Here is a 70,058-nt window from a genome sequence, read left to right on the forward strand (position 1 = left end):
TTAGGCCATTCTTTTTTTTTTTTTTTTTGATTTTTGGCCCACACCCGGTAATGCTCAGAAGTTGCTCCTGGCTTGGGGGACCATATGGGACACCGGGGGATCGAACCGCGGTCCGTCCAAGGCTAGCGCAGGCAAGGCAGGCACCTTACCTTTAGCGCCACCGCCCGGCCCCAATTAGGCCATTCTTAAAGGTGCTGGGATATGTCCCTTAGGAATATCAAAGGAATACTACATACTATTTTAGTTCTGCCTTCCTTAAATTTACCTCAAGTGGTTTCCTGAGTTACCATGGTTAATTAGGAGGCGGGAGTGATATGATAGCTAGCACAGCTGTAGTGAATTTGCCTTGTGGCTGACCCAGGACGGACCCTGGTTCGATTTCCGGCATCACATATGGTCCCCCAAGCCTGCCAGGGGCGATTTCTGAGCGCAGAGCCAGGAGTGGCTTCCGAGCACCTCTTGGGTGCTCTGGCCCAAAAAACCAAAACCAATATATATATGGTTAATTAGGCAGGAATCTTCTTAGATGTAAACTTGTGTTCATTTTAAGGGACAAGTTTGTACAACTAGAAGATTAAGTAAAAAATATACAACTGAGGTCAAAGCAGTACCTTGGTAGGTGCCTTGCACATACATGGCTGGTCCTGGTTTGATCCTTAACACCCTCTGAAAATAAAGCACTTTTGTGTAAGAACTCAAAAACAAAACAAAAAAATCCAATTTGGCCAATGAGCATTAGGAGTTTTTTTAATCTTCGGTGACAATAAAATGTAAACAAAAATTAACACCATATATCATACCAGCCACAAGAAAAGCAGAACCCATGGTGCTGGTAGAATACCTATTGGTAGGACAAAATCTATTAGGCACTATAGTAGGAGAACAAGTAAATGATGGCAAAAACACTGAACTGTGCTTGCTGAAAATTTGATTCAGTTTTTTTATAGTAAATTAAAAATTAGAGTTGAGCCTAATATTGCCAGTTATGGTATATCCCTTTTTCTTTTTCTTTTTTTTTTTTTTTTGTTTTTGGGCCACACCCGGTGATGCTTAGGTTAACACTGGCTATGCGCTCAGAAATCACACTGGTTTGGGGAACCCTATGGGATGCCAAAGATCAAACCCAAGTCCATCCTGGGTTCGCTGCGTGCAAGGCAAATGCCTTACCGCTGTGCTATCGCTCCGGCCTGGGTACATCCATTTTCAATAAGGAATTTGTAATGCAGGGCTGGGGGCAGAGAAAGGAGAACTCTGACCAGGAGCAAAAGCCTGGCATGTATAAGGCCCAGAGTTTCTCATTTGCACACTGCGGCTCCTTAATACGTGGCAGGTATAACTGGAGAAACAAACATCTCCAGGTTTGGACCTAGTTGCCCAGCAGTTGCCTGTGCAAAAACGGTGTCATTCAAGAACAGTGCTGAAAGGAAGTAAAGTGATAATGCATACACCTTCAGTAGCAATATAGCAAACCTTAGTGTAAAAGAAAAATGAGGCGGGGGAAGGCCGAGAGAGAAGCTGGAGATATTGGTAGGGGAAAAAATGCAATGTATACTGGTGAAGGGATGGGTGTTGGACGTTTTATTTTATTTTATTTTGCTTTGTTTTGTTTTGGGGCCACACCCGGTGTCACTGGGGGGACCATATTGGATGCCAGGAGTTGATCCCAGGGCCATCCTGGGTCAGCCGAATACAAGGCAAATGCCCTACCGCTGTTCTGTCTCTTTGGCCCAGGACTGTATTATTGAAAATCATGAAGAGTTTTGTAACTTATCACTGATTAATTAAGGAATTTACAAAATGTCATTGGGCCTTGACAATGAACTGTGGCCACTAGGACAACCTGAGAATTGCTTGGCAGGCCTAAAATAGCCATAGAACTTTGCAGGGGGAAGGAGTAAGAGTTGCAGCAGCTGAAGTCCTGGCAGACTGGCACTGAGAGCAGCTGAAACTACCCAAAGGAGGCAGTGTGCTTCCAAGAAATTCCAGCAGGACCTGGAGTCAGCCATAATACAGGCAGAGGGTGCTTGCCTTGCACATGACTGACCCATATTCAATCCACAGCACTCCATCAAGTCTCTTGAGACTTGTCTGGCATGCTCACTGAGCCTAGACAGAGCCAGAAGTCAATCCTGAACACAGCTGGATGTGGTTCACTATATATATGTATTGTGACTGGTATATAAATATTTATATATGTTTAAGTTAAAGTATTATAAGCAACAATAGCTGTTGGATTGGGCTTTAAAAGAAAATTGGAAAGATGCTACAAATTAGTGAAAAGTTGGAGATGGTGGTTCGGGGAAAAATGTTGGAGATGGAGTTGGAGAATAAATAGTACAATGGGTAGGGTACATGCCTTGCACTTTGCTGACCTTGGTTTAATGCCCTGCACCCCTAGTCTGGTCCCCTAAATACTGCCAGGAGTAATTTCTGAGTCTAGAGCCAGTTCACACTACTGGGTGTGAACCAAAAACAAACCAAAAGTTTGGTTTTAACTACAATGCAGCATACCAGATACGATGGCACACCAAAATAGCTCTAGAGGACAAGGATATTTTTAGATACCAATGTTCTTGAAAGTCTATGGAAAAATCAGTTGTGGGGGGTGGCTAGAGAGATAGCACAATGAGTAACTTGTACTGTCTGTCTAGCTTCAAGCCCTCAGTGCAACATACTGTCCCCCCGAACTTAGCAGTAAGCTTGTAACCTAGCAGAATATGGCCCAAAAACCAAAAGTAATAAATAAGCAAAAATCCATCTTTATTGAAATGGTATTGCCCAAAGCTGCCCATTCCACTGAAGTTCTGAAAACCTTTATTTTTAATTTAGTCACCATGAATTAAAGTTAATCATGTTTAGGTGTTTTGCATACAATGTTCCAGTGCCAATTCCCCACCTGTGTCCACCGCCCTCCACTAACTTCTCTAGCTCATCCCCGCTGAAGTTCTGAAATCTTGTTTGTTTTTGGTTTGGGGGCCACACCTGGCAGCGCTCAGGGGTTACTCCTGGTCTCTATGCTCAGAAATCGCACCTGGCAGGCACAGGGGACCATATGGGATACCGGGATTCGAACCAACCACGTTTGGTCCTGGATCGGCTGCTTGCAAGGCAAACGCCTCCGGGCCCAAGAAACTAACTTTTACTCCTTCTTTATCTCATAAATACCTTTTTCTTTTCTTTTTCTTTCTTTCTTCTTTTTTTTTTTTTTTTTTTTTTTTTTTTTTGGCTACACCTGGCTGCACTCAGAGGTTACCACCAACTACCTAGGCAGTAGGGTATTTGGCCTTGCACATAGCCGGCCAACTTGGGTTCAATCTCCAGAGTCCCAACTGGTTCCCAGTGCACTGTCAGGAGTAGCTCCTGAGTACAACAAAGCCTGGAGCCTGCCAGGAGCGATTTCTGAGTTTAGAGCCGTAGTAACCCCTGAGCGCTGCCGGATATGATCCAAAAACCAAGAAGAAATAATTAAAACTGTTAATAATGACGTTTGAGGACTATTTTTTTTGTGTGTGTGAAAATCCCTTATGCGGCCCTGCCTCACCCCGACTTTGCCTCCCGCGGCCCCCAGGTAAATTGAGTTTGAGACCTCTGATGTAACCTATCTGGAAGGGACAGAAGGCAGCAATGGGAAGAAACCCCTAGACAACAGCCAATCATTTTAAGGATCAGAAAGCTGAAACCTATCCTATATAATCCCATTCATGACCTTGGGCGGGGTTCATCCCTCCAGCGAGAGAACCCTGGCCCGGTCAGTTAGGAGCTTTTGGCAGACGGAATAAAGTATAAACTTTACTCCAATTTGTGTGGTCTCGTCTTGCAATTTCTGGATCCTAACAGATCAAAACCAAACGGAAGCAATGAAGGCTGAGTGTCCGAGAGTCAGTGAAACGCCAGCTAGAGTCAAGAGCTATTGAGACTTCTAGAAAATTCTGGTGACAAGAAGTCTCTCAGGAGAATCCCTCTTGCAGTTATTAGGTCTCATTATGGCGCAGAAAATAAGGAGGGAGAGGATCGCATAGAGAATTGACACCTGGTGCTTGTAGGCCCGAAAAGGCCATGGTAGACAATAAGCCTGAAATGTGAATGCTCGGTAGGATTTTTCCCTGTGAGAGAGAAGCTTCCTGAAAGCAGGCAGGTCGAACAAACTCCCAGCCAGCGCTTCTCACACCGGCCCCCCTCGGTTTATTGTTCCTAAGCGGGAGAGGTGACAGAGGCCGCTGGAGAGGGCTCCGTTGCAAGACATCTATGGATTTAGAGCTAAATCTTCCGAACCAAACATCAGCAGCCCCGAGGATCACATGATGTCCTCTTTCACGTGACTCAGCAGGGGCGGGGAGGTGGGCGGTGCTAGGGCCGAGACGTCATCACGTTTCGCGGCCGCTGGGGGTCGGGAGGAGGCGGCGCTAAGTCTTCGACGTCATCACGTCGCGCGGCCGCGGGGACGGAAGCCGGGAAGTCCAGGAGGACGGCGCCGGAGCTTCAGGGTCGGGGCGGCGGCGGCGCTTCGGCTCCAGTGAGCCGCCGGCGAGCCCCGCGCCCCACCCCTACCCCCCGGGCGGGGGTCGGGCCCGCCCGGCACAGCCGCGGGGGAACGGAGGTGAGTTGCGCGGCGGGGGACTTGGCGGCCCTTCCCCCAGCCGTCGTCTCCCCCGGAGCTGGAAGGGGAAGCCGAAGGAGGGAGGCTGGGGGCAACTCTGGGCCTCCCTGGACTGCTCCGCTCCCGGACCCCCCTACCAGGTGACAGCTGGTGTTGTCAGCGCCCTGGGTTCCTCTTCTCCCATCTGCAGGGAGAAAGAAAGGCTTTTCCAGGAGGACGTCGGCCCCGGCTCTGCCTGATCTTTCGGGTAGGAGACACCCCCCCACCCCAACACACCCCTTCTGCCGTTCCAGGCTGTGCTGAAACTACTAGATCTTCTGGGCAGCGATAGCCCAGGGCTGGGCCTTTACCTGGCACGCGGCCGACCCGGGTTCGACCCGCATCCCAGATGGTCCCCGAACCTGCCAGGAGTTGATTTCTGAGTGTAGAAATCGAAGTCACTCCTGAGCACCCTCCAGCGTGACCCCCAACATAAAGATCACCTGGAGAAAGGGTGCAGGGAAGGAATTCCGTCGAGACTTGAGCTCGTGGAACAGGGACCTCACGTTCAGCTGTTTCTAGACTGCTTGGTCTAGGTGACTTGGAAAAAGGGTGAAGGAGAGGAGTGTTAACTAGTGAGACTGGAAGCCCATGGAGGCGTTTGTCAGTTTTGTTTTGCTTTGTTTTTTTTTTTGTTGTTGTTGTTTGTTTTGGGGCCACACCCAGCAGCCCTCTAGGGTTACCCCTGGCTCTGCTCTTAGAAATAGCTTCTGGGGGCCGGGTAGGTGGCGCTGGAGGTAAGGTGTCTGCCTTGCAAGCGCTAGCCAAGGAAGGACCACGGTTCGATCCCCCGGCGTCCCATATGGTCCCCCCAAGCCAGGGGCGATTTCTGAGCACATAGCCAGGAGTAACCCCTGAGCGTCAAACGGGTGTGGCCCAAAAACAAAAAAAAAAAAAAAAAGAAATAGCTTCTGGCGGGACAGACAGATAGCATGGAGGTGGGGCATTTGCCTTGCATGCAGAAGGATGGTGGTTCGAATCCCGGCGTCCCATATGGTCCCCCGAGCCTGTCAGGAGCGATTTCTGAGCGTAGAGCCAGGAGGAACCCCTGAGCGCTGCCGGGTGTGACCCAAAAGCCAAAAAAAGAAAAAGAAATAGCTCTGGCAAGTTCGGGGGACCATATGGGATTCTAGGGATCGAACCCGGGTGTGTCCCGGGTCAGCCGCATGCAAGGCAAACGCCCTACCTCTGTGTTATCTCTCCGGTCCCCAGTTTTGATACTGAAACTCTTAAGGGCCAGGCATCGGCTGAACTCCAGAAATTATCCAGTATAAATACATATTTGTTTGGATCTTTTGAAGTCTCCTGAGTTTTGACCTTAAGTTGTCATAAGGAAAATCTTTTCTGAGAAGTGCAGGTTAGGGGCTCCCACCTTTAATGGACAAGGAAGCTTGTAGAGTTGTTGAAGGGATTGTCAGCGTGCTGTAAGAGGGCACTGCTGGGGCCCGGAGAGAGCACAGCTGTGTTTGCCTTGCAAGCAGCCGATCCAGAACCTAAGGTGGTTGGTTCCAATCCCGGTGTCCCATATGGTCCCCCGTGCCTGCCAGGAGCTATTTCTGAGCAGACAGCCAGAAGTAACCCCTGAGCACCGCCAGCTGTGACCCAAAAACCAAAAAAAAAAAAAGAGAGAGAGAGAGCACTGCTAACTCAACAGAGATGAGAAATTGGGGATGGAGGTTCTCAGGTTGAAATTTTGGTGAATGAAATAAAATAGACTTCTAAAACTACTCTCATTTCATTCCCTGGATAATGTCCTTGAAGCGATATAAATAAATAAATAAATAAATAAATAAATAATAGTGTGACTAGACTGTCAACAATCTGAAAATCCAGGGACTATATAGGATGCTGGGATTCGAACCACCATCCATCCTGGATAGGCTGCATAGGTTGCGTGCAAGGCAAAAGCCCTACTGCTGTGCTATTGCTCTGACCCCTAAATGAGCGTTTTCTGAATTTACTTCATTGTTATGGACAGTTTTACTGTGCCTGTCATATTAGTGGTGGTATTTTGACAGATTTATATCCTAATACTTTATTTCAGTATAGAAGAATTAATACAAACACTGGCTTGTAAATATCAATTGACATTTACTAATGTAGAGTGTGAAGACCTTTCTTTTTTCTTTTGTTTTTTTGTTTTGTTTTGTTTTTTGGGTCACACCTGGCAGTGCTCAGGGGTTACTCCTGGCTCTATGCTCAGAAATTGCCCCTGGTAGGCACGGGGAACTATATGGGATACTGGAACCACTGTCCTTTTGCATGAAAGGCAAACGCCTTACCTCCATGCTATCTCTCTGGCCCCGTGTGAAGACCTTTCTATAGAAGAATTTCAGTAATTTCCTAGAGCGAAAATTCTTAAACAGCTCGTACAGTTTTTGTTGTCAATGGAATCGTTGGTCCTAGGGTTTCATTTTAGAAAGCAGTCCAGGTATAATTGGAAGAATCATAATTAGTTCTTTGCATATTTCTCTAGAGATAAACCTTATTCTCACTGACTTTGGCCTTCTTGCTTTTTAAGGTCAATAGTTTTTTATTTCTCATATGTAGGTTTTGCATTCCTGCAAGGACTTTTTAAAATATGTAAAATAGAATTACTACCCTCTAAGATATTACTTACTTAATCTACTTATGGCTATTAACTTGTGGAGCTGTCCTCTCTGCAAAATTTCTTTATTTTTTTTTTTTTTTTGGTTTTTGGGCCACACCCGTTTGACGCTCAGGGGTTACTCCTGGCTATGTGCTCAGAAATCGCCCCTGGCTTGGGGGGACCATATGGGACGCCGGGGGATCGAACCTCGGTCCTTCCTTGGCTAGCGCTTGCAAGGCAGACACCTTACCTCCAGCGCCACCTACCCGGCCCCCAAAATTTCTTTTGAGTGAGAAGAGCACTCCCTGCTTTGCTTGGAGACCAGCCGCTTCTGTGTAAGACATGCACATTTGAGCCGCATTCCTGGCCCTCAGATTTTCTCTTTTTATCCTGTAAGACAACAGGCTGTTTTCTTTTACTTAGAGGACAATAAGGTTTTGATTATACTAAATGTCAAGGGGCCAGGCATACAATATCAGAATTGAGAGCAAAGAGCTAATTTTCATTTGGGATAGAGGCTGGATTGTGATGACAGGTCCAGGAATAGAATTGCTCTGTACTTAATGAAGTTTGAGTCTGACAGAGCCTCTTTAATTTGTAAAACTAATTGAATATGTTCAGTTTCCGCAGTTCTAGAAACATGCTCATTGTTGTTGTTGTTTTCAAACTCTCTTATAGTTGGAGATTTAAGGACTCCTTTCATTCTTTTGCCCTACTGCTTCATGGGAGGCATTATGGCCCCCAAGGACATAATGACAAATACTCATGCTAAATCCATCCTCAATTCGATGAATTCCCTTCGGAAGAGCAATACCCTCTGTGATGTGACATTGAGAGTGGAGCAGAAAGACTTTCCCGCTCACCGCATTGTGCTGGCTGCCTGTAGTGATTATTTCTGTGCTATGTTCACTAGTGAAGTAAGTGGTTTATTTGTCTTCTCATGTGTGACAGATATGGCCTTGGAATCATCTAGTTTCACTAAAAACATAGAAATGAGTTTCTATAGGACATGTTTAAGTGAGCAGACTCTGGACACAATATGCCACCAGCTTTGTCTTTCCTTAAATCTTTGTTTCCTTTGTCTCTAAATCAGGAAAAATAGCCATAATAGAATGGCTATTATGACAGGTATATATGAAAATCACATATGAAGTGCTTAGAACAATGTGCAGCTTGTAAGTTAAATACCCAAAGATAGGGGCCGGAGCAGTGGCACTAGTGGTAAGGCGTCTATCTGCCTTGCAAGCACTAATTTAGGACAGACAGCAGTTCGATCCCCCAGCATCCCATATGGTCCTCCAAGCCAGGAACGATTTCTGAGCATTGAGCCAGGAGCATTACCAGGTGTGGCCCAAAACCCCCCCCCCCCAAACACCCTAAGGGAAACAGTTTCAAATTTTTTTATTTCTTTTTGTTTGTTTGTTTTGTTTTTGGGCCATACCCGTTGGCCCAAAAACAAAAAGAAAAAAAGAAACGAAAAAGAATCTATTCATTTTTGCAATGATTTCAGATGAGAGGAAGAGGACTTAGTGAATGATACTGTGTAAGTATATAAAGTATAACTTGAAAAAGGACCTGACTTTGGGATCAGGGAGTTAACTCAAAGGCTGGGAGTACATGCTTTGCATTCTAGAGCCCTGGTCGGGTTCCTCTGAGTACCCGACCTGCCTGGAGTTACCCAAAACAAAATTGCTGGAGATAGCCATCAGACTGAGCACGCAGTCTAAGTACAGGGGGCCCTGGCACCAATGGTCCCCTGTGTTGTGCTAGGTGTAGGCCAAACAACCAAGATCAAAGAAAAAGGAGAGGAGAGAGAGGAGGGTTTGGTTTCTTGGCTTTATTTTGTAGGCTGTCTGTTTGTTTGTTTGTTTATTTTTATTTAATTTTTGCTTTTTGGGCCACACCTGGTGGCACTCAGGGGTTATTCCTGGCTCTGCACTCAGAAATCGCTCCTTGCTGACTTGGACCATATGGGATTCCGGGAATCGAATCCCCGTGCATCAGGAGTTGCCAGCATTCAAGGCAAACACCCTACTGCTGTGCTTTCTCTGCAGCCCTGGGGGGCGGGGGGAGGGGGTTCTGTTTTGTTGTTTCTTGTTTGGGGCCCAGAAATGCTGAATTTGAAGCATAATCATTTTTTGTTTGTTTTGGTGGTGCTCAGGGGTTTAAAGTCTTATGATTTGAAAATATGTAAGCCTTAATTCTTTATATGTTTTTTTGGGCCACACCCAGCAATTCTCACTCTGGAGACCATATTTGGTACTAGAGGATCAACCAGATTGGTGTGTAGCAGGCAGGCACCCCACCTATTGTACTAGCTCTTTAGCCCTCTGAAGTACTTTTTTTTTGGTTTTTGGACCACACCCGGCGGCACTCAGTGGTTACTCCTGGCTGTCTGCTCAGAAATAGCTCCTGGCAGGCATGGGGGACCATATGGGAAGCCAGGATTCGAACCAACCACCTTACCTTAGGTCCTGGATCAGCTGTTTGCAAGACAAACACCACTGTGCTATCTCTCCGGCCCCTGAAGTACATTTTTTTTTTGAAGTACATTATTTTGTTGTTTTCATTTTGGGGCCTCATCTGACTATGCCAGTGCTTCTCAAATAGTGAGGCACGCCCCCCCAAGGGGGGCTCGAGGCTCCGTAAAGGTGGGCACGTCTGACCTCGGCAAACATTGTCATAACAAGCTAAACCCCGTGTTACTATGTCTCTGTATGTCTCTAGAGCTGAGAGTTGCTGTGTCCTGCTTCAAACCCCGCTTCGAAAAGCTATGCATTGCAAAACGTGCTCATTGTAGCCATTAATCCAGACATCACCTCTGATTAAAAAATCAGCTCAAATTATTTTATATATTTTTGTTTTGCAGGTTAAAGTTTATTTTTTTAAAATAAAGATACTATTTACAGTCGCGCAGGTTGTGGGCACGAAAAATGTTTTCTTCCCAGGGGGGGCATGACAGAAAATAATTGAGAAGCACTAAACTATGCTCAGGGGTAACTCCTGGCTCTGTGCTAAGGAATCACTCCTATAAGGGCTCAGGGGACTATAAAGAACCCTGGGATTGAACCCAGGTTGGCGTTTTGCTGTACAAGCAAGTGCCCTGACTGCTGTACTATCACTTCAGCCCCTGAAACACAATTTTTTTTTTTCTTCCATGCCAGGGACACCCAGCATTGTGTCACCTGGCTCAACTCTTGACTCTGCATTCAAGTTCACTTTTGGTGAGGCCAGAGTTGGCTGCTCTGCTCAGATCCCTGAAGCACAAATTTTAATTGTCAGCTTTACTTAGCTAATGAAGTAGGAGTTTTATATCCTAAAGTCTAATTTTTAGAAGGTATTTTTGTTCTTGGTTTTTGGCTCACATTTTGTGCTCTGAGATCACTCCTGGTGGTACTAAGGGACCATGTGTGATGCCAGGGATTAAACCAAAAAATTGGCTGCATGCAAGGCAAATGTCTTTGCCTCTGTACTATTTTCCCCGGCCCTAAAAAGCTTTTTATTTATTTTATTTTATTTTATTTTTTTGATTTGTTTTGGGTCACACCTGGAAGCATTCAGGGATTGCTCCTGGCTTTGGGCTCAGAAATCTCTCCTGACAGGCTCAGGGGACCATATGGGATGCCGGGATTCGAACCACCGTCCTTCTGCATGCAAGGCAAATGCACTACCTTCATATTATCTCTCCGGCCCCGAAAAAGCTAATTTTAAAATAAGCGAATAGTTTATAATGCTGTAAGTCAGTGAACAAATGCTCAGCATATGTTTGGCAATGCATGGATAACTGGCCTGTCATTCAGCAAACCCAGGCTAACATGGGAAGATCTTGTATGACGTCTTCTAGTCCCCATCCTGGACTGTCCACAAGCATATCCAGAGAGGCAGGCATTTGAGTTAGAGATTGGACTGTGACCATTGACTCCTTACATATTGTGCACCCGATTCTTTAACAGCCAATCTGTTCTCTTTCAGAAATCAGTATAGAATTTCTGAACAGATTGGCTGTCATAGGATTCAATCCTTTAAAGAATTCTTTTTTCGGAGCCAGGCAGTGGCGCTAGAGGTAAGGTGCCTGCCTTGCCTGCGCTAGCCTTGGACGGACCACAGTTCGATCCCCCGGTGTCCCATATGGTTCCCCAAGCCAGGAGTGACTTCTGAGCGCATAGCCAGGAGTAACCCCTGAGTGTCACCGGGTGTGGCCCAAAACCAAAAAAAAAAAGAATTCTTTTTTCTCATCAGTGATTATTTTTTATTTACTCTTTTGGAGGCCCACAACTGGCATTGATCAGAGTTCTTCTGTGCTCAGAGATCACTCCTAGCAGATTCCGGGGATCATATGGAATGCTGTTTATCGAGCCACACCTGGTGATACTTGGGCTATTACTGGCTTTGCGCCATGGACCATGTGGGGGATACTAAGGACCAACCACGTGCAAAGCAAAATCCCTACCCATCATACTATCACTCTGGCCCTTATTAAAAATCTGACATCATGAGGCCAGAGTGGTGGCACAAGTGTTAGGGCGTTTTTGCCTTGCACATGTCCTAACCTAGAATGGACCACGGTTCGATCCCCCGGCATCCCATTTGGTTCCCCAAGCCAGGAGCGATTTCTTGTTTTTTTTTCTTTTTGGGGGTTTTGGGCCACACCCAGTGATGCTCAGGGGTTCCTCCTGGCCATGCACTCAGAAATCACTCCTGGCTTGGGGGACTATATGGGATGCCTGGGGATCAAACCTTGGTCTGTCCTAGGCTAGCACATGCAAGGCAGATGCCTTACCTCTTGTACCACCGCTCCAGCCCTGCCAGGAATGATTTCTGAGCACATAGCTAGGAGTAACCCCTGAGCTTCACCAGGTATGGCCCAAAAAAACAAACAAAAAAAATTTTTTTGACATCAGGCAAGAAAATACCAGTTAGTTTTATCTTTTCTTTAATTCCTGTGTCTCCCAAGCAGTGGTTAGTGTGGGGAAAGAGGAGTCCTTGTATTTGTGACCAACCAGTCTGCTATTCAGTGCTCATCAGTATCTGGTTACACAGATACTCTGGCAATGCAGGCTGATCTGAGGGGCAGACCTGGCAGTGCTCTTTGGGGAATTACCAATCTAAACCATAAGATAAATAGCTAATTTTCTTTTGATTTTAATTTAATTTGTTTTAATTTTACTTTTAATTTTCCTTATAGAAGCCTGACAGTGAGCACTTTTTTATAATGCTTACTGACAGTTTATATGTCCCCTTTTGTTAGTGTTAGACCCGGAGCAACAGGAGAGACACAGGAGCCAGGAGTAAATAGTTTCTCCCTACTGTAGGGACCTCCAGAAGGAACAGCAAAGTCTCCTTGTGCTCCCTGCCCCTCAGCACTTCAGACCAACTTTATATACCCATCATCCAGCAGCAGTTACAAGGGGTAGGCTTCTGGTAACTGTCATCTTCACCCTTAAAGGGGCAGTACACTCTTACGGCTGAGCAGGGACCATAGTGTCTCTTGCTTCCTTACACCCTTTGGGGAAGTATCTGCTCATCTTCTCTCCCTATTTTGTTGATGGAATTACTGGTTTTGTTGTTGTTGTTTTAGTGGGGTGCGTTAGACCCATCCTGCTCTGTCTCAGCACCATCAAATTACTCCATTAGGGCTTTAAGGACTACACGAAATGCTTGGGGCTAAACCTGGTCTGCCTCATTCAAGGCAAACACCCTATTCGCTGTACTATTGTTTCGACCCTAGATGTTACTGTTTTTTACGCTGAACTTTGTGAGTGATTTGTATATCTTAGTGTTCATTTTTATTTATTTTTTTAAAAGATGTGTGTTCAATTAGTATCAACATTTCAACAGCTATTTATTTGTGGGATTAAGACCACCATTACTCATACTCTTAATTTTTTAGCTTTCAGAGAAGGGGAAACCTTACGTTGATATCCAAGGTTTAACTGCTTCCACCATGGAAATCCTGCTGGACTTTGTGTACACGGAGACAGTACATGTGACGGTGGAGAATGTGCAAGAATTGCTCCCTGCAGCCTGTCTGCTTCAGCTGAAAGGTGCACACATAAAAGTTGTTGTGCTTCATCTCTAGGAACCCCTGGAAATGTTTTAAATTAGTGATATAAGTGTGATCATATATAATAGAGCCAAACTTGGGATATTCATGTTTTCTGCTCATGGCACAAAGATCAAATTTATTTTTGTTTTGTTTTGTTTTGTTTGGGTCATACCCGGCAGCACTTACTCCTGGTTCTGCACTCAGAAATCGCCTCTGGCAGGCATTGGGGACCATCTGGGATGCTGGGATTTGAACCACCGTCCTTCTGCATGCAAGGCAAATGCCCTACCTCCAAGCTATCTCTCCGGCCTCAAAGATCAAATTTAATTGCAATAAATGACCCTCTTCATTTATTTGACTCTTTATAAAAGAGAATTTTCTTGAGCTAGAGAAGTAGGTAAGTGGGTAAGGCTTATGTGCCTTGCACATAGTCAACCTGGTATCCCATATGGTCCTTCATCCCCTGCTAAGAATGATCCTTAAGCACAAAGCCAGGAGTAAGCCCTGAGCCACTGGGTATGGTCATAAAACAAAAATAAGAGGATTTTCCTGTTTCTGTTTTTGGGCTACACCTGTGGTGGTCAGGACTTATCTCTGGATCTGCTGTCTTTTTGTTTTGTTTCAGGGTCATACCAGGCAGTGCTCGGGGTTATTCCTGACTCTGCATTCAGAAATCACTCCTGGCAGGCTTGGGGAATCATATGGGATGTCGGGAATCAAACCTGGGTCCGTACTAGGTCGGCCGCAAGCAAGGCAAACACCTTACCACTGTGCTATCTCTCTGGCCCTACCTTTGGTTCTGATTTTACACTTGACAGTACTCAGAAGATTCTGGGGTTCCAGAGGTCAAACATGGATCATATGCATGCCTTACCTCCATGCTATCTCTCCGGCCCCACCAAAGATCCTTTAACACTGTGTAGGAACTAATTTGAAATCCTAATTTGAAAAACTAATTTGAAATATAGACCAACTTCTTCCCGGCCATGTGTCCTGGCATTTTCACTGATGGTGTTTTCTTAGGTGTGAAGCAAGCCTGCTGTGAATTCTTAGAAAGCCAGCTGGACCCTTCTAATTGCCTGGGCATTCGAGATTTTGCTGAGACTCACAATTGTGTTGACCTAATGCAAGCAGCTGAAGTGTTCAGCCAGAAGCATTTTCCCGAAGTGGTACAGCATGAAGAATTCATTCTGCTGAGTCAAGGAGAGGTGGAAAAACTGATCAAGTGTGATGAAATTCAGGTACAGACTTGGTTTTGTTATTACAAATTTTTGAAGATTAGACCTTTCCCAAATTTATGAAATTGTAAGGTAGAGTTTCTATGTAGGGTGTCTTAATCCAGTGTCTATATTGATTCCAAGGCCTTACTAACTCCCTGAAATAATGTCAAATATATTTGCATATTTATGGAGAAGGAATTTACCCTTTTCCTCAATGAAATCTATGATCTTGGATCATGGGGTGGAACAGTAATTCAGAGGGTAAGGCACTTGCCTTGCAAGTGGCCAACCTGAGTTTAACCCCTTTATTTTTCTATAAGCCCCGCCAGCAGATATCTCTGAGAGCAAAACCTGGAGTAACTCCTGAGCCCCAAAACAAAACAAAAGTGGGTGTGGGTGGGTGGTTAAAAAAATCACTGCTGGGCCCGGAGAGATAGCACAGCGGCGTTTGCCTTGCAAGCGGCCGATCCAGGACCAAAGGTGGTTGGTTCGAATCCCGGTGTCCCATATGGTCCCCCGTGCCTGCCAGGAGCTATTTCTGAGCAGACAGCCAGGAGTAACCCCTGAGCATCGCCGGGTGTGGCCCAAAAACAAAACAAAACAAAACAAAAAAATCACTGCTAATGGAGTATGGAATAAGCAGAAGTGAGATTGAGATAAGCTAGATAGACTTCTGTTATTCTGTTAGATTTCTGTTTATACACTTACTTTACAAATATTGAGAGTATTTACTGCATAGTCAGGTGCTATGGACACAAAAGAATAAGGTACAGTTCTTATTTTCTTTTTATTTGAGAGAATAATGGTAATGGTAGATACAAAGACCAAAACAGTTTTTGTTTTTGTTTTGAACTGAACGCTGGTAGGCCCCATGAGAGGCATGTGCCTATCCCCGTATTATCTCTCCAGCCTCTCAAATTATTTTTAAAATGTCATCTGATTAGTCATCACATACTGGCTTTTCTTTTTTTGGGGGGGAGGGGGGAGGGTGGGCACTCAGGCATAACCCCAGCAGTGCTTGGGTTACTCCTGGCTCTGCACTTAGAAATCACTACTGGCAGGCTCAGGGAATCATATAGGATGCTGGGGATTGAACCCGGCTCTGTCCCAGGTCGTCCACATGCAAGGCAAACTCCCTACTGCTGTTCTTTCACTCCAACCCCTTCCCCCAAATATTTTTGCCCCTGAAAGCCACAAATTTTTTTTGAAAGCCACAAATTAAATTAAACATTTAACAAATTTAAACAAATTTAACAAGCATTTAACAAATTAAATTAAAACATTAAACATCCTGCCACAAAGCCAGGAGTATGTCCTGAGCATTGCCAGGTATGGTCCCCAAGACACAAATTTGGGAGATGTCGGTTGACAATAATTTTTTTCTAATCCTAGTGAAATGTGTCTGAAAATACTGTCTTCTCCAACCCTAGCTGTTTCTGAAGCATGGGAAGCAATGGTCTAGGGAGCAGGAAGGAAAAAGTCATTCTGGTGACTTGGAGATTTTTTTGAGATTGAAAGATAATTGCAAAAGCAGAGATCCGTGATGTACAACTGTATACTTACAGGTAGATTCTGAGGAGCCAGTCTTTGAGGCTGTCATCAACTGGGTAAAGCATGCCAAGAAGGAGCGAGAAGAATCCCTGCCTGACTTACTTCAATATGTGCGGATGCCCCTGCTCACTCCTAGGTACATCACGGATGTCATAGATGCTGAGGTAAGCGTGCAAGATACATAAAACACAAGACCTCCACCAGCTCTGGTGGCTGCACTCTGCATGCTGCGAAGTGGTTATTTTGATGTAAGTGCCAGGAGTGCCAGTGGAAGTGCTGTGTAGCAGTCTCCAAGCAACTGCATGGATCCTAACACAAGCAGAAATCTGTGGTTTGATTTAATTTTATATCTTGTTGCTTTCTGTTTTACATGTCATAGTGTTTAATTGCAGTAATATAACAAACTTTTGCCCATCTCCATTAAACATTAATAAATTATATAAAATTGTTTAGAGGAAGGTGGGTTTTACCCAATCTCTTTCATTTTGGTCTTTGGAAAGGGCATTATGAAAGTAGTTTGATAAATCTTAGTACCAGGAGTCCAATCATGTTCAAGGGTCAAAGTGACAGTACAGTGGGTAAAAGGTGTTGGCCTTACATGGGGCTGATCCAGGTTCTATCTCCATTATCTCCATGGTCCCCTGAGCCCACCAGAAGTGATTCCTGAATGCAAAGCTAGGAGTAACCCTTGAGCACTCCTGGGTATGGCCCTGACACCCCCCCCCAGTTTTCTTTAATTGTGAGTTAAAAAATTATATCTGGGGGCCGGGTAGATGGCGCTGGAGGTAAGGTGTCTGCCTTGCAAGCGCTAGCCAAGGAAGGACCGTGGTTCGATCCCCCGGCGTCCCATATGGTTCCCCCCAAGCCAGGGGCGATTTCTGAGCACATAGCCAGGAGTAACCCCTGAGCGTCAAACGGGTGTGGCCCAAAAAACCAAAAAAAAAAAATTATATCTGAATTTTAGACATGCAGTATTTCTTCAGCAATTCCATCACCAGTGTCAGTTTCCTTCCACCAGTATTCCCATAATCCATCCTGCCCCCAATCACACAGACATATTCTTTTTTTTTTGTTGTTTTTTTTTGGGCCACACCCTGTGACGCTCAGGGGTTACTCCTGGCTATGCGCTCAGAAGTTGCTCCTGGCTTCTTGGGGGACCATATGGGGCGCCGGGGGATCGAACCGCGGTCCGTCCTAGGCTAGCGCAGGCAAGGCAGGCACCTTACCTCCAGCGCCACCGCCCGGCCCTACACAGACATATTCTATCATTACCTTGACAGCCACATTATCCAGTTTAGCGGGTATAGCTTCAGTCTCATGTTTTCAGTGTTGTTGGCTCTGCTTTGTATGTAGTTATACTACTTTTCCGCATCACCAGTATAGCCTATTCCTATATAGCCTATAGTAATAGTTCCCCTATTACTTCCTTTTCTGTCTTCCTTCTCCCCATGATTTCTTCTCTGTTTCCATTTCCATAGGCTCTGGGGTCAAAGGTAATCTAGGCATCCCTACTTACTATGTCATATTTCCTCATCCAGTTCTATACTGTGAATAAGTAAGATCATCCTGGGCTGGAGTGATAGCAATAGTGGCCTACCCAGGACAGAACTGGATTTTATCTCAGCCCCTTGGCCTGCCAGGATCAATTTCTGAGCACAGAAGCAGGAGTAAACCCTGAGCACCGCCGGATGTGGCCCCAAAACAAAACAGTGAGGTCATCCTGTGTTTGTCTTTCATCTTCTGCTTACTTCACTCAACACACGATATCTTCCAGTTCCAACCAGGTTGCAATAAATTGCATGATTTCATAATCCATTCATGTTGTTGGACACTTTGGTTATTTCCATGTCTTAGCTATTGTACTAAATAGTTAAGCAATGAATAGTTGCATGCATATGTTCTCTTAAGTTAATGTGTGGTTTGGGGGGTTTTGTCATGAGTGTAGATTTCTAAAAGTGGAATTACTGTGTCATATGGTAGTTCAATTTTAAATTTACTGAAGATTCTTATACTGTTTTCCACAGGGGTTGAACATTCCCACCAGCAAAGGATGAGAGTTGCTTTTTCACCACATCCCCACCAGCACAGATTGTTCCTACTATTGTTGATTTGTCTCACTTACCTTTTTTTTGTGGTACATTTTCATGGTTCTGCCGTACATGTCACTTATATTAACTGGTTTCTACTCTGGGGTAACATTGATTTAGAATTGTAGAACAGCCCAGTCCCAGATCTCCTTGGATATTAATTACAAAGTTCTGCTCATTCACATGAAAAGGGTACTTCATGCTTAGTGTCATTTCTTTCTTTTTTTTTTTCTCTATGGAATGCTTCATGAATTTGCTTGTCATCCTTGCACAGGAGCCATGCTAATCTTCTCTGTATCGTTCCAGTTTTAGTATATGTGCTGCCAAAGCAAGCACTAGTGTCATTTCTTAAACTCCATTTCCTCTATTTTTATTTTATTTCTTATAACCTGTCTATGTTTCCCTCATTCCAGTTTCTTTATATGAGTGTAAGGAGTACAGGCCCTGGAGCTTGCCTTAGGCTGAAGTCCCAGATTGGCCATGCAATGCTGGTGCCTGCTTCACGCTTCCACTGTGCTCCTGGGTGCCCCCTGGTGGCTGAGCCCAGCTAGAAACCAGAGCCCAACTGAAAGTTTTTACAGGCTTGTCTTCAGAGCCGAAAAAGCAGAGTGAAGGAAGGTGCAAAGTGAAAGGTTACTGAGCCCTGTTAGAAAAGACCCAGAGTTAGAACTGTGCCGCAAGCCTGGGAAGTGATGGCAGACAGGACTGACCCTTCCTGTCCTCTTAGAAAATAACAAGCTTCTGGGTTCTCTTTAAGGTGTTATTATATAAGGGGTGCTTGTGTATTTTGCATAGTCAGCAAATGTACAAAAAAGCTCATAAAAGTTTTAAGTGCCAAGTGTGGGGGGCTGGGAAATTTGCCACTAGGATTTGACTTTTTTTTTTTTTTTGCTTTTGCTTTTGTTTTTGGGCCACAACCGGCGATGCTCAGGGGTTACTCCTGGCTGTCTGCTTAGAAATAGTTCCTTGCAGGCACAGGGGACCATATGGGACACCGGGATTCGAACCAACCACCTTTGGTCCTGGATCAGCTGCTTGAAAGGCAAATGCCGCTGCGCTATAGGATTTGACTTTTTTGAAAAAACAATTTCTTTAAACAACCAGGGTTACAAAGCTGCTCATAATACAGTAATTTCTGGTATTCAGTGTTCCAATACCAATCCCCCACCAGTGTAGCATTCCCTCTACCTTTATCCCCAGTTTCCCACCCTCCCCAAGCCTAACCTTAGGCAAAATACAAATAGTTCACTTAATATTCTTTGATTTGACTTTTGAGCCATGCAATATTTTATCAAGCAAAATGTAATTGTTTGTAGAAACCTACAACATAGTTATTACCTCCTAAAGCACAGGCTTTGGAAGCTGGTTTGATTCTATGCTCTTTTTGTCTTGGAATTGTGGTGGAGGTGGCCTCAGTTCCCTTTTCCTCTGCTCTTTCAGCCTTTCATCCGCTGTAGTTTGCAGTGCAGGGACTTAGTGGACGAAGCAAAGAAGTTTCATCTGAGGCCTGAGCTTCGAAGTCAGATGCAGGGCCCAAGGACCAGGGCTCGTTTGGGTAAGCTGCCAAGGAGGTTGGTAGATTCATATAGCTTTTTTTTTCACCCCTGACTGTGCTCAGGGGTTACCCTTGACTCTGTGCTCAGGAATCACTCCTGGCAGCCACAGGGAACCATATGGATGCCGGAGATCAGACCTGGGTCAGCTACATGCAAGACAAATGCCCTACCCACTGTACTATCACTCTGGCCCCTTGTGGCATTTTTGTAAATAATGCAAAGTTGTTATTTCAAACTTGTTTTCCTAATTGTGTTGGCTCAAACAAGTTCTTTTTTATGAATCGAGGGTATCTTCCTAACCTATTTTACATAAGCACTTAGTATTCAGTAGATCATGCAAATACTTTATACATTGTCATCTATTGTATAATATTGTTTTATTTTGATAGATTTGAAGTCAATGAATTAGAAATGACTTCAAAAGCCATGTAGTAAGTTAAGTCGTGTGCTCTACCCACTTCCTACCCACCTCTTTCTTTCTTAGGTATTTTTCAGCATAGTTAAAAGGGCGGGAATTTAGTATAGTCTAAAGATGGGAGGCTGGAAAGGTTAAGACACATGTCTTACATGAAGCTCAACCCAGTTAGAGCTCAAGCGCCCCATGGCCCTTAATCATTGCCAGGTATCGTCCTGGAGATCTCCAAGCACTCCCAGGATCACCCAAGTGACTCACAGCATGCCAAGCAGCATCACAGCTCTGTTCAAATCTAGGATTGACCAAGAATTGCCAGGAGTGCCCCAGGCCTTCCAGTCACCATGTAAGAGCCTCCCTCTTCCCCTCCCCACAAATAAATCATTCAGTATAATTGCATGGTCACACTGCAGAAGTTTGGGCAATGAAGTATAGTGAGTTAAGAACCTGGACTCCCTGGCAGGGGAGATACCATGATCACGAAGGTGGTTTCCCCAGGGCGAGGCTTATCCATTGCACTCTGGATGTGCTGACCCCTGTGATTTCCCCAAACGTGGGAAACTCGACTGCATAGTTTGTGGTAGTGGGGAACTGCATTTGCGCTCTTCCCCCCCCCCCAAAAAAAAAAAAGAAAAAAAAAACAGAACTTGGACTCTGGGACCCCAGACTGCTTCGGTTTCTGATTTAACTACTTAGGTGATATGTTAACTTTGGCAGGAACCTTAGCTTCTCTGTACTTTGCTTCCCTCATCTGCAAAATTGGGATCATCTTAGCTGCTGTTTCTAAAATTACTGTGCTATATGTAACCTTAGGCCAAGATCCAGTTTATCTGAGCCTTTGCTGCTGCTTCTCAGATGAGGACTACCATTGTAGTAGAGATTAAATGAGATAATGTGTATAACATACCTGCTACTGTAGCTGGTACAGAAAAGTAGCAGATATTGTTTTCTTTTCCTGGTCTTCCTACTTTACTGACCTGAGATTCTCAATATTTTTTTATGTGGAAGAGTCATAATTAAGAGGGGCCAGAGTGATTGCACAGCTGTAGGGAGTTTGACTTGCACACAGCCAAACTGAGACAGACCCAGGTTCATCCTCTGCATCCCATATGGTCCTCCGAGCCTGCCAGGAGTGATATCTGAGCGCAGAGCCAAGATTAATCCCTGAGCATGCCGGGTTGGCACAAAAACAAAAACATGGCTATAAATTTCTGGTCCTTGACTTTTTTTCTACATCATTTTTGGGTTAGAAAAAACTGTACAAACTAAACATCAGAACTGATTAAAATTCAGACCAGAGGGCTTGGAGAGATAGCACAGCGGCGTTTGCCTTGCAATCAGCCGATCCAGGACCTAAGGTGGTTGGTTGGAATCACGGTGTCCCATATGGTCCCCCGTGCCTGCCAGGAACTATTTCTGAGCAGACAGCCAGGAGTAACCCCTGAGCACCACCGGGTGTCACCCAAAAACCAAAAAATAAATAATTTAGACCAGAACAATGGTACAATGCTTGCAAGCAGCCTATCTGGGTTCAATCCCCAGTATCCCCATATGTTCCCCTGAGTCAGCCAGTAGTAATTCCTGGGTGCAAAACCAGGAGTAACCCCTGAGCATCACCAGGTGTGGCTCCAGAAACAAGCAAAACAGAACTAACTAAAAGACTGAAGACATGGTGATCTTATATATACAGAATATTCTTTTGCACTTACCTAAAACTTTGAATAGTAAAGGAAAAATTAATAACTTTTTTTTTTTTTTTTTTTTGGTTTTTGGACCACACCCGGCAGTGCTCAGGGGAGTTATTCCTGGCTCCAGGCTCAGAAATTGCTCCTGGCAGGCACGGGGGACCATATTGGACGCCGGGATTCAAACCGATGACCTCCTGCATGAAAGGCAAATGCCTTACCTCCATGCTATCTCTCCAGCCCCAAAATTAATAACTTAAATGTAGTTTGGAACAGTCTCTGAGAACATAGGATATGTCATGAAAAACAATGAAAGGAATCCATCCTGACTATTTCAAACTCAAAGTTCACAAACCAATCGGCTCTAAGAAAGATGAAATTATGCAACTTGGGATGATGTGAATAGATCTGGAGGAGTAATATGCTGAACAAAGTTAGGAGAGGAACAGTTCACCTTTATGCAGCCAACCCAGATTCTATCTCGTGATGCCATATGGTTAGGGGTTCCAATGCAGAGCCAGGAGTAAACCTGAGCACTGCCAGGTGTGGCCCAAAAGCAAAAAACAAAAAAGGGAATAAATACAGAATGACCTCTAAAATCTTGGATATAAGAAACATAGTAGGGAAATAACAAATACCACAAGGGAACATAAATGAGAATTTGCCTTCAGTAGAAAGCTTGGGGCTGAGGAGTATGAATAGAAGAATGGAGGAGGGAAATGAGAACAGTTAGGGGGTTGGTAATGGAATGTTTTATGCATGAAATCCTACAATTAAGTTCTGTAAAAGCACAGAACCTAAAATAAAGTTTAAGGGACTGGAGAGATAGCACAATGGTAGGGCATTTGCCTTGCACAAGGCCCAACTGGGATGGACCCAGGTTTGATCCCTGGCATCCATATGGTCCCCTGAGCGTCTCTGGTTGTGGGCTCCCCAAAAAAAGAATTTCCAAGTGCCTCCTGCTGAAACAAGTTTTAAGTTCTGCTACAGACAACAGTTAACAAAATGTTTACTGACAGACTTTCAGCCAAATGATAACTGGGTTTTGTCTCATACTCTCACTGATCTGCTGATCTTTATGTACACTGGGTGGGGCCAGTAATCAGAGGAGCTCAGATAAACAGGCAAGCCTTGGAAACCCTTGTTTCTGGGAGTGAGATAAGTTAAAAGAGGCATATCAACAAAATTCTCATTACTTGACAGCTTTTATAAATTGACAGATTGCCTGGACATATAATTGGCTAAATTGGAAAAATAAAAGTACATGCAAAATAAATATTTTAAACTTATCAGCTTTTGGGCCAGAGTGATAGCACAGCAGCCGGGCATTTATTTACCTTGCAAATTGACCCCGGTTTGATTCTCAGCATTCCTTATGGTTCCCCATGCCTGCCTGGAGCAATTTCAGAGCACAGCCCCTGAGCGCCACCAGGTGTGACCCAACCCCCCCCCAAAATTAAAATAAATAAATAAATAAATAAAACAAAACTTACCAGCTTTCAACTCTTTTGAATAAAAGTTTCTCATGATAAAATATATATATATATATATGGTCGAGCAATGACACCATGTGGATAGGGCATTTGCCTTGTACATGGCTGACCTAAGTTGGATCCCCATCGTCCCATATGGCCCCTTAGCCTGCCAAGAGTGATATCTGAGGACAGAGCCAGAACTAACCCCCTGAATGCCGCTGGGTGTGGCCCAAAAAAAACAAACGAAAACCCTACCAAAACTGCTATTTTTACAAACTATAAAAGGCTTGCTTCTCTATTAACTTATTCTCTGTACTTTAAACTTGACTAGGTCAGCTAGAGTAATCTGCATAGGTCCAAATGGTGTGTGTAGGGGGATGTTTAAATTTTCTTTTAGACTTTTAATTAAATTTCAAAAATTTAGGCAATTAAGAACTAAACTAACATTTCACTGGTAGGGCATTTGCTTTACAATAGCTGATCTGGGTTCTATCCCTGGCATCCCATATGGTTCCCCAAAACTGCAGGAGCGATTTCTGAGCATAGAGCCAGGAGTAACCCCTGAGCACCACCAAGTATGGTCCAATCCCCCCAAAAAATTTAGCACCTCAAAAATGTTTTTCTTTTCTGTCCACTTTACACAGAATCTCTTTATTTCTTAATCCTTCTCTATTATCTAAAGCAGGATTTAAAACAAAAAAAATTTTTTTTATTATAACACAACTTGATTAACCAAGTTGTCCATGAAATAGTTGTTTAGGCATTAAATACTCCAACACCAATCCCACCACCAGTGTGACCTTCCCTCCACCAGTGTTGCCAATTTTCCATCCACCACCCCAGTCTGTGCCCTTGCAGGTACAAACAAATTTACTTTATGTTGTTTGGTACAACACAAAGACAAATGAACTTATCAAAACCTGGGGCCAGAGAGGTGGCGCTAGAGGTAAGGCATCTCCCTTGCAAGCCCTATCCTATACCCGCAGTTTGGACCGAAGTTCAATCCCCAGCATCCCATATGGTACCCCCAAGCCAGGGGCTATTTCTGAGCGCATAGCCAGGAGTAACTCCTGAGCGTCAAATGGGTGTGGCCCAAAAATCGAAAAAAAAAATTATCAAAACCTAGTTCAAGTGTCAAATTGTAATGATTGTTATATCTTTCAATGGTGTTTCTGAAGTCAGTGTTTGAGGGTTTAGTTGGCTGTTGTTGGTGCTACTTAAGCCTTCTGTGTTACTGTTCAGGCTCGCTGAGTTTGGTGATATTCTATGCAACTTTGCCATCAGATTTGCACTAATTCTAGAGTAGACCTATGAAATTTTGAGGCGTTGCTCAGCCCAGTATTCATAGATCTGAAAGAATTTTGTAGCTTGGCAGTTTATAGAGCTGGACCATTTCTGTTAGAGGTTTCTGAGGTGTGACTGCAGGTTAATAAGGCCTCAGACAGAAAGGAGAATTTGCCTGCCCCCATTCTGAGAAAGCCCCAGACCTGTTAGCCTGGACCATTTTACCTGAGAAGGTTCTGTGGCAAGATGTTCTTTTGGATTTGAATCATTGAGTGGGCCCTTTCTGCTGGCAAGATGGCGGATTGGATATAAAGGGTATTGTTATAACTATTCCGAACTAGACATGAATATTGAAATAATCTTTTTCTCTCCCATTTTCCACAGGAGCCAATGAGGTGCTTCTGGTGGTTGGGGGCTTTGGAAGCCAGCAATCCCCAATTGATGTGGTAGAGAAATACGACCCCAAGACGCAGGAGTGGAGTTTTTTGCCAGTAAGTTAGAACTAGTCTTGGGGAAATAAGATTTTCTCCTAACTTTAGATTATAAGTAATCCAGTTTTAAAAGCAGAAAAGCCTAATTATAGTTTTTTCTTATGACTATGCCACACAGATATAGGCTCTCAGTAGTCAATGGTTAGATTAGACTTGAGAAATATTGGTGGAGGCCTGGGGGTATAGTTCAGGGGTAAAACATCTGCAGAAATATTACTGGCCCTATGCCAAATCAAACTCACTGCCCATCACTATTTCAGCAACTGCTGAGCTCCTTTATCATGATTTATGAAATGGAATTTGGAGTCAGATTGAGCTGTGCTCATCTGCACTCAGAACTTTGCATCTTTTTTTTTTTTTGGTTTTTGGTTTTTGGGTCACACCCGGCAGCACTCAGGGGATTACTCCTGGCTCTATGCTCAGAAATTACTCCTGGCAGGCTCGGGGGACCATATGGGTGCTGGGATTCAAACTGATGACCTTCTGCATAAAAGGCAAACGCCTTACCTCCATGCTTTCTCTCTGGCCCCGTATCTTTTTGAGATGTCTGCATCACTGCCAAATGATGCATCTGAGAAAATATCGGACTCCTGATAAAAATCTTTTTTTTTTTTGTTAGTGCCTGGGATTCAACCCAGGTCTGAATGGGAATAATCTACCACTGAGCTACAGCTCCAACCCTAGTCCTCCTAACATGTAGGATCTTTGAATCATGGCTCTTTGAATGGTAGTGCTTTTCCACTCCATGAAAGGACATCTGTTTTTTTGTCAAGTGCCTTATGGGGAAGAAGAAGAAGAAGAAGGAGTCAGCAATTAGTTGTCAGAAAAAAATTAAATCCTTTTTTGTTTGGTTTTTGTTTGGGACCACTCCTAGTAGTGTTTAGGAGCTATTCCTGGCTAGAGTACTCAGGAATGACCCCTGGAAGTGCCATATATGGTGCCTGGAATTCAAACTGAAGTCAGCTGCATGACAATTTGTATTATCTCTCCAATCCAAGATAACAAATTTTGGGGGAGATTAATGGTGTTGGATTAGTGTTGTACTAATTCCTGGCTCTGCTCCAGGGATCACTCCTAGTGATATTCAGTGGGTCATATGTGGTGCTTGGGATAAAGGCAGGTGACTTGCATGCAAGGCAAGTACCTCACCAACTATACTCCCTCTGGCTCAAGACATTAAATTTTATGAAAGCCTTGGAAAGAGGCAAATATGCAAGCTTGCCCTCTTTTTTTTTTTCCTTTTGGGGGTCTACACCTAGTACTATTCAGGGCTCTGCACTTAGGAATCACTCCTGGCAGTTCTAGGGGAACATATGGGATGCCGCAAATCAAACCCAGGTAAGCTGCATGCAAGGCAAGCTCCCTACCCACTGTGCTACTGATCCAATCCTAGGCTTGTACTTATAAGAGCACCACAGTAAGCAAGAAGGTATTCATGCAGTAAAGAGACAGCAGGGTATTTAGGGGAGGAAAGGCCTCAAGAAAGTTTCATGGGACAAGTGAAGAGTAAGATGTATAGAAACAAAAACAAAAGGAATGCCAAAGGATTTAGCTGGCTGAGATCCCCGACTCCTCTTTTCCCAAATCCACAGAGCATCACTCGCAAGAGACGTTATGTGGCCTCTGTGTCCCTTCATGACCGAATCTACGTAATAGGCGGTTACGATGGCCGTTCCCGCCTCAGTTCAGTGGAATGTCTCGACTATACAGCAGATGAAGATGGGGTTTGGTATTCTGTGGCCCCCATGAATGTGCGGCGAGGCCTTGCTGGAGCTACCACCTTAGGGGGTAGGTATGCGGAGCACTGCTTCCATTCTACTTGTTGGGACAAGAACACAACTCTGATCTCTCCTGTTGCTTGGCTGGAGCATGAAATGTGGAGAGTTATAAGATCAAATATTCCTTAAACTCTCATAACTCCATAATATTCATGGATATGGCAGCACTAGTTCAAAGTTGGCAGGTCAGATTCCAGTGTGCTGAGTGAGGAGTTGATACTAGTTACCATGTTTCTGTAAACATTGGTTTTGAGGGTTCCAATCTATCTCATCCTTTTGATATATCTACCAGGCTGTCTTCCTTATCTGTAATACTGAATTGACTTATAAATGTTAGACTTGGCTCTGAGTGGGTTAAGAAAAGACTTACTAGAAATCTCTTTTTCTCAGGTAGATTGTGATCTCCTCTTTCTAAACAGATATGATCTATGTCTCTGGAGGATTTGATGGAAGCAGACGTCATACCAGTATGGAGCGCTATGACCCAAATATTGACCAATGGAGCATGCTGGGAGACATGCAGACAGCACGGGAAGGTGCTGGACTCGTAGTAGCTAGTGGTGTCATCTACTGTCTAGGTATTTGCTCTGAATACAGGAATGGGAGAGACAACTAATGGGGGAGAGCTTCTTCCAGAATTGATTTCAAGGCTAAAACCTTTCTCTGTTCCAGTACACTTTCCACTAACTGGGTTTATCTTTTTGTAGAAGTGAAAAATAGAAATCAGGGGCCGGAGAGATAGCACAGCGGCGTTTGCCTTGCAAGCAGCCGACCCAGGACCTAAGGTGGTTGGTTCGAATATCAGCGTCCCATATTGTCCCCTGTGCCTGCCAGGAGCTATTTCTGAGCAAATAGCCAGGTGTGGCCCAAAAACCAAAACAAAACAAAACGAAAAATAGAAATCAGATTTTTCTTTAAGTTACTAGAATTCTTGTGGGGGAACTGGAACTAAATGAATTAGTTGATGTACTCAACACAAGGCAGACTGAATAATTGGCAAGAGTGTCTCCATCATTTCCAGAATCTGCATGTTTTTCAGGAGGATACGATGGCTTGAATATCTTGAATTCAGTTGAGAAATACGATCCACACACCGGACACTGGACTAATGTTACACCAATGGCTACCAAACGCTCAGGTAAGAGTCAGCTATGAAAGCCTGTTCATTGGTGCTGTCAGGTGCTGTGTTGGGGGTGCTTCCCAAGTTGTGGCCAAGTGAGGGCCAGAGGGGCCAGAGTGATAGCACAGCAGTAGGGGATTTGCCTTCACGCTGCCAACCTAGGATGGAACTGGGTTCAATTCCCAGCATCACATATGGTCCCCCAAGCCTGCCAGGAGCGATTTCTGAGCGCAGAGCCAGGAGTAACCTCTGAGTACTGCCAGCTGTGTGTGACCCAAAGACCAAAAAATAAAAAAAACCAGTGGTGGTCAAGGGAACCTGAGCCACTCATACAGGGGGCCTGGACCCACTCAAGTGATGCCATCTGGGCAGTGCTTCAGTGCTAGGGCCTGACAGTGTTATGCCCAAGGATGTGGTGCTACTCTAACCCTGCAGTCTTGGGGAGATCCAGCAGGGCCTTCTCTGGGGTTCTTGGAGGCCTCTAGAGCCATATCCAGCGATGTTCATTAGACCATTTAGTGCTGGGGCCTTGGTCCAGAATGAATCTGGCACAGACCTCTGGATAGTCTTCCTTGCCCCTACTGTCAGCTATTTAGGACAAGATAATTCCAAGTTGTCTTACTACTCTCAGACATGAGTAAGATTCCATTTTCCTTCTCTGATCTCTAAACAGATGTGAGAATAAAGATAGCTTTTAAGTTTTCAGCCAGATTATAAATTTGAGGACAAAACTTTTATTCTTTTGTCATTGTCTATATCCCCCTTCCTGCATGTAATTATATCTAGTACAGTTGGTTTTTTATTTTGTTTGTTATTTTGGGCCACATTCAGCAGTGCTCTAGTTATTCCTGGAACTGAGCTCAGAAATAGATCCTGGCAGCCTTAGGGGACCATATGGGATGCCAGGGATCGAACCTGGATTGGTCCCAGGTAGGCAGTATGCAACAAATGCCCTACTGCAGTGCTGTCACTCCGGCCCCATATCTAACATAATTTGGACTTTTTATTATACAGTATAAATGAATGTGTGTGGAACAAAATCTCTGGAAAATTATAAAATCTTTTTCTTTTATTGAGAACTTCTTAAATGGTGTAGACTGGGGTTTTTAGATGGAAGAAAATATCATTGTTCTAAGCTGTCGCCTAAGGGGAAAGCTGCCAGTTTTGTCTATTTTCTGTCCTTACATGTTAATTGCTCCTCTTTTATTTTTTGTTGCTTTTTGTTTGGGGGCCACACCCAGCATTGCTCCCAGGTTGTTCTTGACTGGGGAATTACTCCTGGCAGGCTTGGAGACCATATGAATAGTGGGGATCGAACCGGGATTGGCTGAATGCAAGGCAAACGCGCTTTGAACCCAATTGCTCCTCTTTATACATCCCTCTTTTCTTGTCCAGGGGATTGGGCTCAATGAAAGTGAAAATGAGAGCTACTTGAATTTACTTCTCATTTTAAATAGCTCAGTGATGTGTTTTAAAGAGATTTATTGTGAGTGCAGGACTAGATTGTTCAGGCCTACCTGGTCTCATTCCACATACACACACCTAATCCCTGTTCTCAGCTAAAGAGAACTCACTTGCTCTCCTGTCTTTTTCCCCAGGTGCAGGAGTAGCTCTGCTGAATGACCATATTTATGTGGTGGGAGGATTTGATGGTACAGTCCACCTTTCTTCTGTTGAGGCATACAACATTCGCACTGATTCCTGGACAACTGTCACTAATATGACCACACCACGATGCTATGTAGGGGCCACAGTGCTTCGGGGAAGACTCTATGCAATTGCAGGGTGAGAACCTAGAAACCAGGTTAGAGTCATCACATGGCCAGGACCAACTGGATCCAGTATTGGGTGGAGATGGGGTTTGGTTGGTAAAATCTTCCGTGGCCTTATACAGAAATTACTCAAAGCTCATTTCCCTCATCTGCTTCTTTCCCACTCAGATATGATGGGAATTCCCTGCTGAGTAGCATTGAATGCTATGACCCTATCATCGACAGCTGGGAAGTGGTGACGTCCATGGGAACCCAGCGCTGTGATGCTGGTGTGTGTGTCCTCCGAGAGAAGTGACATTTGTTGGAGCATCGTCCAGGGATTGTGACTGGTCTGGGGGACAGACTGGGAGAATCAAGGATCCTTTCTAGAATGTCTGTTTCTCACTGTGTGCATGGGAGATTATAGTAACCAGTGCAGTTACGATTGTACTTATTTGACACACACTACCCCTCGTGCTGGTTAGTGGTCTCCAAGTGGAGTGGGTAAAGATCCACGAAGGAAGAGCATACTAAATGGGTGGGAGAGGCCAGTTCGCTTCTCTTCTGGTCTCCAAAGTACCTTTTTTGGTCATTTCTACCTTGTGCTTGGAAAATATATATATATACACATTATATTGTTCCTCATATTGCAGAGAATTAAGATGAGTAGAGCCTGCTAAATATGGGCAGCATTCGGCCTAGACCATTGGAAGGATACCCACTTGACAGAATTTAAGTCTTCTATTTTCCAGAAGCAAGTAAATTTCCAGTTCTACTGGTAGCTAGAACACAGGTCCGTTTGGGAAGAAAAGGAAGAAAAAACCTGTCAGAACTGGGCTACGCTGAGGAGCTAATGCTCCCACAGGTCAGAATTAGTACATCAGAACTGAAGTTTGAGTAAGTGAAGTAACTGAATTTGATGAAATATGGATGAACCTAGATCATCACCAAAGTATAACCTGGAAGACTTGGAAGGGTATAGTAGTTGAAACACCATTTCCCCATGGTTTTTTTGTTTTTGTTTTTGTTTTTGAGATAGATTATTATTCATCTTGAGAAAAGATTGAGAGAATAGCAAACAAATCCTGGGCCAAATAGAGACAGGATAATATGGGAGTTCAGTATTCCTGGGCAGAAACTTAAAAGAAGTACCTGTGACTTTATAGTCATCTTAATCCTACCAGAGCTTGTCTCTTCGAGATCAGGTTTGCCCACAATGGGAGAATACTACTACACTCACTACTACTACACTCCTATACTTCCATACTAGTTGTTTGGGAATGGGTAGGGCGCCAATAGCCTAGGATTTCAGCTTCCTGAAAAATGGCCCCATTCTCTTAAGGGCACACTTCTGTTAAGGAGTGTGTTTTTTTTTGTTTGTTTGTTTTTTGTTTTTTTTTTAACTGCTGTGTTTGGTACATTTAGTCTTTTTCCCACTATAAAGTTATTTTACCTCTTTGGTGTGGATTTTTGATCCCGAGACAGAATAATCAAGGACAACCAAAATTCTACTAATTCCATTACCTCTTATCACCATTTCTTAGCCTTCAGTCAAGGCTCCTCTGTGATACAGAGTGAAATTATTGCTTTATGAGTGTTGGGAGTATGGGAACATGATAATCTAAAGGATGTACGGTGTTGTTGTTTTGTTTTTTCTTTTTGTTTTTTTTTACTCTGAAATTCCTTTTTTCCTGACTTGTGTTGATCTATAAAGAGTTATTTCCTTTGTATTTTTTTAAGAAAAAATTAAAAACCAACTGTCTCAAATGCCTCTACAAGAATTTATGGCTAATCAGCAGACATTTTCAAAATTAGTTTGGAAATTGTTTCTTTAATCTTGTATGTTTGTGAACTATCTCTTTGTTTCTTTGTTAAACACAGTTTGAAAGATAGTTACTTTACCATTAGAGATTCTCATCAGTTAATGCATCTCTTGAATTTGCCATATTCATTGGCCCATCACACACTTTACTTGAATGCCAAAGGAAATAAAGAAGAGATGATCTTAAAACCTCAGTACCTACTTTGTATTTTAGAGTTTTGGTCACCTCAGCTTGTTTTCTGTTTTGATTTCTGGTATGTGATTTATATAGTAGACAGTTCTCTGAAACTTTCAAAGTCCTGGGCAAGAACGATAGCAGAGCAGTAAGGCATTTGCCTTGCAACGCAGCCAACACAGTACCAACCCTGGTTCGAATCCTGGCATCCCCTATGGTCCCCCAAGCCAAAAACCAAAAACCAAAAACAAAATAAGTTTTTTAAAACTTTGAAAATCCTGATAGGGCCAGAGATAATGCAGCAGGTAGGGTATTTGCCTTGCACACAGCCAACCTAAGTTCTATCCTCCGCACCTATATTGTCTGCTGAACCTGTCAAAAGTGATTCCTAAAAAAAAAAAAAAAAAAAAAAAAAGTGATTCCTGAGTGCAGAGCCATAAGTATCCCCTGAGCATCAAACAAACAAAAATTCTGATGAGCTCATTCTCCTTTCTTTATTTTCCAATAAATGTTTCTTTTTTTTGTATATATATATATATATATATATAAACTGAAATATTATACTAAAATTTTAAGAAGAGTACATATAAAATTGTGTATATAAACACATATTAGCCTTTTTATTTTGTCCCCCAATTCACAATACAGACCAGGCATAGGGCCTGGGTTGAGGTGTATATGGGGTGCAATAAATGTTTCTACCCTTTTTAAATACAAGAAAAAATTTGGTAAACTCCAGGTAAAGGGTGAAATTCAAGAAAAAGCAATTTTCACTGAAGAAGCCTGCCAGTCTTTGGCAGTAGCTGCTGATTAAACCAGTTACTGTATTTTCCAGCGTATAAGACGACTCCCTACTTTTCCTGTTAAAATATAGGGTTTGGGCTGTATTTGCCATATAAGACTACCTCTCTTTTAACGCACACCAAATGGAAATTAAAAAACCTAAGAGAAAAAGAATAGAACCCTTCAAGGTTGACAGTATAGGTTTGTTTTTTTTGTTTGTTTTTTTGGTTTTTGGGTCACACCTGGCGGTGCTCAGGGGTTACTCCTGGCTGTCTGCTCAGAAATAGCTCCTGGCAGGCACAGGGGACCATTTGGGACACCGGGATTCGAACCAACCACCTTAGGTCCTGGATCGGCTGCTTGCAAGGCAAACACCGCTGTGCTATCTCTCCGGGCCCCTTTCTCAGTGGGGTCGGGAGGGTACGACAAAAACCACCGGGGGCGACGGCACCCTTTGCGCAGGGGCCACCCCTGTCAGGTGCCCAAGGGGGGTTCCCCGCCCCGAGCCCGGAACCCTGACGACCCCCGCCGGCCCGCTACGAGCCCCCGCCAGCGCCCGCCGGCTGTCGCTGCCGCCCAGAACGCCACACACGACAGTATAGGTTTAATAAAGCTAGACTTTGGATTACCAACAATCATTTTACATCACTTGTCATTTGTGGTGAGTGTGATTTTTTTGTTTACTTTTTTTGGGGGGAGGTCACACCCAGCAGTGCTCAGGGGTTACTCCTGGCTCTCAGAAATCACTTCTGTCAGAAATTGCTCACAGGAGACCATATGAGATGCTGGTATTTGAACCACCATCTGTTCTGAGCTGCTGTGTGCAAGGCAAATACACTACCACTGTGCTATCTCTGGTCCTGTGATTTTTTTCATTGTGATCTACATTGAGAGCAGGGAGAGGGGCCTCCTTGAAGAGCAGATGGCTGGGGTGCAGTGATTAATAGGACAACTAGAGGGAGACAGAGCCCGCTGTCCCATAAAAGCTGAACAGAGGACTGAGCACCAGAAAGCCACATACCAGCGATGACACCCGGCGCTGGATGGGATGCAACTCTCCATACTCAGCTCCTCTGTGTGCTCTGAAAAATGAATCAGGACAAACAGGACTGAGTGATGACGCCTGGCATCTGAATGGGATGCAGCAGTAAGAGGGGTCCGGATCACTAGTCCCTGAAGCTGGAGTAAGTTTCAGCATGGCTTATAAGACGACCACCTTGGGGCCGGAGAGATAGCATGGAGGTAAGGCGTTTGCCCTGCATGCAGAAAGTCGGTGGTTCGAATCCTGGCATTCCTATGGTCCCCTGAGCCTGCCAGGAGTGATTTCTGAGCATAGAGAGTCAGGAGTAAACCCTGAGTGCTACCAGGTGTGACCAAAAAAAAAAAGATAACCCCCAACTTTTAGGAAGTTTTTCATGAGTTAATATGCCGAAAAATATGGTATATAAAGCATATAATTTACTGTTTCTGGGAAAATTGAGCAGGTTAAATGGGCAAGGGTAGAGGAGAGTAGGAGTAAATAATTTCTCTTTTATGACTCCTAAATTCTTGGGAATCCCAAGAAATACCCCCAAATATTCTATAGCAGTCTTACAGAAACATGTAAAACTATACTCAGTCCTCCTTGTTCCAAATCCACTCATATATGTTTTTTCTGTTACCATTTAATTTAGGCCTTTTTCTCCTGTCTAGTCCCTCCATTCTGTGATCAGGTATCTTTGTAAAGTACAGTTGAATCATTACAGAACCTAACATACAGCATATTTTCAGGAGGTATCATTTCTGGCTTCATTTTTTTTTTAATTTTATATCTTGTTTTCTGGGCCACACCTGGCTCTACACCCAGAAATCACCCCTGGCAAGCTCTGGGGACCATATGGGATGCTGGGAATCCAACTGTGTCCTTCCAGGCTTGGCCTGCCTGCAAGGCAAAAAGCCCTACCGCTATGCTATCGCTCCAGTCCCTCTGGTTTCATATTCTATAGATTCCTCCTATACTCAGTAAGTTATAGTGTAACAACAGACTCGTGGTTATCTTGGGCCTATTTCATCTTTCTGAAGAAAGTAACTTCTGTCTTTTCCTCCAGGTATAATATACCATCCTGTTTTTCACATGTTCTCACCTTTTGATGTCTGGTTTATTGTTTTTTTAATCCATCACGGGGTTGGTGGAGAAGCACCCCTCAGCATAGATCCTCCTCAGGCCAGACAGGCTTAGGGCAGCCTGTTCGTAAGGACTTAAACTTTTGAGATAGCCTGGACTATGTGGGAGCCAAACTGGACATGGAAAAGGAGAGAGCATGCTCTGTCCTCCAGCCTTGTCAGCTCCTATGCAATATGTGTGTGAGAGTACAGTCCATTTGAAAACTTAACAAATGTGCCATGAAGAAAGCTACCACAAAAAAATTTCCCCTTTGGTTTTTGGGTCACACCTGGCAGCACTCGGGTTACTCCTGGCTCAATGCTCAGAAATAGCTCCTGGCAGGCTCAGGGGACAATATGGGATGCCGGGGTCGAACCTGGGTCTATCCAGGATCTGCTGCGCCCTACCGCTGTGCAATCGCTCCAGTCAACCTTTTAATGTTTATTCTCTCTGGAATAATGACTTTCCTAAGAAAATCCTTTTAGCACTTAGCTCAACCATATAATTCCCTAAATGTAATCCTATTTCCATTTACCTTTTTCACATTTTATCATAGCTCATTGGATTTGGGGGCCTGAGCGATAGTGCAGTAGGTAAGGCATTTCCCTTGCACATGGACAATCTGGGTTTGGTTCCCAGCATCCCATATGGTCCCCTGAGCGATTGATTCATGATTCAGGAGTAATTCCAGAGTTGGGAGCCAGTAGTCACCCGAGTATCAACAGGTGTACCCCTCCAAAAAAGACAGTTGGACTTGGGTGTCTTCCTAGATTATATTTGAGTATAAAATGTCATGGATGAACATTTTATAAATAAAACTTCCAGGGCTTAGTATATAATTAGATAATGCTGAGCTAATGACTGGGGTAATGAGTAGTTTTGATTTTAATCAACTGCTCTCTTCAGGAGCCCAAGATCTGTTGCACTAGAACTAGAGGGATAACATATACATGGGTCCTAACTCTTTTCTTTATTATCTTCTTCACACGGAGTTCCTCACAACTCATAAGGAAATAGTGGTTATTTAGTCAGTCTCTAAAGTGTTTCTTTTAATACTGCCACATAATAAAGACTATGAATAAAGTATGTCTAGCAGATATCAGCCAAGTTCCCCGCATCTTTGCTCATGCCTCGAAAAAGTCATACGATTAAAACTTGCTCCTCAGGGTCCGGAGAGATAGCACAGCGGTGTTTGCCTTGCAAGCAGCCGATCCAGAACCTAAGGTGGTTGGTTGGAATCCCGGTGTCCCATATGGTCCCCCGTGCCTGCCAGGAGCTATTTCTGAGCAGGCAGCCAGGAGTAACCCTTGAGCACCGCCGGGTGTGACCCAAAAACCAAAAAACAAACAAACAAACAAACAAAAAAAAACTTGCTCCTCAGATTCCTCTTCATGCCTCTCAGGAAGGCAAAGACTCACATCTCAGAAGACGGAATAGTTTGGTCATCTTTATTTTTTTTTTCAATTTAAAAAAATTTTTAAGCACAGTGGTTACAAACATGTTTGTAATTGGGTTCCAGCCATAAAATGCACACACCTTTTACCAGTGCAACTTTCCTGCCACCAGCATCCCCATTTCCTTCCTACCCAAACCCCTGCCTGCCTGTCTTCAGGACAAGCATTGTATTTTTCTTTCTGGTTGTCAGGGTAGCTGTTAGTGTAGTTATTTCTCTAACTGTGCTACCACCCTGTGTGGTTCTTCCGGCCCTCATCTCTATTATCTCTGAGTAGTATTACTATTGTATTTTTTATTTTTCTTAAATCACACATATGAGTGAGACTACTCTGTGTATAGTTCTCTCCCTCTGATTTATTTCAATCAGCAAATCCAGGCAAATTTCATGACTTCACTTCTTTTAACAGCTGTGTAGTGTTCCACAGTGTGGTCCTCTTTAACAACCAGGTGTAACCCCGCAGTAAGGGACGCCTAGAAAGGCGGGTAAGTTAAGGGGGAGGACTGACACGTCCGAGGAAGTGACACTGTCACAAAGCCCAGCCCACAGCCAGCCAGCCAGCCAGCTAGCCCGGTGAAGCGATGAGTAAGAGCGCATGCGCAGTAATGTTCGGAGGCTGCAGCCCGGCGCCACCGAAAGTCGCGCCTGCGCAGAGAGCGAAGCCGTCTCGGTCCCGCCCCGCCTCCTAGCGACGCGCCTGCGCGTTTTGGACAGGTCTGGCTGATCCCGCGCCTGCGCGGTCGGGGCCGTGGCGGCCGCGGTGGCAGCGGCGATGGAGCCGGCGGATCCGCTGAGTGACTTAGTGTCAGCCGAGGGCCGAAACCGGAAGGCGGTGCTGTGCCAGCGCTGTGGCTCCCGGGTGCTGCAGCCCGGCACCGCGCTCTTCGCCCGCCGGCAGGTAGGAAGGCGGCCGGCGGCGGGGACAGCCCGGGAACCGCGCCCTGAGCGCTGCCTCGCACTGGGGCCTGCTGGCTCCTAGCTCCGGTGCGCCCCGATCGCTGCCCCGGGTCGGAAGTTCTGTGTCTGTGCAAGTTGTTTATTATTATTGTTATTATTATTATTATTATTATTAGTTTTTGCGCTCAGTTAGGGGTTCCTCCTGGCTCTACGCTCAGAAATCGCTCCTGGCAGGCTCAGGGGACCCTATGGGATGCCGGGATTCGAACCACCGTCCTTCTGCATGCAAGGCAAACGCCCTCCCTCCATGCAATCTCTCCGGTCCCTTCTGTGCAAGTTTTGATTTCCCTCTTTTGACCTTATTTCTTCCCCAACACCCTCTTGCTGATCCCAGAACCTCGCCTGAAAAGGCAAAGCCTCTCTGCGTGCTCGGAAATCGAATACTCCACCGACTGCTGTCACCACGTGGGAGAAACCTAGAAGAGTTTATTTTGGTCAATTTACAGAATTGTTTTGTTTTGTTTGGGCCCACACCCGGCAGTGCTCAGGAGTCGCTCCTGGCGGTGTTTGGGGGACCATATTGAACCCTGATCTATCTCAGGCAAGGCAAGCGCCTACTCCTTGTGCTATTGCTTCAGCAAAGTAGACTCTTTCTCACCACGTGCGTGTCCTGCCAGATTTTAAGTGTAAGGGGGCAGAAATGGCTCGACAGCTTTTTGGGGTTTTTTGTTTTTTTTTTGTTTGTTTGTTTGTTTTTGCACACTCCAAGTACGGCTGGGCCTATCAACATCTCCTGCAGTGACCCTGCGCTGGGAGTACCCCCAAGCAGCCCTGGCTGAGGCCCAAACACTGCTCCCCCACACCCATCAAAACTTGTTTCTGGGGCTGGAGAGATAGCACATCGGTAGGGTGTTTGCCTTGCACGCAGCCGGTGGTTCAAATCCTGGCATCCTATATGGTCACCCGTGCCTGCCAGGAGCGATTTCTGAATGCAGAGCCAGAAGTAACCCCTGAGAACCGCGGGGTGTCACACACACACACACACACATACACACACACGAACTTATTTCTAAATGTCCTCAGCCTGTGCGACCTACCACATTAGGAATTGGATCTCAGTGTAAGAGTTTTGGGTGTGCACATTTAAGCTGCTGCAAGGATCTGATCTAGAGGATAGAAGCCATGGATGCCGCTGAGTCTTCCAAAAAGTCTTTCCTCATCCCCACCCCAAACATACGCACAATTCTGCAGACAATAGGGCAGTAGTTCCCAGGTCCCAAACCCAGGCCCAAAACTAAAGACTACAAGGCTCTCTCACAAGCATAACCCTACTTGACTTTATGAAGTAATTGTTTTAGTTGTTCATTGCACTAGACAGTGAGGTCCACTTCCCTCCTACACCTAGATTGAAACAGTAAGTGTTCGAATTTGTGTGCTGAACTAAAATGAAAAAAATGCACTGACATAAGTGAGAAGGATCAGTAGGTTAAGTTGGCCCTTTGCTATTTTCAGTCATCTAAGTGACCTCACATACACCATGTTGAAACCCTTGACTGCCATACCTTTCAAAATCTTACCTGAAGTTTGTGACAGAGAAAATCATTATTAGATTATACCTAAAATATAATTATATTTGCGATTTATTAGAAAATCATAATTGGTGGGGTCAGAGAGATAGCATGGAGGTAAAGCGATTGCCATTCATGCAAAAGGTCGGTGGTTCAAATCCTGGCATCCCATATGGTCCCCTGAGCCTGCCAGGAGCGATTTCTGAGCATAGAGCCAGGAGTAACCCCTGAGCGCTGCCAGGTGTGGCCCAAACACCAAAAGAAAGAAAGAAAATCATAATTGGTAATTATGATTAGTAAATCACAGAGGGTGCTGAACAGATACATGATATTTGTAGTTATGATGGTTTATTTGCTTGAGGGGGTCACACCTGGCAGTGCTTAAGGCTTACTCCTGGTTGTGTGCCTCAGGATCACCCCTGGCATGACTTGGGGACCACTTGGGGAAGCCTCTAAGCTTTCCACTTTACAGCCTTATAAAGAATTACCTGTAGATAGTATTGTGTTTGCCTTCAAGTCTGGTTTCTATCCAACACCATTCAGCGATCCTTTGCACCAGGTTACTCATTCTCCTTTCCTCTTCTCTCTTGGTAACTGCTATTTTGTCTTAGAAATAGAAGGTTTGGGGCCAGCGAGATAGCATGGAGGTAAGGCATTTGCCTTCCATGCAGAAAGACAGTGGTTCGAATTCGGACACCCCATATGGTCCCCTGAGCCAGCCAGGGGTGATTTCTGAGCCTAGAGCCAGGAGTAATCCCTGAGCGCTGCTGGGTGTGACCCAAAAACCAAAAAGAGAAAAAAGAAATAGAAGGTTTGAGGGTGGGGCCAGTGAGGTGGCACTAGAGGTAAGGTGTCTGCCTTGCAAGTGCTAGCCAAGGAAGGACCAGGGTTCTAGGTTCTATCCCCCAGCGTCCCATATGCCCCCCCCACCGAGCCAGGGGCAATGAGAGATAGCATGGAGGTAGGGCATTTGCCTTGCATGCAGAAGAACAATGGTTCTAATCCCGGCGTTCCCCTGAGCCTGCCAGGAGCGATTTCTGAGTGTAGAACCTGGAGGAAACCCTGAGCGCTGATGGGTGTGACTCAAAAACCAAAAAAATAAAATAAAAGGTTCGTTTTGTTTAGTTTGGTTCATTTGAAAAAGTGAAAAATGTCAGCCTAGTCAGATTATGGGATATATTAAAGTGGTAAGAAATGGAACCAGATGAAGCTATGGTGATAGGGCTATAGGAGATGAGGGACCCCTGAGATGCCTCGTCCCAGGGGAATGGAAACCCTTAAATAGAGGCTACAGATGAGATAGGAAGGACACTCAGCCAAATGTCAGTCAGCTGTGGGTAAGGCAGGGGCATAGCAGAAATGGGCAGTGGAAGATTGGGCACATATGAGGGAAACTGTAGAGCAGCCTTTAAATAAGAATGTGGGAGCCAGAGATAGCATGGAGGTAAGACATTTGCTTTGCATGCAAGCCACCCTGGTTCGATCCCCTGCACCCCAAATGGTCCCCCAAGCCTACCATGAGCAATTTCTGGGCACAGAGCCAGGAGTAACTCCTGAACACCGCCAGGTGTGGTCCAAAAACCAAAAAATAAATAAAGTAAAGGTAAAATAAATAAATAAATTCCTTATGGGAACCCTGGTCTGTCCTGGGTCTGCCGCATGCAAGGCAAAATGCCCTAACACTGTGCTCTCTCTGGCCCTATCTTTGCTTTTAATATCCCAAAGATCATTCTCTGTCCCTCTCCCTCTGACTTATTTCACTCAACATAATCTCTTTATATCCATTTATGTGTAAGCATGTCTTCATTATTCCCAATATTGTGTAGATGTACCACAGTTTCTTTATCCACTTATCTGTTCTTGAACACTTGGGTTGTTTCCAGATTTTGACAATTGTGAATAGTGCTCCAGTGAAAATACGAGTGCCGAGGGCTTTTCTGCATTGTGTTTTTGGTTCCCTAGTATTTATTCTCAAGCAATATTACTGGGTCATATGGGAGCTCAATTTCAATTTTATTTTGTTTTCCAAAAACACTAGACCAACATTCCCGCCAGCAGTGAATGAGAGTCCCTTTCTCACCACATGTGCTTGAGTACCGATAGTTCTTGTACCAAAAATGTCTTAATTAAATTTTACCTTTTTGGGATAACCAGTGCACTGAAGCAAACCTGTCCTATTAGCTGGAATATACTAGAAGTCTATCAGGGACTGGGAAATTGTGTATCAGTAGTAGCCAAAGATGTAGGGCAGAGAGGACCAGTTCTGCTGACTCTGCACTCTGCAGTAGTCCAGGGCAGCTGCCAGAAAGGATCTTCAAGGGACAGTGGGAGATGTGCCATGCTTTCAGCTGATAGCTGTGAAAGCATCTGAGTCAGGGCTTACAGAGATCCAGGGGGTGGGTTGTTGATGGACCACATTATAGAGCCCAATTCTTGGTTTATTTTTGGAGAAGGGCCCACTCCAGCACTGTAAGATATCTCCAGGGCTTATCCTGGAGGGTGCTTTTGGCCCCTCATTTTTCCTTTGTAAATGTTCTTAACATAAATCAGCATAGTCATAATACGGATGGAGTGAGTTGAAGGCAGATGTTCTTTTCCTGCTCTGTTACTATTCTAGACACTGGAAATACAACAATAAATAAGAGGGGTACACTCCCTTCTCTCAAGAAGCTCGTAGTCCAGTATTGGGGAGCCTTGGTAAATTAATAAGGTCACTTCAGAGAATAAATGGTGAAAAAAACAAGTGGAAGTAGCTTGAAGAAACTTTGGAGGAAATTAATATTATTCTCTTAGTCACAGTATCAGTTTCTTGCTATTATATACTTGGCCCTAAATCTCTGAAATTGTACTTTATTTATTTACTTACTGGTTTGGGGGCACCACACTCAGCAATGCTCAGGGCTTTGCACCCTGAGATCACTCCTGGTGACTCAAGGGTCAGCTGCATGCAAGGCAGACACCTTACCCACTGTATTTTCTCTCCAACTCTGAAATTGTACATTTTAAATACATATGGTTTATGTGTCAATTAGACTTGAGTAAAACTTTATTTTGAGGTCACATCTTCAGGCCTAATTATGACCTCTCAGGGGTCACCCCTGGCAATGCTGGGGGACCATATGTAGTGGTGGGAGCCCAGGTCAGCTCTGTGTAATGTGAAAGGCAGGTCCCTTGACTATTGTGCTCTCTCTTCAGCACTCTAAAATAGGAAGGTCACCTCCATAGTGTCTGTGGTGACCCCCAAGAAAGCAGGAGCCTCCAGGCCCATACCCATTGATGCCAGTGATTAGACTCAGGCCCTCACACATGCAAGGCACTTGAGTTAACGCCCTAGCCTGGTAAGGCTGTATTAAACAATAGAAGTATGGTAGGGAGGGCCCGGAGAGATAGCACAGCGGCATTTGCCTTGCAAGCAGCCGATCCAGGACCAAAGGTGGTTGGTTCGAATCCGGTGTCCCATATGGTCCCCCGTGCCTGCCAGGAGCTATTTCTGAGCAGACAGCCAGGAGTAACCCCTGAGCATTGCCGGGTGTGGCCCAAAAACCAAAAAAAAAAAAAAAAAAAAAAAAAAAAGTATGGTAGGCAATATAGGAAGCTATATCATGTCCACTTGAGTTAATATTGAGGCAGTGCCAGCCTTGGCAGGCTCTGTGAGTGGAGCTGGCTCATCCTACTGCAGAAAGCTAGAAGGCCAGCCTGAGCCAGGGCCAAAATGGACTGTGGTTGGGTTACGACAAGCAACTGTTCTTTTATTTTGAGGTTTTTGGTGTGTTTTTTTTTTTTTTTTTTGGTCACACCCGGCAGCGCTCAAGGGGTTACCCCTAGCTCTACACTCAGAAATCGCTCCTGGGGGGCCAGAGAGATAGCATGGAGGTAAGGCGTTTGCCTTTCATGCAGAAGATCATTGGTTTGAATCCCGGCATCCCATATGTTCCCCTGAGCCTGCCAGGAGCGTTTTCTGAGCATGGAGCCTGGAGGAACCCCTGAGCACTGCTGGGTATGACCAAAACAAAACAAAAAAAATAAAGAAATCGCTCCTGGCAGGCTCGGGGACCATATAGGATGCCGGGATTCGAACCACTGTCCTTCTGCATGCAAGGCAAACACCCTATCTCCATACTATCTCTCTGACCCCAGCAGCTGTTCTTCTGCCCTGGCTTTAAGATGAGGGAAATTCAGTGGCAAGGAGCTCCTTAGTTTGTGACTTAATGATGGGGCACCTCACTTTGTTTCACCTCAGGAAACCCTGAGGCAGTGTAAAGTCTTAAGTCAGATGATCTGGTTCAGCTGGGCCTTTCTTTGTGTTCTTTTGGCGACAGCTTTTCCTTCCCTCCATGAGAAAGAAGCCGGCTCTGGCCAATGACAGCAACCCCCAGGGCGACCTCCTCCAAGAACACTGGCTTGTGGATGATATGTTCGTCTTCGAGAATGTGGGCTTCACCAAGGATGTGGGCAACATCAAGTTTCTGGTCTGTGCGGACTGTGAAATCGGACCCATCGGCTGGCATTGCCTAGATGACAAGAACAGTTTCTATGTGGCCTTGGAACGGGTTTCCCATGAGTGACAGAGGGGTGGGGACTCTGTGCCACTCCCAGCTATAAAAAGCGACTCCCCACCAGAACTGGCATTTCATCGGGTCTGACTGTTCCGCTGCCCCCTTCTCTCTGGCAGCATGTCCAGTGGAACTTGCTGAGGGCTAGTCCTGCCTTCTTAAAGCCTCTAGTGCATGTCCCTTGCTTTGTTCACTTTATATCACATTTCCTTGCCTCCTTCCAGTTTTAGGACATCAGGTAGCACAAGTCATTTCTCCTGGGCCATCTGTCCCGAACCTCATGTCCTGCCTAGAAGAGCATTATTCAACCAATGAGCCATGGTACCATGGTGCAGGTGGTGCGTGTGTGTTAACAGTTGAATGTTTTTCTTTAGGAAGAAAGCATACAAGCAGTTAAGAATGCTATCTGTGGGGCCGGGCGGTGGCGCTAGAGGTAAGGTGCCTGCCTTGCCTGCTCTAGCCTAGGACGGACCGCAGTTCGATCCCATGGTGTCCCATATGGTCCCCCAAGCCAGGAGCAACTTCTGAGCACATAGCCAGGAGTAACCCCTGAGCATTACTGGGTGTGGCCCAAAAAAAAAAAAAGAATGCTATCTGTGGGGCCAGAGCAGTGGTGCAGCAGTAGGGTGTTTGCCTTGCTTGTGGCTGACCTAGGACAGACCTTGGTTTGATCCCCCTGAGTCCCATATAGTCCCCAAGCCAGGAGTGATTTCTGAGCACATAGCCAGAAGTAACCCCTGAGCACTGCCAGGTGTGGTGCAAAATCAAAAAAACAAAAACCAAAAAAAAAGAATGCTAAGTATGCTATTTATCTAGCTTGAACTACAGTAACATTCTTTTGGGGGCGAGGGAGTGGGGACACGTTGACATGCCTCAGTGCTTAAGCCTTGACTCTAGACTGATGGTCATTTTTCATTATGAAGTTGATGAGTTTGGCCTCCAAGTCTTTGGCACTGGATATCATTTTTTTATGTCTATGCCTCATGGCCGTAGTCTCTTCTTGGAGAATTAAGATTTTTCAACCTCATGTGACAGTAACTTCAAGGAAAGCTTGGCACTGGCTGTTTTCTCTGTATCATCCAGATTCAGAGTGAACTGTCGCATGTAAGGGATAGGCCTTTGCCCTATTCTAGATGAGTTTAGGTGTCTTCCCTGGACATCTAGTTTAGCAAATGTGTAACTAATTAGATTTAGTTAATGGACCATGTCACTGACTGAACCTCCTGTGAGTGGGGCTCCATTGAAATCGCTGTTGCAACTCACAATGTGACATTTCCACACAGAACTCTGCATTTCTGTTCACTGTTCATGTGTGTTGGCCTAACAATCTGCTCAGAGCTTTTCTGTTGAATTCTTCTACTTGATTTTTAAGTGTCCTGCCATTCCTTGGTTGGTGGCCTGTCCCCTCTAGTGTCCCAATTCTTTCCACTAATTCAGAGGAAGCCTAGAGTTGGAATCAGGACTGAATAGACATCTTGCCACCTACAGTTCATTACTTTGTTTTCTTTTTTTGTTGTTGTTTTCATTGTCATTGTGTCCTCCCCACAATTTACTTTAAGGGCTTCTCAGATAAAGTGCAGGTGAACATCTCTTCTCCATCAAGAAATGCTCTCCTTCCCAGTAAAGGTTCTGTAAGAGCTCTAGTAGGAACTGAGAACTCTTTTCCAGGAAGTCACATGTCCAATTTCAGCAATGCAGAAAAACACCTGTGAGAATAATCCTGGGGCATAGGACCACAAGCCCAAACCTGGCCAAACATTTTTTTTTGTCAAGTCAGACTTTGACTTCTTTCTTTTTTCAGTCACAGAAATAGTGCATATTTGTTGCAGTTAACTTAAATGGGTGTAAATTTTTTTGTTTGTTTTGGCGCACCCAGTGGCACTCAGGTTATTCCTGCTCTGCCCTCAGAAGTTACTCCTGGCAGGCTTGGAGGACCATATGGGATGCCAAGGATCAAACACGGGACGGCCATGTGCAAAGCATATACCCTCCCTGCTGTGCTATCACTCCGCCCCCAAAAAATGGGTATAAAATTTTTAAGATAACTGAGTACCATCTAGAGATTGTCAGTGAAAATATGATATACTTCTCAGTGTTCTTTTCATATAGATGTAAGTGGGATTTTTTTTTTAAATGGGATTGTATTTTGCTTTATTTGACTTTTGGTGATGCTGGGGTTTAAATTCAGGGCCTCCCTCATACATGTAAGACAGTACTATATCAAATATTTTATCTTTGTAACTTGGCTTCTCTAATTTCCCAAGATATTGATTTTCCATGTCAGTAGATAGGCATATATGTACACCATTGTATTTAGTATCCTGTTATAGTGCTGTGCTATATAATTTATTTTAAAAGTTCAGATTGTCTCCAGTTTCTTACAATGTAATATAATGTACAGCCTTATATTTAAATTGTATACATATTTCTTATTTTATGGAGTACATTAGAAGTGCAATTGTGGGTACACACATTTTCCAGGCTGTTGATACCCAAACACAGCTGTCCCAAATCCCTGCTGTGAAAAGAACATTTATCTGCACCCCTACTGACACTGGGTATTTATTAGTAAAATATTATTTTACCACTTAAATAGAAAAATAATATTGTTTTAATTTGCATTTATTTCTAATGAAAAATTTTATACTTACTAGTCATTTGTATTTTTTTCAAAGAATTGCCATTGTCTCCTTAGTCAAAAATACCAAGTTGAATAAATGGAAAAAAGAAAATTAAAAAAATACCAAGTTATTGTGTTTTGTTTTGTTTTTCACTTTGATCTGAAAGAAATAAAAAGCATTTAATTGGAAGAAGTTAGGATTTTCTGGGGCCGGAGAGATAGCACAGCGGTGTGGCGTTTTGCCCAACAAGTGGCCGACCCAGGACCAATGGTGGTTCGAATCTTGGCATCCCATATGGTCCCCTGTGCCTGAGCAAGTTCTGAATAGAGAGTTTGGAGTAGCCCTGAGCAGCACCGGGTGTGGCCCAAAAAAGAATCTTCTATGTCTTTGAAAAATATATAAAGTGGGGCCGTCGTGGTGGCGCTAGAGGTAAGATGCCTGCCTTACCTGCGCTAGTCTGGGACGAACCGTGATTCGATCCCCTGGCGTCCCATATGGTCCCCCAAGTCAGGAGCGGCTTCTGAGATCATAGCCAGGAGTAACTCCTGAATGTCACCAGGTGTGGCCCAGAAACAAACAAACACTATATATATATATATTATATAAAGTGAAAGAGAGCAGAGAACTGATAACTTTTTTTTCTTTTTTGGTTTTTGGGTCATACCCGGCAGCGCTCAGGGGTTACTCCTGGCTCTATTCTCAGAAATCGCTCCTGACAGGCTCAGGGGACCATATAGGATGCCAGGATTTGAACCACCGTCCTTCTGCATGCAAGGCAAACACTCTACCTCCATACTATCTCTCCGGCCCCTGGTAACTTTCTTTGGACAGGAGGCATACCTGGTTGTGCTCAGGGTTTATTCCCGGTTGGCACAGGGAATCGCATAGGATGCCTCGAATCAAATCCATATTGGTTTTGTGTAAAGCAAGCACCCTACTCACTGTACTATTGCTCTGCGCCAAAAGAACTGAAATCTTTTATTTTTTTAAAAACTGAAATCTTGGGGCCAGCGAGGTGGCACTAGAGGTAAGGTGTCTGCCTTGCAAGTGCTAGCCAAGGAAAGATCGCGACTGCAGTTCATCAAAGAAAGCACCCTCTCCACTATACTATCACTCCAGCCCCTCCCTTTTTTGGGGGAGGAGTCACACTTTGTAGTGGTCAATCACTCCCAGCAGTTGGGGGGGGCTATATGAGGTGCCAGGGATTGATCCTAAGCATGTAAGTAAAGCCCATTTTAATATATCTCTCAAGGTATAATATCTCACCAGATATTACCCCATCCTCCCAAAAAGATTTTAATGGGAATTTGGACCATACTTAGTGGGTACTCAGGATCTGGGGAAACTCGGTCAGCTGCTTAGAATGTCAGTATCTACACCCTGTTCTTTATAGCTCAGGATCGTCTGTGTTGATTTACCACACCACATTAAAAGAAGGAAACTGCCTGGATTCATGTAAGTGATGTCAAAATAGACCTAGATTATTGTTTTCAGGAGCTAATTGGGAGACAATTGCTAAAAGAACTTCAGTAACAGTTTCCAAGGCCAAACCTCATTGAAGTTAATACTTCAATGAAGTTAGACCATCCTCAATACTGTGAAGTTATTCAGCTTTCCCCAGGATCATCAATATCATGGATGAGGGGTCAGAGTGATAGCACAGTGAGTAGGGCATTTGCCTTGCACACAGCCAACCTGGGTTCGATCCCTGGCATCCCATATGGTTCCCTGAGCCTGCCAGGAGTAATTTCTGAGTGCAGAGTGAGGCCCCAAAACAATAAAAACATGGATGAGGAACTTTGTTTTCATGCATTTCTCCATCTTTCCCTCCCCACTCCGATGTAACATCCACATGCCCACACCCCATCTTCTCTTATTGATGAATATTAGTAGCTGATTGGATAGTTGACTGTCTGGAAAGTCTCCCTACTTTCTAGATTGCATTACGATCTCTTTCTATCTAGTCTCAATCACCCTTACTTTTTAAATAATATATTTTTGTGGGGTGGGTTTGGGTCATACTTGGCGGTGTTTAGGGTTACACCTGGTAGGCTTGGGGTAGGTACAAGGTGGTTAGGGTCTTAATAAAGCTCTTGAAATTTATCTGACTGTTGTGGGTCATTTCGCCACCATTACCCTGATACCTATAGACCCACCAGGCCAAAGAGGTTGCAGGTGCCGGGCTGGGCCGAGAAAAGTCTCACCATCCATATCCACTCCATGCACCGCTAGGACTTTATAATTAATAATTAATACAACACCAGTTGGCATAGGATGTCCACCTATTTCAAAATAGGTCAATCCACGTCTCTTTCCTCTTTGGAATATTCTGGAATTTTGTAAAGACAATGTTTCTGGAGCCACCAGCATGTAAGCATGTCAGCCTTCTCCATAGACTCATTTTATTCTTGAAAGAGATGCAGGCCAAGATGCTAAAATTAATGGGTACATCAGTCTCACAGCTGGAAACTCTGGGAGCACTTGGGGGTGGGGGGACATGATGAGCCAAGACCCTGCCCTGATAAAGCCTCAGCAGCTGCATTCACAGCTGAATTCACACCCCACAATCTCCTCCATACAAATGACTCAACTTCACTGTACTTTGATTCCTGCAGAGAGACTTAACAACAACAAAACAGGAATGCCAGTTTTGGGGCAAAAAGAACTCTGGTCTTTTCTTTTTTCTTGTTTTGTTTTGTTTTGTTTTTGGGGCCACACCTGGCGGCACTCAGGGGTTACTCCTGGCTCTCTGCTCAGAAATTGCTCCTGGCAGGCACAGGACCATATGGGATGCTGGGATTCCAAACCACCATTGGTCCTGGGTCAGCCGCTTGCAAGGCAAACACCTTACCACTATGCTATCTCTCAAGCCTCAACTCTGGCTCTTTTCAGAGTGAGGGCAGGTAGCTCCCTCTGCTCCTTTCTCCTGAGTTCTCGGCAGCTACAAACACGTTTCACAGCCACCACCATGTCAGCTCATAGGTCTTGGAATTCCCAAGCATGTGGCTGCATATTTGGCAGTGTGACACCTCCAAGTTTTTCAATACTGACACCCCAGTAAGAACACACCAAATTACATATGAAGGTATGAAGGTAGCATAGAAGTCACCTAAGGTCAACAAGAAATAATAACAACCAATTATTAAAATAATTTAAAATATTAAATTTTAGGGGGGTTGGAGAGATAGCATGGAGGGAGGGTGTTTGCCTTGCATGCAGAAGTATGGTGGTTCAAATCCCTGCATCCCATATGGTCCTCTGAGCCTGCCAGGAGCAATTTCTGAGCACAGAGCCAGAAGGAACCCCTGAGTGCCACCGGGTGTGACCCAAAAAACAAAAAATAATTTTTTTTTTTTTTTTGGTTTTTGGGTCACACCCGGCGGTGCTCAGGGGTTACTCCTAGCTGTCTGCTCAGAAATAGCTCCTGGCAGGCACAGGAGACCATATGGGACACCGGGATTCGAACCAACCACCTTTGGTACTGGATCGGCTGCTTGCAAGGCAAACACCGCTGTGCTATCTCTCCGGGCCCTAAATATTACATTTTAAATAAATAAAAACAACAACCAATAACACTGAATGTTCAACTAGCAACGAATTGCTTAGTAAATCTTACACATTGACTTAATAGCCTCATTGTGAGATATAACAATTTTTTTTATTTACTAAAGGTTTTTTGGTTTTGTTTTGTTTGGTTTTGGTTTTGGTTTTTGGGTCACACCGGCAGCACTCAAGGGTACTCCTGTGTCTGCTCAGAAATCACTCCTGGCAGGCTCGGGGGACTATATGGGATGCTGGGATTCAAATCACCATCCTTCATCCTTCGGCATGCAAGGCATACGCCCTACCTCCATGCTATCTCTCCAGCCCTATTAAAGTTTTTTTTAAATAATTACATTACATAAAGTAAATTATTTCATGCCTGCAAGGGAGCAAGCAGGCTTGGGGGTGTGTAAATGAGACCGGTAAGGTCAGACCCAAGAAATAGAAGGCTTTAGAAGACATGCTTACATGCTGGTGAGATTGGATCCCAGGTGAGTCAAGTACTCACAAAGAAGATCCACCAGCCACAGTTTATTGTAGGTGGGAAATGAATATATTAGGGGAGAGTAAGGTGTGGTCTCTCTCTGTCAGCTAATCAGGTAGGATGGGAGAAGGTTAAGATTAAACAGGATGGGCCCGGAGAGATAGCACAGCGGTGTTTGCCTTGCAAGCAGCCGATCCAGGACCAAAGGTGGTTGGTTGGAATCCCGGTGTCCCATATGGTCCCCGTGCCTGCCAGGAGCTATTTCTGAGCAGACAGCCAGGAGTAACCCCTGAGCACCGCCGGGTGTGACCCAAAAAACAAACAAAAAAAAAGATTAAACAGGATGTGTGTGCTGTGTTTAGGGAAGACAAGTAAGGAAAAACTGGATGTGTGCTCTGGGTGTTAAAACAGGGGGTGTGTGCTTAAGGTGATTAGTGGATGGGGAACTGGGAAAAAGGGTGAAAGGAATGTTAAACTGGTGGATAATTGGTGGGATTGGTGTCAGAATAAGGAATGCTAAAACTAGGGGCTGGCGCTATAGCACAGCACAAGGGCATTTGCCTTGCATGCGGCCAACCCAGGACCGACCCTGGTTCAATTCCCGGCATCCCATATGGACTCCCAAGCCTCCCAGGAGCAATTTCTGAGCACAGAGTCAAGAGTTGTGGTACACCACAAAGAGTAACCCAAACTACTCTATTATGAGTACTTTATAAACCACGGAGTTTAAATAAAGTAATATAAAATTTTTAAGTATTTCTGACCATTTAAGTTCTAAATCTTTCTTGATGAGTGATTAGTTTGGTGTCATACTCTGCTCAGTCATTCTTAGAGAAATATGCAGTGCTGGAGATCAAACCAGGGTTAGTCACATGCAAGGCAAGTGTTTTGTTTATATTTTGTTTTTGTTTTGGGCCCACACCTTGTGATGCTCAGGAGTTATTCCTGGGTATGCACTCAGAAATTGCTCCTGGCTTGGGGATCATATGGGATCCTGGAGGATCAAACCGCAGTTGTCCTAGGTCAGCGCATATAAGGCAAACTCCCAACCACTTGCCCACCACTCTAGCCCCTAGGCAAGTGCTTTAACTTCTGAACTATCTTTGTCACTAAATACACTCTCTGGACAGCTTTCCTAAAGTCCTTATGTCTAATTGCATTCCACTTACTTAGATAATTAAGAAAAAGATGTGAATGTGTAGATGAAGTGGGTTTTTTTGTTCTTTTTGTTTGTTTGTTTGTTTGGGTCACACCCACCAGCGCTCAGTGGTTACTCCTTGCTCTACACTCAGAAATCACTCCTGGCGGGCTCAGGGAACCATATGGGATGCCGGGAATCAAACCACTGTCCTTCTGCATGCAAGGCAAACACCTTACCTCTATGCTATCTTTCCAGCCCCTCTCCCTTTCCTTTTTATTTAGGGGCTGGAGCGGTGGCTCAAGCAGTAAGGCATCTGCCTTACCAGCACTAGCCTAGGACGGACTGCAGTTCGATCCTCCAGTGTCCCATACGGTCCTCCAAGCCCGAAGCGATTTCTGAGCGCATAGCCAGGAGTAACCCCTGGGCATCACCGGTTTGGCCCAAAACTCAAAAATAATTTTTTTTTTATTTAGGGTCGAAGTGATAGTAAAGCAGTAGGGTGTTTGCCTTGCAAGTGGCTGACCTGGGGCAGACCCGGGTTTGATCACCGGCTTCCCATATGATCCCCCACGCCTGCCAGGAATGATTTCTGAGCACAGAGCCAGGAGTAACCCCTGAGCGTCACCAGGTGAGGCCCCCACAAAAAAAAAAATCTGAAAAAAAAAAAAAAAAGAGGGCCCTGAGAGATGGCACAGCAGTGTTTGCCTTGCAAGCAGCCGATCCAGGACCTAAGGTGGTTGGTTCGAATCCCAGTGTCCCATATGGTCCCCCGTGCCTGCCAGGAGCTATTTCTGAGCAGACAGCCAGGAGTAACCCCTGAGCAATGCCGGGTGTGGCCCAAAAACCAAAAAAAAGAGAGAAAAAGCATCACATAGTTGATATCCACACACACACACACACTTTATTTTTGAGCCACATCCGGTGGCATTTAGGGATTAATCCTGTCAGGTTCGGGGGACCATATAGATTGCCAGGGATTGAACCCAGGTCCGTTCCAAATTGGCAGTGTGCAAGGCAAACCCCTACAGCTATGCTATCACTCCAGCTCCACCCTCCCCCTTTTCTGGGTGGGTGAAGGCACTCAACTGTGCTCAGGAGTTACTCCAGGTTCTGTGCTCAGTTAATACCCCTGGTGGGGCTAGGAGGACAATATAGGATGCTGGATCAAACCCTAGCTGGCCAGGTGCAAGATAAGAGTCCTCCCCGTGTACTAGCTCTCTTGACAAATGAATACATCAAAATGTTTAAGAGCCTTGGTTGCTTTGGTTCGAGTTCAAGTTTGAGAGTTCTACATTCCCCCTCCTGTTATCATGCTCTGCCTTACCCTGCATCTATTTGTGAACATATCTGTGGGCACACAGATGCCCTGTGTTTGTACTTATGTCAGCACCCATGAATCTAAGGGTCCCTGGAGAGATCAGGCCTGTTGTCCAGAAGACAGTCTGTCCAGAAGAGAGTCTAAGGGCCACTTGTTGGCACAGAAACACAAAGCCTAACTGGTGGGCTGTATAGATACTGTCTCCTCTCTCCACAAACTCCCCTCCCATTCCTTTCTAGAGCCCCATGTCACTGAGAGAGGTAGGCACAAAGTGGCTTCCAGACTTTAATTATGAATGCTTTTACTGACCCTTCTCAGGCTCTGAGGCTCTCTCATCTTTGGCAGGCTCCTCCTGGAGGTTAATGTGCCTGATCAGGAGCTCGCCCAGCTGAGGCGCCTTCACCACCAGCCTGACACAGCTCACGTCTAGACCCTGTCTGCTCAGCAGTCTCTGGCCATCCATCTGCCCTGCCTTAAGATGGCCCAGCAGGGTGAATCGGGTGCACCGAGGGGGCGTCCCCTGGGGGCTCCAGCCCAGCTCCACCTGGCCCTTCTCCAAAATGTGTTTTCCCTCCAGCACAGTGCCTGTCAATACCTGGACTCGGGTCAGATTGGCAGGTTGGTTCAGAATGATGGTCAGGTGGTTCCTGGCACTCACATTGTAGGTCCAAAAGAACATCCCTGAAGTGTAGACGTCCGGGGGAAAATGAGCATACAGCGCCTTCATGTCAGTGACAATGCGCACAGGGGGCTTTTTGAGCTCCAGGGGTCCCCTTTGCAACAGAGCACTGTCAGGGTGAGACCCTTGGCGGTAGAAGAGGAAAGGAGTGCAGATCACAGGGGGTCGTTGGGCCTGGAGGGTCTGGAAATGCCAGAGCAACTGGTCCAGAGGTTTGTCTTTGTTGAAGAGGAGAAGGAAGTGGGCAAGGCGTGGGAGGTCGTGGCTGCGGAAGAGCTTGCCAAGGAAGCCCAGATTCGAGAACTCCAGAAACACCCAGGGCTGAGACTGCAGGGACCTCACCTTCCAGTGAAGGTGGGTAACAAAACTTGGGGCACAGGTGGCACGGTCATCAAGAAGCAGGAAGTAGTCAGAGAGCCCCGTGGCCACGCTCACCAGGAAAGCATAATCCATGTTCTGCCTGGCATAGGTGTCCTGGTCCATCTCGGCCTTGTGTGCCCCACTGGAGCTGGTGGCAGGAGTGTGGAGCAATAGCAGCTGCCCTGCCAAGATCTGGGGGCCGAAGAAACCTGAAATTTGGATGATGGCATCTCTGAGCCTGGAGCGTTCGGAGTAAGTCAGGTGGACCAGCACTCTCAGGTCTTTCTGCTCAGTCTTAGAAACAGCCTGGAAGAGGGAGATAAGTGTATACAAGAGGCTGTTTCCATCTGAAGGTGGCGCCGATGAGATCCCCACCGTCAACCATGCTAGTGGAGGACAGAAAAACAAGTGTCAGGCCCACTGAGGAGAGAGCATCCTAGTGTTAGGGATGGGCCCTTCCCTCCCCCACCCATTTTTTTGCTTTTTGGGCCACACACGGTGACGCTCAGGGGTTACTCCTGGCTATGCACTCAGAAATCGCTCCTGGCTTGGGGGACCATAAGGGACAGCGGGGGATAGAACCTAGTATAGTGCAGGCAAGGCAGATGACCTACCACTTGCGCCACCACTCTGGCCCCTGGGCCTTTCCCCTTAATTTCTCTTTCTCCCATCTCCCATCTCGTCTTTCTTTGGATAGAGATGGGGTTTTCTTGGTGGGGCCTCCAAGCAGTGCTCAGGCCCTTGGGGGTCACTTCAAGTGATTCAGACTGGACATATCATTACTGGCATCCACTGATGTGGTATTCTAATTCCTGTGGTACTGGGAGCCAGCAGGGCCACACCTGGCAGTGCTGGGGAACATGTGGTTGCCAAGTTTGGCACTGAGTTCCTGAACCCAAGCCCTGTGCACTTCTCTTTAGTCTCTAGATGGGATGTTTATATTTTTACTACTCCTATGTGATCCATTAGACAGCCTCTTCCTAGCTTACTACAAAGGTCGGATCTGTATCCTCAAATATAGTTAATAGAATCTCCATTTTAACTCTGCCACCTGGTGACTTTTGAGACACTGGTTTTCAGGGCTCAGTGATGCTACATGAATCTTCTGAGTATTCTTTGAAGCAGTTTTTTTGTTTTGTTTTGTTTTGTTTTAGCATGTGGCTTTAAGTGATCCTAAAAGGAGGCTACAAATGTAACTCTGAAAATTGTTATGGGGCTGGGTAAAAGCATACCATACCAAAAAATAAAGAAGAAGCAAACCACACAAAGTTGGCACTTTATGCTTTTTTTTTCCATTTGATTTGTTTTGGGGTCACCCACTGGTACTCAGGGGTTACTCCTGGCAGACTTGGGGGATTATGTGAAATGCTGGGAATCAAACCTGGGTCATCCCAGGTCTGCCATGTGCAAGGCAAACACCCTACCCTGTGCTATTGCTCTGGCCCTTGATGACCCAATTTTCTAATGCCAGCACCACAAGCTCGGGGCATCCCTGATGGTCACGGAACTTGTCTTGGTTACCCAGTACAACCAGGCTCTAGTAACTCTGCCTTGCAGGGTCCAAGCAGCTGAACCTTCAGGCATATCCTGCCAACTGAATACCAGTGGGAATGCCCAATGAGCACTTCTTCTATTTCATTGGATGTGAAGGAAGAAGGCACATCTATACATGCCATCATGATGCCTGTAAGAGGCCATCTATTTAGTTGGTCTTTATCTAGTGATCAGACCAGTTGTTTTGAGTAACCTATCATAATTAACTGGTTTACACACCTTTTTAAGTGAGTATAACCAATCATACAACAGGGATGGGGCCATGTATATAAACAAAGGGCATGCATTATCAGGAGCTGTGGTTCCAGAAGAGAAAGAATCTTGGCAACCCCTGTGGCCATTAAAGCTTGCTAGAAATGATCCCTAAACACAGAGCCCCCTGAACACACAGTGTGTGGCTCCAAAAGAGAGAGAGAGAGAGAGAGAGAGAGAATCTCTCTGTGGATTTGAGAGAGCTGCAAAGAGCTACTGGAAGCCCTCTTTTCTAAGCAGAGATTGCTGTTAATTTCTTATGTGCTGTAGATAAAGAGCTGTATTCACTAGTCACCTTAGCTGTGTGACTCTGGGGAACCCCACCTCATACTTCCCATCGAAAAGAAAATTCTTCGGCAAATATCCAGTTTGGTTCTTATTTGAGGGGGGGCACATCCTGCGGCACTCGGGGTTACTCTGGCTCTGCGCTCAGAAATCATTCCTGAAGGGGCCGGAGAGATAGTACAGCAGCGTTTGCCTTGCAAGCAGCCAATCCAGGACCTAAGGTGGTTGGTTTGAATCCCCAAGTCCCATATGGTCCCCCGTGCCTGCCAGGAGCTATTTCTGAACAGATAGCCAGGAGTAACCCCTGAACACCACCGGGTGTGGTCCAAAAACCAAAAAAAAAAAAAAAAAAGATCATTCCTGGGGCCGGAGAAGCATGGAGGTAAGGTGTTTGCCTTTCATGCAGAAGGTCATCAGTTTGAATCCCGGCATCCCATATGGTCCCCCATGCCTGCCAGGAGCAATTTCTGAGCATGGAGCCAGGAGTATCCCCTGAGCCATGCCGGGTGTGACCCAAAAACCACAAAAAAAAAAAAAAAAAGAAAGAAAGAAAGAAAGAAAGAAATCATTCCTGGTAGGCTTAGAGGACTATATGAGAGTTTGGGGATCGAACCAGGGTGCTGTGTGCTAGGCAAACACCCTAACACTGTGCTATCGCACTGGTCTCCAGTTCATTTTCTTTCTTTTTTTTTTGTTTTTTTTTTGTTTTGTTTCAGGCCACACCCGTTTGATGCTCAGGTTACTCCTGGCTAAGCACTCAGAAATTGCCCCTGGCTTGGGGGGACCATATGGGACACCGCAATCCTTCCTTGGCTAGCGCTGCAAGGCAGACACCTTACCTCTAGCGCCACCTCACCGGCCCCAACCAGTTTATTTTCTTATGAGAACAGACATGAGGAAAATCCCTGGCAGCTCTTCACATGCTAGTGACAGTGAGAAAGGTCCCAGCCCCCTGAGATGCATTCTAGAGCAGTTGTACTCTTCCCATACTGGATGTATTTGAACCCAGGGAATCTGCCACTCTGAACCACAAACTTGATCTCTGTCACTGCTTTTCTCCCTCTAACAATATCTTGGCAGGAGAGAAGTCTCTGCCAGGTCTGAATGTTCCTACTCAGGCCCTTCCCTTGCTGTTTTTCAGTTCCCTGAGAAATGTAACCCTCCTGGGCACTCACTCTTCTTTCTCTGTTGTGTTGGTCTCAGGTATTGGAAGGTGAGGCTCTCCCAGTTTTCTAGTGGATTTTGGTTCTTCCTTTTAGGACAGTCCTGCAGTAATAAAGGAAAACCTGCTCATGCTATCTCGAAAAGCACAGTTTTGCCCCTTTTCCAGAGAGGAGATGGTAACACCAACAGGACCAGGACATGTGGCCATGGCCAGAACTTCCAGGGCTCAGGTCACCTTTTCTCCCTACCATCTAGAAGGCACTGCAGCTTTCTTAGGGACAATAGTTGGCTAACCCCAACTCCTCTGGGGATTGCCTGCTTTCAGGGCCTTTTGAGAAGCTATGTACACCAGTCCCAACTCTGTCCTTGAGTCCCCAGCTAGGAAGAAGGGCTCCTACTTGGTCATTGAAACATTGTTCCTCCAGGTTATCTTCACCTTCTCTAGAGAGTCTCAGCATGACCAGCAGCCACAAGAAGGCAACACCGACTGAGGTCAGGAAGCATTTTTTGACCGACCACCTAGAGCACCTCATGATCGAGTTCTGCAGGAACAAGCACAGATATACCTGGGGCTCACCCCTCTCTAACTGCAGCTGCTTCCCCACTCTGCTCTGTGGCTGGATGCAGCCTCTCATGCGTGCCCATCCCCAGAAGGTACTTCCTTGTGTGAGAAGTGTCTCTCCACACTCAGCCCTGCCCTCAGGCTGGAAGGGCAGCAGCCTTGAGGTCTTGCAGGGTTCTCTGTGCTAACCAGTCTCAGCTCAAACTGGGTGGAGCCTTCAGATGAGCAAATACACAGGCTCTACCTATCGTGGCTACTAAATCAAAACTTTGAGACATAAAAAGTTTAAATGGTAGAGAGGGGAGAGAGAGCATGGAGGTAGGGTGTTTGCCTTGCATGCAGAAAGACGGTGGTCCGAATCCCGGCATCCCATATGGTCCCCGAGCCTGCCGGGAGTGATTACTGAGTGTAGAGCCAGGAGGAACCACTCACTCAGCACTGCCGGGTGTGACCCAAAAACAAACAAAAAGAAAAGTTGTGGAAGGATTGAACCAGGGGTCTTACACATACAAGAAAAGTGATCTACAACCGAGCTGCTTCACAGGCCTCCCCTTTTATTCTTTTTTTCCTTTTCTTCTTTTTTGCTCTTTGGGCCACACCCAGTGGTGCTCAGGGGTTACTCCTGGCTAGACACTTAGAAATCACTCCTGACAGGCTCGGGGGACCATATGGGATGCCACAAAGGCAGCATGCAAGGCAAACACCCTACAGCTGTGCTATCATTCCGGCCCATCCTTTTTTCATTTATTTTTATTTTTATTTAATTATTTTTGGTTTGGGGGCCACACCCAGTGATGCTTAGGGATTACTTCCTGGCTCTTCGGTTTAGAAATCACTCCTGGAGAGCTCAGGGGAACCATATAGTATGCAAGGCAAACTGCCCTACTGCCTGTATGTTGGTTTACAGGGGTTTCAAACTCGAGGCCCGCAGGCCGTTTTCGGCCCTCTATACAACATTGTGTGGCCCTGCCCTAAAGGAATCTTTTGTTTTGTTTTGTTTTGTTTTATTTTTTTTTATTTTTATTTTTTTTTTTTTTTGGTTTTTGGGCCACACCCGGTAACGCTCAGGGGTTACTCCTGGCTATGTGCTCAGAAGTCGCTCCTGGCTTGGGGGACCATACGGGATGCCGGGGGATCGAACCCCGGTCCGTCCAAGGCTAGCGCAGGCAAGGCAGGCACCTTACCTTTAGCGCCACCGCCCGGCCCCTTGTTTTGTTTTAGTTGTTTGGGTCACACCCCCCAATTCAAGGCTTACTACTGACTTTGCACTCAAGGATCACCCCGACTTTGCCTCCTGCGGCCCCCAGGTAAATTGAGTTTGAGACCCCTGGTTTACAACTTAGATCATCCCTGGTTTCTTTGTATCTGTTTGTTTACAACTTGGTTTAGCCAAAACAGAGATTTTCCTACTTGGCATGTATCAAGCAAACCTGGGCAGGAGTGGCTCTGGATAGGCCTCCTGTCCTTACTCTCCTGCCGTGAGGATGGTGCTCCCTGTACTCAGTAAAGCTGCAGTCTGGCAGGCAGCTCTCTCGGGCCTTGACTAGACTGATTACTACTTGGCCATGTATACAGGTATTTCATTCTCAGTTTTGTTTGGATTATTTCCTGTGTACATCTTGGTTCCACTCAAAACAAAGAGCTGTACCTTTGCCCGGGTCCCCTTTTCATTTTTTAAAAGTCACGAACTTGGGAGCGGAGTGATAGCAAAGTGGTAGGGCTTTTGCCTTGAACACGGCTGACCCAGAAAGGTTCGATTCCCAGCATCCCATATGGTTCCCTGAGCCTACCAGGAACAACTTCTGAGTGCAGAGCCGGGAGTAACCTCTGAATGCCCAAAAATGAAATAAAATAAAAGTTCCTAACATGTACTTAATACAATATAAAAAGCAGCCCGTAAACATACATTTTATTTATTTATTTATTTTATTTATTTATTTATTTTGGTTTTTGGGCCACACCCGGCGGTGCTCAGGGGTTACGCCTGGCTATCTGCTCAGAAATAACCCCTGGCAGGCAGGGGGGACCATATGGGACGCCGGGATTTGAACCAATGACGTTCTGCTTGAAAGGCAAATGCCTTACCTCCATGCTATCTCTCCAGCCCCGTAAACATACATTTTAATACTCTTTAAAATACGTTGTATAGGGGCCGGAGTAATAGCACAGACTTAGGGCATTTGCCTTACATGCAACTGAATCAAGACGGATCTGGTTTCAATCTCCGGCATCCCATATGGTTCCCCAAAGCCAGGAGCAATTTCTGAGTGCAAAGCCAGGAGTAATCCCTGAGCATCACCAGGTATGGCCAAAAACAAAACAAAACAAAACAAACAAAAATTGTATAAATTCATTAATTAACTCTAAAGAATATTAATAACGTATTTTTTTCTTTGTCTTGGGGACACACAGGCCGTGCTCAGGGCTTACTCCTGGTTCTGTGCTCAGAGATTATTACTGGCAGGTTTGGGGGACTGTGTGAGGTACCAGAATTGAACCAGGGTCAGCTTCCTACCCTCTATACTAGCACTCTGGTTCCTGTATTCCCATTATGATCCTATTTGCAGATAGTGATTATAACAGGATTCTGTTACCTTACATGTGAGACCCTTTGTGAGTGTTGGGGATTAGATTTCAGGTGGCCACAGCAGCTCTTGTTGGATGTTCTCTTCCTCTGGTCACGCCTTTTCTCTGGTAGAATATGTTTCTGTTTCAGAACCCAAAACAGACTTTAATGTGCTTGTCACCAGTCTTTTTGTTTGTTGGTTATTTGTTTTAGGACCTTACCCAGAAATGCTCAGAGGTTACTCCTGGCTTTGCACTGAGGAATTACTCCTGGTGGGCTCCAGGGAATATAAGGAATGCTAAGGATCAAACCCCGGTCAGCCACATGAAATGTCTTATCTGATATATTATCTTTCCAGCTCCAAACACTTTAACTCTTGCTCTGTGTATGCAGTAAACAAGGATAAAAATTAAGAGTCATTAATTTGGGACCGGAGCAGTGGCATGGAGCAATAAGGCATCTGCCTTGCCGGTGCTAGCCTAGGACGGGCAGCGGTTCGATCCCACGGTATCCCATGTGGTCCTCCCAAGCCAGGAGCGATTTCTGAGCACATAGCCAGGAGTAACTCCTGAGCATCACCGGATGTGGCCCCAAAAAACAAAACAAAAGAGTCATTCATTTGAGATATGTTATAAAATAATACCTATATACAACAGAAAAAATATTACAGATTAAAATGTGACTGAGCAATGAAGTAGTTGCTTCACATGTAAAGCTCTAGGTTAGAGCCACCAAACTGATATAAATATCCAACCCAAAAATAACCAACCATTATATATATTTCATGTCCCAGACAAAGCTCTGACCCTTCTGTACCTTGACTGTCATTTACCAGTCACCTGGAAACCTCGGCCCTCATTCAGTCCCAGTTTCTATAACTTCTGGATGTGGCAGGAGAGAATGAAGAAGGAGAGTGTGAGTGCTGAGGGCCAGTGTTGCCAGGTGAACAAAGGCAGGGATTCAGGTTAGCCTGCAGAGTCCCCCTGATTTTGTTGCCCTGAGTTAAGCTCCCTCTGTGATGCTACTCTTGTACCCCCACCTGTCACAAGGGCACCCGTAGCTTTCCCTGGGGAGGGCCTTCCTGATGAGGGGGATTTGGACTTCATGTTCATCCCAGACCAGAATGAACACCAAGAGAGTGAGACAGAGATAGAGAGAGAGGGAGAAACAGAGAAAGAGAGGGAGGTAGAGACAGAAAGAAAAGGAGAGAGAGAGAAAAAGATGTTGCTAGTGTTCTATTCTCCAAAGGTAGAAACTGAGGTGTGGGGGGAGGAAAGCGTATTAATTACTTTGCGTTTTTCTAAGAGAAGATCCACTTTCCCTGGCACATAGGGATGGCCTCAGGACAAACCCCTATGTGGGTATGAGCAAAACAGCACAAGAAAAAAAACATACAACCCTAGAGCAGAGAAAGGGCTGGATCCCAAAAATGAGCCTGGAAAGAGACTGGGAAGGAGACTGGGGAGGATTGTGGGCCTCGAACATGCTCACATTCTTCTGTTTGAATCTCCCTGCTTCCCTGCAGTTCAGACTTCCCCCAGTTGGTTCCACAGAGCTTGGTCTCGGAACCTGGTGACCGTGAGCCAAGGAATCCCTGCAGATGTCGGGGTTCAGGGATGAGTGAGATCAAGTGGGGGCCAGGGAACTGATGTTAATCGGGTAACTAAGCACCCAGTAAGAATGAAGATCCGGGGCTTGTGAGGTAGCGCTAAGAGGTAAGGTGTCTGCCTTGCAAGCGCTAGCCAAGGAAGGACCTCGGTTCGATCCCCCGGCGTCCCAAATGGTCCCCCAAGCCAGGAGCGGATTTCTGAGTGCATAGTCAGGAGTAACCCCTGAGCATCAAACGGGTGTGGCCGAAAAAAAACAAAACAAAACAAAAGAATGAAGATCCCAGGGTGCTTGTGACAGGCTGCACAAAATGGGGCAACCAGGGGTCTGGAAACAGTGGGTGACCAGATTCTTTAAAAAATAAAAATTGTGGGGCCGGAGAGATAGCATGGAGGTAAGGCATTTGCCTTTCATGCAGGAGGTCATCGGTTCGAATCCCGGAGCCCCATATGGTCCCCCGTGCCTGCCAGGAGCAATTTCTGAGCCTGGAGCCAGGAATAACCCCTGAGCACTGCCGGGTGTGACCCAAAAACCACCAAAAAATAAATAAATAAATAAATAAATAAAAAATAAAAATTGTGGGGCCGGAGAGATAGCATGGAGGTGGTTCGAATCCCGGCATCCAATGTGGTCCCCCTGAGCGCTGCTGGGTGTGACCCCCCCAAAAACAACAACAACAACAAAAGTTGTGGGACTGGAGCGGTGGCGCGAGTGGTAGGGCTTTAGCCTTGCTAACCTAGGATGGACCGCAGTTCGATCCCCCTGCATCCCATATAGTCCCCCCAAGGCAGGAGGCCAACCTGGACTGGAACATCGGCATCCCTGTCGGGTCCCAAGACCTGCCAGGACTCGAGCATCCGAAGTATGGTCCAAAACAAACAAAAAACACGTCCCGGCTGACAGCTGTCAGCGAGCGGGGGTCCCTCTGCCTATGTAAACACGCGCCTTAAAGGGCCAGGCCGCGCGTCGCCTTCAAGAGCACCTACGGGTCCCCGAGAACCCTCCCTCTGTCCCTCAGCGTCGCAGCGAGTCCTCGGGGAGCCGAAAGCTGCTGCCGGAAGCACTGTACCCCCTCCACCCCTCCGGCAACCAGCTGAGATCTGGGTTTGCTTTTGTCCGACCCAAGGACTTGCTCGCGCGGAGTTCCTTGGGGCCCCTCTGAGACTCACCTTCGCCCCAGAAGGCGCATCGCCCAAGGCGGGAACAGCCGGGCCCCCAGACCCGCTTTTCCCCCCGCTGCCCCTGGGCGAGTTCCTGCCGCCCCCCGAGTGCCCGGTGTTCGAGCCCAGCTGGGAGGAGTTCGCCGACCCCTTCGCCTTCATCCACAAGATCCGGCCCATCGCCGAGCAGACGGGCATCTGCAAGGTGCGCCCGCCGCCGGTGAGTCCGTCCGTCTGTCCGTCTGTCCGTCCGTCCATCGTGGGCGCCGGCCGGTGGAGGTGGAGACCGGAGTTGTCGTGCGCCGAGCAAAGTTTTAATATAGCAGCGGGAGCCCCGGGTCCTTTGTGCGGGGACTCCCCGGTGAGGGTCACACTCAGCGATTTACATCTGCTAAGGGTTCTAAGGTCATTTGTAATTGTAAATAGTGGAGCATTTTAGGCGTATACTTATGTCTGTGTATATACATACATGTATATTTATATATGTGTGTATGTATACATGTGTGTATACATACATACAGAGGTTTCCCTCCCCCCTTTAGAACCACATCTGAAAGCTGCTCAGGACTTACTCATGGCTCTGTGCGCTGGTGCTTGGGGTAGCATGTGGTTTGCTGAAGATCCAACTTGGGTCAGCAACGTGCAAGGCAATCGAAGGAGACTCCCAAAGTAGGTTTTGCTGGGAATCACTCTCACTCTCACTCCTAAGGCTTTTTTATTTTGGGGGGGGGGTCACACCCGGCGGTGCTCAGGGGTTACTCCTGGCTGTGTGCTCAGAAATAGCTCCTGGCAGGCACGGGGGACCACATGGGACACCGGGATTCGAACCAACCACCTTTGGTCCTGGATCGGCTGCTTGCAAGGCAAGGCAAACATTTTTTTTAATTATTATTATTAAATAAAAGCTTTAAAGTCAAGAGATTGTGCCGTGAGTTCAAGCTTTTGGGTTGCATGTTGCCAACCCCATTCCATCTCTTGCATCTCATAGGGTCATCTAGCGTGATTCCTGAGTGCAGAGCCCAGGGTAACCACTGAGCATTATCAGGTTACAAGAACCCTACCAATGTACACACACATTCACCCCCCCCCCAAAAAAAAAACACCCCACGTTCTGAGAATGCTAAAAAAAAAAAAGGTTATAATATGTTAATAGAGCAGTCTTAAGTATTTTTGAATATTGATGCTGGAGTGATAGCATAGCTGTAGGGCTTTTTGCCTTGTTTGCAGCCATCGTGAGACAGATCCAGGTTCTATTCACGGCATCCCATATGGTCCCCCAGCCTGTCAGGAGTGATTTCTGAGTGCAGAGCCAGGAGTAACCCATGAGTGCTCCAAAAAAAAAAAAACAAATGAAAAGGATTTTAAAATATTTGCAAATGAATGCAATCTGGAATGCCATTCCATCAAGACCTTATACAAAGTCAGTTTTTTTCTGCACTGGTTACCTTTTTCCTACTATAAATATTCTGAAAATGAGTGAAAAATAAAAAAATTTCACTTTTCCCTGCACTGAAGTGATTGTTTTCTAAATGTGAAACCAAAAATAAAGGCTTGAAATATTAAAATCAGAGTGTAGAAAACGATGTTCTTGTTGGAGCTTCTCTGCTGGGGAAAAGATGTTTTAGTGAGTAAATACTGTGTGAAAAGATAGCTTGAAGGACTGGGGAGGTTCAGTATGCTTTGTTGGGGATGCTCAATATGGGTCCATAAGCCATCAGGAGTCACCCCAAACCCATAGCCCAGAGTAGTTCTTGAATTCCAACACCTCAGCCTCCAATGAATCAAAAATTTTTGATTAGTGGATTAGTGGGGGTAACTTACGTTTTGAGGTACAGCACAGCTTGCCTGTGTGAGGTCCTGGGTTTGATCCCAGGTACAGCTAAAAATTAAAACCAAAATTGTTTTGCTGTTTGAGTACAGTGGTGGGTATTTTTCCCCCTGACAGGGTTACATTATTTTTAAAAATTGCAGATACTATTTTTTTTTTTTTTTTTGGTTTTTGGGCCACACCCGGTGATGTTCAGGGGTTGCTCCTGGCTATGCACTCAGAAATCGCCCCTGGCTTGGGGGACCATATAGGACGCTGGGGGATCTAACCATGGTCCATCCTAGGCTAGCGCAGGCTAGGGGTCTCAAACTCGCGGCCCGCCGGCCATTTGCGGCCCTCAGTACATTTTGTGGCCTGCGGCCGGCCTTCAAATATCGCAGTATTCGCGATTATTCGCTTACCAAATAATCGCAATAAAAATCGCATTACTTAGAAAAACATCGCATTAAACATTCACATACGCCGAGCAGTTCCGTTTGGGGTATGCAAATGTTTAATGCGATTTTTTGCGATTTTTTTTCTTACTAATGCGATTTTTTATTGCGAATATTCAGTAAGTGAAATCCCTTATGCGGCCCTGCCTCACCCCGACTTTGCCTCCTGTGGCCTCCAGGTAAATTGAGTTTGAGACCCCTGCCTTACGCCCTGCACCACCACTCCAGTCCCGTAGATACATATTTTGGTTGTCTTGCTAAGAAGATGAATTTGCAGATGTATCTTTGGTAGGAAGATTAGTCCTTCACTTCTAGCTGTGAAAGGCTGGAGACCTCTGCACACTTGTGCAAACTCCATTCTACAGGCAACTAGAGCACAGCCTTGGATGTAATTTCTCTATACATTATAAGGCATTATAAGGGTCTTTCCCTTTCCCCCTTTCCTTTCTTCTTCCTCTTTTTCTTAAAATAAAACCGTTACATCTCTGAAAATTTCTTTCTATTTCAAAAAACAAAGAACCTAAACAACTGAGACAGAAATTGGAATTTATACAAAGAAAGTAAATAGGGGCCAGAGCAATAGCACTCAGCTGATTCCTGGGTATGATCCCTAGAAATCCATATGCCCCCTGAGCAAAAAAGATTTTTTTATTCCCCCTTTTTTTAAACTGTCATTCCAGCCCCCAAGAATAACTTTTTTTTTTTATTTTTGGGCCACACCCGGTGACGCTTAGGGGTTACTCGTGGCTATGCATTCAGAAATTTCTCCTGGCTTAGGGGACCATATGGGACACTGGGGAATCCAGTTGCGGTCCATTGTAGGCTAGTGCATGCAAGGCAGATGCTTTATTGTTAACGCCACTGCTCTGGCCCCAAGAATAACTATTTAGTACTGTTTTTGTTTGTTTGTTTGTTTGTTTGTTTTTGGACCATACCTGGTGACGCTCAGGGGTTACTACTGGCTATGTGCTCAGAAATCGCTCCTGGCTTGGAGACTATATGGCATGCCGGGGATTGAACCCACATCTGTGCTGGGTCAGCCACATACAAGGCAAATGCCCAACCACTGCACTAGCACTCTAGCTCGCTTCCTCATTTTTTAGGTTAAAAAGTGCATTTTGGGGGCCGGAGAGATAGCATGGAGGTAAGGCATTTGCCTTGCATGCATAAGGATGGGTATGACCCCCCAAAAAAAAAAAAACAACAAAAAATAGTGCATTTGTGGGCCTGAGTGATAGCACAGAGTGGGCGTTTGCCTTGGACCAAGCTGTGCTATTGCTCCAGCCCTGGTTTTAAAATCTTTAGAGATAAAAATCTGTGTAAGCATGTTTACATTATTTTTGCATGTTTACATTTTATAGTCTATCCTCTTCAAAATAGATCCTGCCTTGGCACATCATAAAGAATTAAATTAACGCATATGGGTTGGCAGGTTCTTGTTATGTAAACAGTAAATGATCTGGCTTAGAATAAACAGCAGCTTTCTAGCTATTGCAGTTCAGGTCCAAGCATCTCTCTGAAGCACTGAAGTTGGGGTTCGCGTTATGGGTGTGACTCCTTAACTTTTGGGTGCCAGATATTTAACTTGTTCCACCACTGCCACACCTACTGCTGCCCAGTAGATTTGACTGTTACTAAGGGAAGGGTGCAATGATAGAGTCCATCTCTCTCCTTCACTGACAGTTTGGGAAACTTTCTCTGAATCTTTTCCTTAGCTATGGTAACCCAAGGTTTATTTTTTTGTTTGCTTGTTTTGGGGGGCCATATCCAGCCTAACTCTGTTACTCCTGGTTCTACATCAGAAATCACTACTGGCTGGCTCCTAATGGGATGCCTGGTATTGAACCCAGGTGGGCCAGTGTAAGACAAATTCTTTATCCACTGTGTGCCCCAACCCAAGATTTCTGTAAAGATGTCTTCTTTCACTGAGATACCAAGTATGACAGAAAATAGAACAATTTGGAGCCAGTGAGGTAGCACTAGAGGTAAGGTGTCTGCCTTGCAAGCGCTAGCTAAGGAAGGACCGCAGTTCAATCCGCCGGCATCCCATATGGTCCCCCCAAGCCAGGGGCAATGTCTGAGCGCTTAGCCAGGAGTAACCCCTGAGCATCAAACGGGTGTGGCCCGAAAAACCAAAAGAAAAAAAATAGAACAATTTATTAAATGATCCCATTGAGGTAAAATGTGACATCCTGGGGCAGAGAGATAGCATGGAGGTAAGGCGTTTGCCTTTCATGCAGAAGGTTATTGGTTCGAATACCGGCATCCCATATGGTCGGTCCCCCGAGCCTGCCAGGAACAATTTCTGAGCGTGGAGCCAGAAGTAACCCCTAAGCATAGCCGGGTGTGCCCCCCCCAAAAAAGTGACATCCTTAAAAAAATAACAACAAAAATAAAATCATGATCTCCTATGGTTTGGTGTTGGCTGTAAATGACACTGCTGAAGTCATCTCTCAAGATTTAGAAATCTGGCCCGGAGAGATAGCACAGTGGCGTTTGCCTTGCAAGCAGCCGATCCAGGACCAAAGGTGGTTGGTTTGAATCCCGGTGTCCCATATGGTCCCCTGTGCCTGCCAGGAGCTATTTCTGAGCAGACAGCCAGGAGTAACCCCTGAGCACCGCCGGGTGTGACCCAAAAAACCAAAAAAAAAAAAAAAAAAAAGATTTAGAAATCTGGTGAGGTAAAAGTTACTGGTAAGGTAGAATCCTAGGCAAGAAGAGTACCCAAAAAGAAGCATCCAACACTCCACCAGCCACTTTGGGAGAGTAATTCTTATTTATTTTTGTGTGCTATCTTCCTGCCCCAGTAACTCAGTTTATTGTAGGTGGAAAAAGGATATTTATATTAGGAGAGAGCAGAGTATGGACTGTCAGCCAATCAGGTAGGATATGAAAGGAGATTAAAACAAGGTGTGTTCTTTGTTTAGGGAAGATGGGGTAAGGGAATTAGGAAAGGTGAGGTACGTGCTCTGGCTGTTAAAACAGGGTGTGTATGGGGCTGGAATGATAGCATGTCAAGTAAGTTTGCACCTTGCACATGGTTGACCTGAGTTAGATCTATAGAGTCAAGAGGAGACCCTGAACATGACTGGGTGTGGACCAAACCAGAGGGGGAAAGGGAAAGAATAAAAAGAAATGGTTCTGGGGCCGGAGAGATAGCATGGAGGTAGTGCATTTGCCTTGCAGAAGGACAGTGGTTCAAATCCGACATGGCATATGGTCCCCTGAGTCTGCCAGGAGCGATTTCTGAGCACAGAGCCAGAAGTAACCCCTGAGCATTGCCAGGTGTGACCCAAAAACCAAAAAAAAAAAAAGGGAATGGTTTTTTGCTCAGTCTTTACTAATCCTGTAAGGAGAGATACATTCTTGGTAGGAATGATGAAGCCTTTCTGTGTGTTGCTTTCTGCTTACTCCCTCTTGTGTCTTGTGACAGAATTCTTTTAGAGAGCTTTGAGGGCCACACCAGTCTATGCTGGATGCAAGGTTTACTCTTGGCTTTGCATTTAGGGATTACTCCTGGTTATGCTTGGGGGCCATCTGGGGTGCTAGGGATAAAATCCTGCTTAACCATGTGCAAGGCAAGTGCCCTACTTACTGTATTATCACTCCAGCACCTATGTGGCTGAATTCTTCTTTATTCCTATTTAAAAAAATTTAAATGTCTTTATTTTAGATATCATGGTTTGCAGAAGTGCTCATAATACAGTTACCTGGCATTCAATATTCTTTTTGGGGGGCACACCCTGTGATGCTCGGGGGTTACTCCTGGCTTAGGGGACCATATGGGATCCCAGGGGATCAAACTGTGGTCCTTCCTAGGCTAGCACATGCAAGGCAGACACCTTACCGCTTGCACCATCACTCTAGCTCTTGGCATTCAATATTCTAACAACAACAAAAAAAGAAATGAATCACTTTTTCTGCAATTCAGCAGGTTTTCAACTTTAAGCTGTTCTTCTGACCTTTATTTACTCACTGTATTATGACTGCAAGTTAAAAAGTTAAAGATTGGGGCTGGAGAGATAGCATGGAGGTAAGGCGTTTGCCTTTCATGCAAGAGGTCATCGGTTCGAATCCCAGCGTCCCATATGGTCCCCCGTGCCTGCCAGGAGCAATTTCTGAGCATGGAGCCAGGAGTAACCCTGAGCACTGCCGGGTGTGACCCAAAAAAACCACAAAAAAAAAAAAAAAAAAAAAAAAAAAAAAGTTAAAGATTGGGGCTGGAGAGATAGCATTGCGGTAGGGCCAGTAGGGCATTTGCCTTGCATGCAGCCAGATGGTGGTTCAAATCCCTGCATCCCATATGGCTTCCCATGCCTGCCAGGAGCGATTTCTGATCACAGAGCCAGGGGTAACCCCTGACCACTTCTGGGTGTGACCAAACACTAAATAAACAAACAAACATATAAACAAATAAACAAACAAATAAAAGGTTAAAGAATCATAAATGTAATTGTTTAGTCTGTCAATGTCCTTAGCTAGGAATTCTTTTTTTTTTTTTTTTATGGTTTTTGGGCCACAGCAGGTGATGCTCAGGGGTTACTCCTGGCTATGTGCTCAGAAGTCGCTCCTGGCTTGGGGGACCATATGGGACGCCGGGGAATCAAACCGCGGTCTGTCCTAGGCTAGCGCTGGCAAGGCTACCTTACCTCTAGCGCCACTGCGCCGGCCCCTAGCTAGGAATTCTTTTTTTTTTTTTTTTTTTTTTTGGTTTTTGGGCCACACCCGTTTGATGCTCAGGGATTACTCCTGGCTATGCGCTCAGAAATCGCCCCTGGCTTGGGGGGACCATATGGGACACCGGGGGATCGAACCACAGTCCGTCCTACGCTAGCGCTTGCAAGGCAGATACCTTACCTTTAGCGCCACCTTCCCGGCCCCCGTAGCTAGGAATTCTTGTGCATTATTTTTCTTGGGTTTTGGGTCACATCTGGTGGTTGGTGCTCAGGGGTTACTCCTGGCTCTGCGCTCAGAAACGCTACTGGCAGGCACAGGGGACAATATGGGATGCCAGGATTCAAAACACCGTCCATCCTGTATCAACTGTTTGCAAGGCAAATGCCCTACTGCTGTGCTATCTTTCTGACCCCTGAACTCAGATTTATTTTTACAAATTATTATTGCTTTTAGGGAGAAAGATCTGAAATTTCCATAAGTTGTATAAACATGTAAGAACTTATCATTTTTGTTTAACTTAACATTTTTTTTTGTTTTGTTTTGTTTTGGGCCACATTCGGCGGTGCTCAGGGGATACTCCTGGCTGTCTGCTCAGAAATAGCTCCTGGCAGGCACAGGGGACCATATGGGACACCGGGATTTGAACCAACCACCTTTGGTCCTGGATCGGCTGCTTGCAAGGAAAACGCCCGCTGTGCTATCTCTTCGGGCCCTTAACTTAACATTTTATGATGACCACTCACTTT

The 70,058-nt window shown here is 45.4% G+C and overlaps 3 protein-coding genes, 3 non-coding genes and 1 pseudogene across 7 annotated transcripts; 3 read left to right on the top strand and 4 right to left on the bottom strand.

Annotated features, from left to right (window-relative positions):
* The first annotated feature begins 7,916 nt into the window (after positions 1 to 7,916).
* KLHL12 (kelch like family member 12) lies at positions 7,917 to 30,708 on the top strand. Of its 2 annotated transcripts, XM_049770639.1 has the most exons (11): positions 7,917 to 8,143; positions 13,117 to 13,270; positions 14,296 to 14,513; positions 16,058 to 16,207; positions 19,571 to 19,685; positions 24,927 to 25,033; positions 26,626 to 26,821; positions 27,231 to 27,389; positions 27,851 to 27,949; positions 29,530 to 29,716; positions 29,872 to 30,708. In XM_049770639.1, the coding sequence occupies exons 1-11, from the start codon at positions 7,949 to 7,951 to the stop codon at positions 29,996 to 29,998; spliced, it is 1,707 nt and encodes a 568-aa protein (XP_049626596.1). In that variant the 5' UTR covers positions 7,917 to 7,948; the 3' UTR covers positions 29,999 to 30,708. The 2 variants fall into 2 exon arrangements, with proteins under 2 accessions (XP_049626596.1, XP_049626597.1); XM_049770640.1 differs by lacking the exons at positions 24,927 to 25,033; positions 26,626 to 26,821.
* Positions 18,360 to 18,466, bottom strand: LOC126004731 (U6 spliceosomal RNA). The gene has a single exon (XR_007493993.1). It is a non-coding gene; the product is annotated as a U6 spliceosomal RNA (small nuclear RNA).
* LOC126004902 (U1 spliceosomal RNA) lies at positions 20,548 to 20,710 on the top strand. Its single transcript, XR_007494123.1, has one exon. It is a non-coding gene; the product is annotated as a U1 spliceosomal RNA (small nuclear RNA).
* Positions 30,709 to 32,302: 1,594 nt separating the features above from the next.
* On the bottom strand, positions 32,303 to 32,424 carry LOC126005278 (uncharacterized; annotated as a pseudogene).
* Positions 32,425 to 34,723: 2,299 nt separating this feature from the next.
* On the bottom strand, positions 34,724 to 34,865 carry LOC126005318 (small nucleolar RNA SNORA12). Its single transcript, XR_007494455.1, has one exon. It is a non-coding gene; the product is annotated as a small nucleolar RNA SNORA12 (small nucleolar RNA).
* Positions 34,866 to 36,782: 1,917 nt separating this feature from the next.
* Positions 36,783 to 43,478, top strand: RABIF (RAB interacting factor). Its single transcript, XM_049770695.1, has 2 exons — positions 36,783 to 36,956; positions 42,843 to 43,478. Exons 1-2 carry the CDS (start codon positions 36,831 to 36,833, stop codon positions 43,086 to 43,088), a joined length of 372 nt encoding a protein of 123 aa, XP_049626652.1. The 5' UTR covers positions 36,783 to 36,830; the 3' UTR covers positions 43,089 to 43,478.
* A 9,006-nt stretch (positions 43,479 to 52,484) lies between these two features.
* Positions 52,485 to 57,010, bottom strand: LOC126004353 (alpha-1,3-mannosyl-glycoprotein 4-beta-N-acetylglucosaminyltransferase-like protein MGAT4E). The gene is made up of 3 exons (XM_049770796.1): positions 56,876 to 57,010; positions 56,489 to 56,579; positions 52,485 to 53,608 (listed from the first exon to the last, which is right to left on the bottom strand). The coding sequence occupies exons 1-3, from the start codon at positions 57,008 to 57,010 to the stop codon at positions 52,485 to 52,487; spliced, it is 1,350 nt and encodes a 449-aa protein (XP_049626753.1).
* Positions 57,011 to 70,058: the final 13,048 nt, after the last annotated feature.

Source organism: Suncus etruscus, chromosome 3 (assembly GCF_024139225.1).
Source record: "Suncus etruscus isolate mSunEtr1 chromosome 3, mSunEtr1.pri.cur, whole genome shotgun sequence".
Lineage (NCBI taxonomy): Eukaryota > Metazoa > Chordata > Mammalia > Eulipotyphla > Soricidae > Suncus > Suncus etruscus.

Excerpts from the sequence above, each read along its gene's own strand:
- KLHL12 (XM_049770639.1), top strand. The coding sequence starts at position 7,949 with ATGGGAGGCATTATGGCCCCCAAGGACATAATGACAAATACTCATGCT. Across the intron at positions 14,514-16,057 it reads TCAAGTGTGATGAAATTCAG|GTAGATTCTGAGGAGCCAGT; the intron begins GTACAGACTTGG and ends GTATACTTACAG. Across the intron at positions 27,950-29,529 it reads AATGGCTACCAAACGCTCAG|GTGCAGGAGTAGCTCTGCTG; the intron begins GTAAGAGTCAGC and ends CTTTTTCCCCAG.
- RABIF (XM_049770695.1), top strand. The coding sequence starts at position 36,831 with ATGGAGCCGGCGGATCCGCTGAGTGACTTAGTGTCAGCCGAGGGCCGA. Across the intron at positions 36,957-42,842 it reads CGCTCTTCGCCCGCCGGCAG|CTTTTCCTTCCCTCCATGAG; the intron begins GTAGGAAGGCGG and ends TTTTGGCGACAG.
- LOC126004353 (XM_049770796.1), bottom strand. The coding sequence starts at position 57,010 with ATGAGGTGCTCTAGGTGGTCGGTCAAAAAATGCTTCCTGACCTCAGTC. Across the intron at positions 56,580-56,875 it reads AACAATGTTTCAATGACCAA|GACTGTCCTAAAAGGAAGAA; the intron begins GTAGGAGCCCTT and ends TTATTACTGCAG. Across the intron at positions 53,609-56,488 it reads AACACAACAGAGAAAGAAGA|CATGGTTGACGGTGGGGATC; the intron begins GTGAGTGCCCAG and ends GTCCTCCACTAG.